Consider the following 72089-nt stretch of genomic DNA (forward strand, 5'->3'; position numbering starts at 1 on the left):
TTCGGTCAAGAGTTATCTAACTTGGTTATTTTGGTAGGCCTGATGGGTGGAAAGACTTGTTTGAAGTTTCAGTTCAATATCATCTGGGGTTATTGAGATAAAGCCTTGATAGTAATTGCACCCAAAACTTTACCAGTCTACCAACGACGCCATGTTTAAAGTGGTAATGCATTCGGATACGATCACTCGCCTTTCACAGCTTCAGGAGGTGGGTATAATTCGGGTGACACAACTACCATCGTCCGGGTTAAACGAGTTATACTCGAGTAATACCCGGGGTGACTCGGATTAGCTCGATATGTATGCCGAACCCACCCAGTATATTGAATACCGCAGCACTAGTAATAATTGGGTAAGTCACGTGTTCCCGTGTATTTTGTGCACCAAGTACAAAGTTCGTTGCAATGACTACACTGGACTACCATGATGTGGTATTTCTTTTTTGTCGCTGTTGACCATATATATGCCTTTCTGCTACAATGAGGATATCCATGAGCATAGCTAGAATTCAAGGTGTATTTTTGCTAAATCTGCTTACCAGTTTGGACCTAGCGACCTGCATAATCTGGACAACGCAGGCAAATTTAGTAGTGAAAATCAATATGCCTTGTTAATAAAATTAATAAAAACGTTGTGCGTTGTTCAAATACTAAGGACGTGCTCTTGTAGAAAAGTAGGTACTACAAGAGGAGGCTCTGAGGCAAGTGTCAAAGTGTGCACCATTGTGACTATATTTCACTCTTTCATTTCTAAATACAATTAAGAACAAAGGTAATCTTTTCGGTTTCATGTACTTTTATTTTTGTTAATGGGCCTTAACAGGGATCAGGCCAAAAATCTAACAAATTAAAATCTGGATCGAAGTTAGACCAAACTTTCAAATCGCCGAAATTTCTATGTCCGAAATGGGCCAAAAACAACAAAAAAGTGAAAAAATATCGTTCTCAATATGCTTTTGAAAAACAATTAGTTTGTACATTAAAAGTATTTAGTAAAACTTGAACGAGAAAATGCAGAAAAATTTCTAAGTAAAATTTATGAGCTATTGAAGAAGGGCACATTATGGTAAGCAAATGATTACACAAATATTGCAAATGAGGTGAGAACAGAGATTAACATTTAAGCAAATACAGTAATGATGAATAAGAATATACATTTTATCATATAACATATACAAACAGAAAATTATTAAATACACAACTGAAGTTCAGACGTAAAATTTATGTTAAATAAAGAATTTGTTTGATCTGACCTTGAATAGAGATTAACCGATGCAAACCGGAAATGACAACATAAATGGTGGACATGTGTGCAATTTACAAGAGACATTACTAGATTATCTTTAATATTTCAATAATGAAGTAAACCAACATGGAATAGTTTCTGTAAATAACAAGTAAATTCTGAATGATTGCTGTAGTATAGACTAATGATACGTAATTAAATATCTGTTGCATATTTTTATTGTAGTTATGAATGTATAACTTCTTCTGAAGTTTCATATTTCAGTAATCTTGGTTGGCTCAATGTTGAATACAGGGTAAAACAACTGAGGCTAAACCATGACACAACCTTTTTTACTTAGTAGTAATAATTATCCTACTAATGTATATGATAACTTTAAACCCGCCCGCTTAGCTCAGTAGGTAGAGCGTTGGTCTACCGGTCTACGGATCGCGGGGTCGTGAGTTCGATCCTCGGGCTGGGCGTATGTTCTTTGTGATTATTTGATAAACGACATTGTGTCTGAAATCATTAGTCCTCTACCTCTGATTCATGTGGGGAAGTTGGCAGTTACTTGCGGAGAACCGGTTTGTACTGGTACAGAATCCAGGAACACTGGTTAGGTTAACTGCCCGCCGTTACATGACTGGAATACTGTTGAAAAACGGCATTAAACCCAAAACAAACAAACTAAACTGGTCTAAACATTGCACTCATTCAGTAAATAGTCAGTGCTGGCAATTTTCATATACCACATGTACATTGTTGTATGTCACATACTTTCTTTTATCAAGATGTTTGAGGCTTGAATAGCCTTCCAATAAAAACGAAGGAAATAAACAATATGCTGTTAAATAAAGAAGTGAAACTGAAACCGACCGAGAGCATACAATACGAAGAAAATGCAGATACATGTACTATATTTTATTAATGTGTCAGTTTTTAGTCATTTTTGTTTGTACAGTATTCTACATTTATATTTATGTACAATAAACAACAACAGCAACATGCGTAAGTTAGTCTTAAAACTGGCCAGTCACATTTAAGTACCATTTTATGACATTTTTCACTCTTCGCATATTCTTTTAGAGGTACATTTATGGCATAAATATGTAATCTACATACATGTATCAGTAGACCCCTGTTAGATATGTATGCGTCGTTTTTTAAAATATTTTCTTGTTACTAACCCCCTTTAATTTTAATGTATTTGAAAGCTGTTTGTTTCTTTTTATTTAAATATAGTTTGTAGTCTTTTTTTTTTTGTTTCTATTTGATCGGAATCAGGGTATTTCATCATTTACAATGTGAACCAAAACGTTTTAAAACTGCCTGTGGGGTTCAAAACTGTCTTGATTTGCAAACAAGATAAAAAATAATTTTACAAACTTGCATTTTTAATGAACTTTGGCTGGACAAACAAATGTGAAATATAAATCTTTGACAAATGTTATTATCATTACTTAAGCAAATAGTGTTTATAACCTCTATACGTACTATAAAATAACTCTATCTCGTTGAGCAACCAGGAGAGTTAAGCGCTCAGGGAGCACAAGCGCTCAGTCAGCACCGATAAATGGTATTTTTTCTAACAAATTCATTACTAGAACAAAATCTGTTTAACAACCTTTTATAATATACAAGCATTATTTAGCAGTAAACGACTTAAGCAAAAATAAAGAGATTTGTACAAATTACTATATATTTCTTTTATATAATGGATGCATTAAATGGATAGTTAGTGGGCACACTTATAAACAATTTCTGGATATATTTTGTGATGCTAGACGAAGTAAAAAAAAAGAACTGAAGTCATAAAGGACATTGTAGATATAGGTAAAGAGCCAGCTGAAGTTATGGTGTCTGTATGGAAGCGAATCCTCCCTTCAACCTGTGCAAACACGGGACTGTGTTTCTTGAAGTACTCTATCAGGGTTGTCACATCCAGTGTATCTGTGAAAAGAAACAACACATCCAATGTCTGTGAGAAGAAATAAGACAAACAATAAATATATGATGAGAAATAGGGTACAAAATGTATCTGTGGACAGTTATAAGACATTCATCGTATGCTTGGATGGGAAATGATACCCCAATGAATCTGTGAAGAGAAATAAGACATCAAATGTATCTGTGGAGATAAGTAAGACAAAAAGATATCGAATAAATCAATATTTTATGACTATCTTTCTAACAATCTTTCTTACAATTTAAAAAGGTTTTTTCGATATTTCAAAAAGTGGCATCAGAGTATACCTGTGAAGAAATCAGTAATTATAAATTTTACCCAGAGAAACCAAAGGGGAATGTATTCATATGTACATACTGAAACGCTGTCGTCTCGAAGGTTCAAATCTATACCCATCCCCGCCATTGACCAAAAACGTTGAAATAAAAATATTATAATCATCGCTGTCCTTCAAAGGGTAGAATTTTGGTATATCACACTGCAAACATCTGGCTTCTACCGAGACGACTCGTTGTCCAACCGGCTTCTGTAGATTGTATACAACTCGGAGCCCTACAGATATGTAAACGATCATTATAAGTGAGTTTTAGTCATTTAGAATTCTTTTTCTTCAGCCAAACCTTGGTCAAGTGTGTTCAGCAAGTATGTGTTCCTTTTTCATAACAGGTGCATTAACATCACTAAAAGTTGCGTGTAATTACAGCATCCGACAAAAAATTGAAAGGAATCCTTTTTATAATTTCCGAAATATTTTAGACACTTGCTAATGGTAATAATTACCAAAAAATTAGTTTCCAGACTGCAGTTCATTTAAGGACGCTCGCTACAGTTTCGTAATTTTTTTCTCAATAATAGATTTTGATGAAATGTTTTGTATTTAAAGATCATGTTATGATGTATTGAAAAATGAAATAAAAATACTAGGTAACCAGCTTTGTTTCAATTTAATTTGCCCCTAGATATGGTGCTATTTTTAACATTTTTCAAAATTTCTATAATCCTGAAATATATCTCAGTAAAGTATAATAATCAGCACAAATTTGATATCTAAGCATTTTTATAACGGAAAACAATATATCTATTTGAAACATGCTCAGAGAAATCACAAGAAAATGATTTTGTAAAGAAAGGAATACTTGTTCAGCAGACCCAATGGCTATTTTTGCATATTTTTGTTAATTTTAAGTTGGTACTTCTGCTATTTTATCGAGTTTCACATCATAGAATTTAATCAAACTCTGCACATACCTTTGGTGATATCTACCTAATCTAAAACTAAAAGAAAATTGATAGGTCACTATATTAGATTTCGCTTAAATCAAATTACAACGAGGTGGGATGTGGCGGGCATTTATACAACGCAGGTTGGTACGAAATACGCTTTCAGTGTTATCAAACGGCAGATTTCTTAATAAGCGGATTTTAAGGTGTTTCTGAAGCATTTTGATGTCATAGAACAATGAAAGTTTCCGCCTTTCTCCGAACAAAACCTATAGTTTACGAATACGGATGTACGGTATGGGTACGGTACGGGATTAGAAACAGCTGTGACTCAATGCAGAGTTGGAGCGCTGGTATATAAGGCTGAACACCACTAAATCCAGCTGTTCTTTATTTCATATAAAATCCACTCACTTCATAACGGTGTTTCGACATTTTCTAGCATATCAGATTTTCAGAGACTTATATTCCCATAAAGAACTAGATCGCTACTTTAGAAAAACAAAAAGAAAAGCGGGTGTTAACTTTTATATAAGAAAACTACAGTTCGTTAAATACAACCCGCTGAATTTACTACTTTTCGCTTCTTTCAATTTCTCTTTTCGTGACATTAAATTCTTACGCCGCCATTTTTATCTAGCATGCGATAGGAACATGCCCATTTCATTAGAATGCAAAGTGATACATACTGAAACGCGGTAGGGTAAAAGTAAGCACGTTGCTGCCGAGAAAATGCACTAGGAAAGGAAAAAAGATTAGTACTATTTATATTTGGACTAGTTGTGACTAGACCTGCGGAGGCTTACATTCTATTTGGTAGTGATCAGCCTAAATTACAGACTCCAGTATATGTCGGATTGAAGTAATTTGAGGTAAATGTACTTTAAATGTATATATTTTGTAACCATGGTGATACTTACCCTAACATTTAGTCAGTATATTATACATATTTTACATTAAATGCATGCGAACATACAATAATTTGCGAATTTTTGCCGTACGCGACATTAGATAATCACTTCCGGGCATGCGCAGAAAACCGCTCCAACTCTGTAGTGAGCTACATCGATTAGAAACACAACCAAATTGGCACGGTGTCGGGATAAATATCGACCCGTCCGGAAAAACTGTAGCGAGTGCCTTTAGAAATAATGTATAGAAAACCGTGTTTTAACGTTAATTATTCACGAAAAAGGTTTATACGTCCGCGGAATAATTTCACGAGGGTGTAGCCCGCCGACGTGTAACCGATTTTGAGTGTATTAATTTAAGTAAAACACGATTTTTCTATACATTATTTCGATTCTAAAATGTCCTTTATCTAAAACAGTAGAAAAATATAGTAGCGCTCTTTCTTCGCGTTTTCTTTACAACGCCTTGCCCCAGCAATAAATATGTTCGGAAACTTTTAAATATTCTGTCATACATCAACAAAACATCACAGCCCATCATGAATATCTGTTTTTAAGATTCCTTTGATTAATCAGTTTGACATGACACAAAGCACATACTACAGGTGTAGTTCAGTGAAAGAACGCATTAGCTAGCCTAATATGAGTTCAAGTTACAATCTCTTTTAATCAATGGAAGGCAGTTTACAAACCTGACATTTGAAGAAAGCCACCGGGCGGTTCCGTCCTATCGTAGTTCGAGACTGGAATTTCTAACTGTTCTCGAAGGTTTTTACCAGATACTGTCAAAAGGTCTATCTCATTTCCAAACGGTAATACACTGTGCACTTCACCCGCGACAACAACACCTATTTAAAGAAATCATTGTTCATTAATTTTTAGTTTAGAACAGTTCTAAATATTTAACATTTGTTTTCAAAATACAATCGTAACAGCAACGGTTTTAAAGCTTTACATATACGCTTTGCATAATAAAACTAAATTTTTGTCTTATTTGGACATGTAATAACGGGAGAAACATCATATCTAAACAAGGCAATTTACGTACTCTTAAAATGTTTTTGTTAATAGTTTTTCAGATGCTGTGCCAGGGCCAAATATTTATTCTTGGGCAAATGGACAAATGGCAAATTTTGAACATCTTATTCGTCCGCTTTGGTCACTGTCAATCCCTTGGGCTTCTGCAGACGTTAATGTACAAAAAAGTATCATTGTATCAAAAAAGTATCATTGTATCAGTTGGTTTCCCTGGTCAGTATTTGCGACGACTTTGAACTTACACGAAATCAATTGCAATTATACTATCATGCTGAGTACTGTTACGATTTGGTTTTAGTCATTCGTCAAATATTTAGAACGCAAGCGTCATTGCAGATTTCTTTCCGATAAATGAAAACTTACGATTATATGTTTATGTACACACTACTTTAAAATGGATCATCAAAGGAACTTTTTAATTGACCCTTGTATGCTCAACCTTGGATAAAACGTGTATTGGCGAACTTGTACCGAATGGATATTCAATTAAAAATGTTGCACGGTGCAGCGGCAGCCATGGAGGGGATGTGGCTCTATACATAAATCTGCATTTACTCTTGGTGTTGTTGCATCTAGTTGTGACAAAGATTTTAAACAATTTGAATACATGGATTGTAATTTGAGCATCAATGGATTTTCTGCACGAGTGGCAGTGATATATAGACCACCACCAACAAAACAAAACGGTTTAAAGACTAGTGTGTTTTTAGACGAAGAATGGCCTACTTTCCTGGGCAGGTATGCTACAGTTGATAAAGACATCATAATTGTTGGAGACATGAATTTCCATCCCGATATTCTATCAGAACGAGATGCTGTCAGATTTATAAGATTACTTCAGTCATGTGGTATGCATCAACATGTGAACGGACCAACCCATGCCCGTTAGATGTTGTAATAACCAGGAACGACAGCAAAATAATATCATGTGTCGAGGTGATCGATCTAGGTCTTTGTGACAATACCGGTAATATGTCACAGGATCACTATGCAATTCACTTCAACGCCTGTGCCACAAAACCAGCTCCGAAACAGAAGACAGTTTCTTTTTGGAAAATTACGCTCTATTCGGAAATTACGCCCTACTGACGTAAGTTCTTTCAAACAAGACATCTTAGCGTACCTTGAACTAAATACGTTTTCAGAAGGCACAGACGTTGATCAGCTAGTAAATGCATATTCAAAAGGATTATCGTTACTGATAGATAAACATGCTCCCTTACGCACAAAAACTATCGTTCTTCGACCTAGCTGTCCGTGGTTCACAGACGAACTTTATGGGGCTAAACACTTGAAACGCAAGCTTGAGCGAAAATGGCATAAATCTAAACTAACAATCGACCATCAACTTTATAGGGACCAATGTGCTACCATGGATAAACTCCTAACTCAGGCCCGAACCGACTACTTCTCTGAGAAGGTGAAGTCGTGTGGCACTGACCACAAAAGGTTGTCCAAGATAACCAAAAATCTACTAGGAGACAGCCATGATGCTTCTCGTCCCTCTAACTCATCATCAAGGGAATTTGCGCAGAAGTTTAGTGACCGTTTCATCGAGAAAATTGAAAACATTAGGAATGACATTATTTCGCACAGATTGTGATTCAGTAGACCAAACTGTCTTATTGATTTGACTCCTACAACGGTCGAGGAGGTAAAACAAATTATACAAAAATCTCTAAACAAATCCTGTGAACTTAACTCTTTACCAACATGGCATTTGAAGAAATGATGAGCTCTTGCCGTTGACTACAAACATCAATGGAATTAGGTTATGTACCAAAAGAGTTTAAAAGTGCTAGGACCCCTGCTTAAGAAACCAGGTCTTCAACCAAACATTCTCAAAAACTACAGGCCTGTGTCTAACCTCCCTTTTATTTAAAAAATCTTAGAAAATGTAGTAGATGCGCGTATTGAGCGGCACTTGAGTGAAAATAAGCTACACCAGGGACTGCAGTCTGTTTACAGAAAGTTTCATTCAACTGAGTCGGCTTTGATAATGGTATAGAATGACATCCTCGCATCTCTCGATCAAAATTCTGTAACAGTCCTCGTGCTACTCGATCTGTCTGCAGCTTTCGACACGACTGACAACCAAACACTGTTACACCGACTCGAACATCATTTTGGAGTCACAGACAAAGCACTTGCATGGATGTAATCCTATCTTAGTGACCGCTATCAAACTGTGTGCGTTGACGGTGAGTCGTCGACGCCTATGTTGATGAAATACAGTGTACCCCAGGGATCAGTGCTTGGTCCAAAGAACTATATCATGTACACTAAACCCGTGGGTGCCATATGCAGACGTCATAGACTTCTTCATCACTTCTACGCCGATGACTCTCAATTATACTTATCCCTATCCTTTAAGCCGATAGAGGCTGATGCTAGAAGTGAGGCTTTGCGCCACATTGAGAGCTGTCTGGCTGAAATTGTCTCGTGGATGCATTGCAACATGCTGAAAATCAGTGCTGATAAAACGGAGGTAATGCTATTCACATCATTTGAAGCGTAACTCCAAGTACATTGATGACTTCTCTGTGAAAGTCGGTGACTCACAAATTCACAAAATGTGTTAGGAATCTTGGTGTAGTACTTGACAACAATATGGATATAGAACAAAAAGTCAACTCTGTGTGCCGGGCTGGACATGCGCTACTGTAATGCCTTGTTAAGTGGTATTCCAAACAGCACACTTACCAAGTTACAACATGTCCAGAACACGGCAGCTCGCGTCATCACTAAGACGCCCATAAAGAAAATGCCTCTGTACATGTTATACCCTACCCCTGGGTATTCTATAAGAACCATGGTCATGAACGGAAAAATATACTAACCCTTTCAATCGCGCATTTCATACCTAAAACACGCAGTTCGGTAAATCTGTACTATGGATATTGAACAAGAGTTAATTTATCTTCCAATGTGTACCGGTCATATTTCTTCAATACTTCTTATCTTAGAAAAACAACGCGTAGTTTATAGATTTTTTCAACGTTACACAAAAACTTGCTTGAACTTCCCTGGTGAAGTTCCGGTCTAGATTACAAAACCATTCTGATTGGCTGACGTGAAAATGTATGTCAGTCGTCATTTTACTACACGTGTACGCTAAAATATGTATATGCAGCATAAATGTGCAAAATGAATTAAATAAACCTGAGAACAGATGTATACCAATGTATGACTTCAAATTCAAATATATATCTAAGATGAATTTCATTCATCATTTCGAGTTTATTGTAAAACTGTGAACATTTTGCATTCTGTTTCTGTTTGTTTACATTTCGCCTAATATGTGCACACTGCCGTGACCTCTAGACCGGATGCTCATTAGGCAAGTTCAACGCAAGTTTTTTCTTTAACGTTGACGAAAGCAAAACATATGTGGAGTATCTCTGCAATATGGAATATTGAGACACTGTGACTGGTGCACGATGGAAGATATATCATCGCTTGTTCAATATACTAGTTACCCATTAACCGAACTGCGCGTTTTAGGTGAGAAATGTACGATTGAAATGAGTTAGTTTACTTTCCCGTTCATGACCATGGTTCTTATAGAATACCTAGGGGTAGTGTATAACATGTACAGAGGCATTTTCTTTCTAGTCTGGTGCCAGTGACCCCGTCGCAATCATATAACACCGGTTGTGAAGGAGCTCCATTCGTTGCAAGTGAAATACAGAGTGCAGTACAAGGTTCTTACCCACACCTTTAAGGCTTTACACAATCGGTCCCCTGCCTATATTAGGGATATGACAGAAGTGTTTAAACCGGTCACAAACCTAAGATCACAAGACACGCTGTCACTGGTTATGCCAAAAACTAAAACCATGATATATGGCAATCGTAGCTTTTAGTGCACTGCTCCAAAGCTTTGGAACTCCCTTCTCGTCAAGATCAGGGAAGCTGACACGCTAGCTGCTTTCAAAAGCCTGCTAAAAACCCACTTCTTTGCACAATATTTTGTTAACTGACCGATACATTGATGCTTTTTTCTTCTTCTTCTTCATAAAACAGCGTAGAACAGTATTTTATCCTAGGGTCACTGAAATACTTTTAATTATGTATGTATGTTTATCTTGATTAATCTACATGTATACGCTTTACATTTATGAATTTTGTTAATGTGGAATGCATTATTTTTGTATGCGTATTTGTTAGTTTGAACGTGTGAAAAGAGTGCTATATAAATGTGGTATAATAATAATAATAATAATAATACATCACCTTTGTCAATAGATGATCGTATACCGCCGCCGTTCCAAATGGCTATAGCTGCCGGTGCCCAGTTTGATTCTGGGTGGGAGTAGTTAAACTGGTAGTACATTATAGCATCTGTTACTAGATTACCTGCAATGGACAACATACACAGGTAAAACAAGTAGCTAGAGGATGGCACGCTTAGCTCTTGTTATGAGAGGACAGGGACGTAGCACAAAGTGATTTGCCATTGAAAAAGGGTTTATGAATAGTACTACCTCAATACTAGAGAAGTGTCCACAAAAGTCATAGTGCCGATGCAAATTTTGCCATCATTCATTACTATCACCAAAGAAGCAATCTTACTGTCTAAAATGGATATAAACATTTATCCAGTCCCTGAAATATTTCCAGTGTTAAGATCCTTATGACATTTGTTTCAACTACGCAAGCTTCTAAGTGCTCAACTGGCTTATTCAACCAAAGTTTTTCTGATTTTTAAGCTCATTCCTACAATCATATTGAGAAGCGATTGATGCAATATTCTACTGGAAATAGGATGGTCCTTTGCGTGTGATTGAGCTCTTTTCGTTTAATAATGATGGGCACATCCTTATAGGGCACTATGGCTTTTGTAAGCCAGCTTTCGATTGGTCACTTTTCATAAACGAAACACCATTTGTTTTAGGTTGCCGACTTGCTCTTTGTAATGGAAGGAAAAAGCTGGGAACCAGAAATTGGAGATGATCGGCGCTTTAGGTAGTAAAATCCAATTGTAATACTGCCTCGCTGAAACAACCCAGCAAAAAAAAATCTGGACATCTCAGTGGTTCACGACATTAGAACCAGTCCTATCATCAATTAAAACATACCACCTTTATAAATACTCGGACTAGATCTATTTATTTACAAATGAAAATATCTTTAAATTTTCAAATATTTGCAATTTGGCTGTATGACTTGTTCACAAATCATATAAAGTAATTAAGTGTTGAAGACTTCTGTTGTTCAAATATTGCAGTAAACAGTAAGGGTGCCATTCAAATAATAAGAAGCACAGCAACAGAAAGATGCAGACCCTTGACTGACCGTAGATCGATCCTAGGTAACACTCGACAGCGGTAAATGTTCTGAAAAATTGTTCACAAATGTTCCTTTACCTAAGCTGCATTCTTTTAGTCTACACGATGACCTTTCTCCATCTAAAAGAACATTAGAGTAGCCGACAACATGTGCACTCAGAGCATCTACAGGCTTCTTCCATTCATCAACATACTGCAAAATCTGCGTATCTGTAAAATATACATGTGACAAACCCAAAATATTTTGGAGAGTTAAATGTATTATAGAGTTTTTCATGCTTTGAATAGTTATGTTTGGCATATAAATAAAAACTATTTATTTTGATATTTGTCGTGCTTTTAAATACCTGCTCAGTCCTACCTTTTAACCTTTAAGTGTCACTAAAAGCATGAAAATCCTGACTATGAACGGTGACGCCTGTCAAAATAGAGTCTATTTTATATAAAATTCTATATAAAATACCTGTGGTTTTACGTGATAAAGTGTTGCGCGTGACCGTTTACTGTTACTTATTGTATTCATGGGTTGCATACACACAATAGAATTTGAACAGCCGCGGAGCAGGGCTTTAAATGGTAATTTTGTTCATAACTGTATATTATTTTGATCTTTTTTTCACCTTTTTCGTTCGTATCGTGCTATAAAATTGTAGTTTAGTTTGTACTAAAGATCGTAGCTTTTAATTTCGATCTTTGTCGTGCGTTTGGGGTTAGTCGTGTTTTGTTTTCAATTAATGGTTTTGATTAGACTAGAGATTTGATCTTTGTAAAATATTGACATTTCTTAATGAGGAAATGGCTATCTGATGGATTTTTTTTATCAAGTATTACAACTAACGTTTCAAAAATAACTAAAATCTACTTTATCCAACCTTCTATCATTGTGTTATCCAAGAGGATTGGAATTCCCGAATAGTTCTTTACAACGCCATCGGAGTCAAATGTAAGTTTCAGGTAGCCGAGGTATTTCCCCATAGTGTAGGCTTGAACCACGAGTCCTTTACCTCCTCCAGGCTGGTGAACAACAACAGGGTAGGGTCCTTCTATCTCCTCGCCTGCTGGTTTCTCGCCTGTAAAAAGTATGATACTGTGTTTGTTTAACAGGAATGACAAAATCTCTCCTAGTTTGTGATACAGTTTCGCCATATCTTATAAATTTACTAGATTTTTGCACACGCTTAAATTAAGCGGGAGGTGTTTTGTGTTTTGTCTATAGTGATATTCAAAATAGAGGGGTGAGGTGTAAGAGAGATACCTTTGAAACAGTGGGGAGGGGGTGTGGGTGGCGTTTTAATCTTCAGCTGAAAACTAAATGATGTATATGTATTGTTGACCAGTTTAATGAAACTTACCGTTGTATAGGAACGTATTTGTATGGCCACCGACTACAAGGTCTATTCCATCAATGGCGGCCACCTTTTTGTCCATACTAAACCCGGCGTGTCCGAGAGCTATGATTTTATTAATCCCTCGATTTTGTAGCAGGGACACTTCCTCTCGAACTGCAGTCACTACGTCAGTAAAACGAACTGTTGGACCTGAAAAAAAATAGTTCTTGGCTTAAAAGTGATATAGTAAGGTACACCGTTTCCAAACTATTTTTTTAGTTTTCAAAAATAGCTGACATAAATAAAAAAAAACGCAGTCGCCACCTATCAAGAAAATACGGATTCGTAAATAAAAAAAAAATAAATAGAAATAAAAAATAAAAGGCAAGCTAAAAAGTTATGCAATTTTTTATCATCCATCTATGTCATTAAAATATTGACATTTGCAAGGACTTAAGTATTTGCAAAGTAATTTACACCCAAACCGCCAAGGACAAGTCCCAAATAAACGTTTTCTTTGGCTTTGTAAACATATCCGCATAACTATCTTTGAAATTGTGTTATCAAATTGGATAATCGAAACCTTCTATGAAAAACTGAATAATCTAATTACAACGAGTCAAATAAAATATTTACTTTTCAATATTATACACGAAAGTAAATAAATCAGACAAAATTAAGCTGTGCAGATTTTTCTTACTAGGGCAACAGTGTTTATCTTACAATTACGGTAAGAAAAATGTCTTGTTGATATATCTTGAGGATGGGTCTGTCATGTTTTGACTAAAATCCATCATTTGTTTCACAACAGTATGACAGTTATGTAACTGCGATCCGTTAACTAATAACCAGTTTCCTGAACTTTGTGGCGGAACGGCTGTATTCTCTGCAAACTACTGTCAACTGTCTCACATAAATAATAAAATTATGTCGAATGACTTCAGACACACTATCTAATTGTCTCAGAGAACATAAACCTCGCCTGAGGATCGAACTTGCTACTTCTCGATTCAAAGTCGTGCAGGTCCTACTTACTGCACATACCGGACTAGCTTATTGTAGAACAAGTTTGAATTTTGATACTACTAATGTTTGCATTACCTCCGTTTGAAATCTGAACAGTTTCCGGCGTAATATATCCCACAATGCCAATCTTTTCCCCACCAATAGTCGTGTCCCAAGACTTCAGAAATTTCCCTTGTAGACGTGGTTCATTCGTTACGTCAGTGTTTGCACTAACAACCGGAAACGTGACGTTGTCGAGAAATTTTTCAAGCCCATCCACACCAATATCAAATTCGTGGTTCCCCAAACACTGCCATTTAAAAATGAGATATTGTTTGGGTAAGAAACGTGACGTCTGAAAGAAGGTGGTACATGCGGGAGACATATCGTGTGCAACTTCCATTGTAAAATTATTACGCTAAAAGAAAACGCATTAATCGGGTACCATTTACATGTAAAAATGATATGTATAAAAAATATTGGTATACAGTGGCCTATGTGAAAGTCAGAGGTATATCTTATATAACTTTAGCCTGCTGGCGGCAAGTGATTCTGCCTTTGCGACCAGTGCAGACCAAGGTCAGCTTGATCATGATCTGCACTGTTCGCTATTCACTCTGTAAATTTTGAGTGAAAACACCTTCGTTGAAATCAAATAATAAATGGTACAGCCCACATTGAATGATGGACCATTCCATTTTAGAAATTTAGCAGACTAAAGAATAAAAACCATGATGCGTATCTAGCAGTAGAATACTAACCGTCTGAATTCCAACAGAATTCGCGGGGAATTTAACTCTATACAAAACTAATTGATAAGAAGCCATATTTATTACTGGGACTTTGCTGAAGAATATTTTGGCGAGGTTCCTTCATAATTGTGGCTTCGGCTCACATTATTCTATTGGTCCGGATCGCGGTATAAGGCATGAACACACTATATAGTTGACCTTCTTTATTCCATGTAAAATTGACAAATTTCCAATGGCTGCAGTACATCTCAGGACCCATTTTAAATGTCTGTAAATTGCATTTTCTCGAAGAACATCGGGTGCCGAGTAAAAATCAAAAGAAAAGTTGGGGTCAGGTTTGATGCAAGTAAAATATTTTCAGTTAAACACACAAATTGCAAAATCAGCTAAAATGAGATCCCAAATTGTATTGGTGGTGTATGACCGAAGATTCCATGACATAATTTATCATTTCATTTTGGAAATGCTTCATAAATGTCAAGGATAGATCTGTCATGTAATTTCAGCAAAACATTCACAAAGAAAATATGGAAAATATATCTATAGAGCAAGAACACTGAGGACTCTTTGAATCCGCCATTTTGCGATTTGTATACCGATTTTCATAATCTGTTCTCTAGATTTTATGTTCCACAAAGAAATGGTAAATACTGTATATCCCATAAAAGCATATTACACGACCAGGCCTGTATTGGACCGAGGTGGGTTTCGATATCGGTCCGATATACTGTGTTTCAAAGTTGACCTAGTATCAATCTGATATGGATGTCGGACCAATATCGTTAACAGATATGGTTTGCCAATATTGGTCCAATATAGAAAAGTTTGCAGGGATTGATTTCTTTCTCAGCCCTTGTGAATTTAACATGTCTTTTACATACTGTCTGTAGTTTTTTACGCGGCAGTCGAATCAACGCGATTTTCTGAAATTTATTCTGCTACAACATCTTAGTATAACATTGCACAAATGATCACAAGATATAAAATTATTTTAGGACACTTAATCGTAGGACAAGTGTCAAATTTTTTCTTAATTTTATACAATTTATGCTGTTGCATAAAATTCATTATAATTGTAATCGTGATATATTTGGGACGTGATTTCGCCTATTTGAAAATAAATGTATTGTATCAGAATACGAAATCTGAATGTGAAGTTAAGTGGATGATTAATGTTAAAATACGATAACTACATGCCGTTAACAATGTTTGCAAATGTGCAATTAAGTCAGTTTTAGGGGGATTTTGCCACATTAATCATGCAATAAAACGGACTTTGTTGTAATCTGATTAAAAACTTTTTTTTTGAAAAAAAAGCTCTTTTAACTTGCTGTGAAATATTGTAACTAGATTTTTTTTGCAAAGCAAGTTAATTTTGTCCAAAGAATGATTATTTGAATATAACTTATTATAAACGGATTCCATAATAAAATAGTACACTTGACATATAAAAAAAGAAATATTTAACGAGGTTCAATGAAAGAACATGACGTTGAGCTCGAAATGTGGAAGAAGATGAAGAGGAAAAAACAACAACGACGACGGCGACGACGATGATGATGATGATGATGATGATGATAATGATGATGAAGAAGATATAAATGTATTGAGAATGACTTCTAGAAAATGTTTGCTGTAATATTTTACCATTGCATCGTATCCTAGCTGTTTCATGAAATAAGCCGCCGCCATGCCACGATGAACGGTAAACCAAGTTGTCCCCATAAACTGGTCCCCAGCATCCAATAATAGCACGTTATCATGACTACTTCGAATTTCTTGGATTTTCGTGTGTCTCCTAGCCACTCCTCCAAAGCATTTTCCGTCCGTAATATCTCCTTCGGAACATTTTGATCCGTATTTATTAAATTGTTCAAATCTAGCGTGCACGTCGTTCGTATGCAAAATTGTCATTTCATATCCCGATGTAATAATAGGCACAAACAATGGAACGAATGTGGCCAGTAACAATCCTGAGGATATCTTCGTCGGCATTTTAGAATGTATATCTCAACTGCAAAACACAATATGAAGTTTTATTTCAACCAAGCAAGTACAGTCAGTTTCGTATTTCGTAATCATTGGGGATCTCGACGACGTTTTTTGTTACAGTTACGATCACTTCACCTTGTGCCCTTCAGGGCTAATACAAAAATAACCCGAGGGGTAACTCCTGATCATATCATGTCCATATTTTTAGGTTTCCTTTTTCGCAATTGTGAAGGACTGACAAGAGGTAAGTTAAACAAAAAAGTAACAAAATATATAGGGTTAATATCTATCATTGCGTGTGTCAAAACATGAAATGTCGACAGAAGTAAAAAAATCTAACATGTTTAAAATGTAGAAAGTAACTCACCTGATGATTGGTTAATAGATTTCCCCCCTTATTATTAGGCACATGTAAATATTCGCAATTCAATCAAGGTCATTCAACATTAAACAGTACGCACAAATGTGGTTACGAAGCTCAAACGAAATTAAAGTATACGCTTTCGAAAAGTAATTTACGATTCAAACGATGAGAAATAATATTTTCTTTAACTACCATATGCACTGAACAAACAAAACGTCCTTCTTGAGAGTAATTGAACACTGTCAAACCTTTCGTTTACAAATAATGGAAAATTCTTTAAAACTCCCATACACATAATCTGATATGTAAAATTTTATGTCACATAGAAATGGTTTAAGAGGACGCATATTGCTACATTCACAGTTCATGCAGAAATGAGGAAGGGGTGCATGTTTAAGATATTGATGGTGGGAAGATAAAAAAAACATATTCCTAAATTGATATAATACTCATGCACACCTGTAATAATCGGTACTTCGTGGATAAGGATGTGGTACTATGAATGTAACTTACGTAAGAAAACAGAATATAATCCGGAAAGTAGATCCCTCGGAAGCACTGAGGACAATGCAAACAGTGAAAAATGCAGACTCGGTTTGATTGAGTCTGTTCATGAGCAGTAATGGAAAATGCAACACTTTCCACGCCCCCTAGCACCGGCTTAAGCAGTTTTCAATTTTCAAATCTAAATGAGTTGAAATCAATGATCCCGAAGGACCAGAAAATATAACAACACTGAGATGAAGTCGGGGCGACTTTTTACGGCCGCCACACAGCACTTAACACCCGCTGTTGTGAAGTAAATATAATCCGGAAGGTAGATCCCTCGGAAGCACTGAGGACAATGGAAATGAAGTCTTCGTGAAAGTACATCCAACAAAAAATATTAAGATTTTGTACAAGGGAAAAAACAGGCTTTTTACAATACCAGTGTAACAAATAATGTTATACTTCTGAGTTTTTCGTTCTAACGCATCAGGTTTGCTTAAACAGGTAAAAGTTTAACGCCCCGTCATCTCAACTCGAGATTGACGCCATCTTTCTCATTGATAAAAAATGTAAATAAAAACACCAGAGTGGGATTAGCATTGCAAAGGCATAACATGACTTTCTACAAAATGAATACTAGTACCTAAGTACAGGTATTTAAGACATGGTAATACTTCTATCACATGTTAAAACAATAAGTTCTCCTTTCTAATTTCAGTCTACCATGGTACTGTCGTATAACCGAGCATCGTGCTAGGAAAGAAAACCAAATTCAAGGTAAAACTTTACTACTTAAGCTACAGTCACAAATACGGATATGTCCGTGCGTTGAGGAACGGTGCGGATGGGATTAGTCTGTGGGTGAATAACTAAGAGCAGTACGTCTTAGTACGGGAAAAACAGAAAACAAACAAAACAATGATTGGTCGAAGGGAACTAACTGTTTTCCCATAGACTTACATTATAATGTTTGGGGTTATAGCCCTTTCCTAACATTTAAAGTTTTGATGCCACCTACCCAGGGTGAAAGAACTATTCAAGACCTAAAAGAAAACAGCCAGAAATATACTTGTTGACCATCATTTTTGTGCACTTTTTTCACCCGCAAGTCAGTAACCCCCAGTCCGGCAGTTAATTTTTGTTTACATTTCATGAAAATACCAAATCACTAAAACAAGCAAAATTTTCAAACAAAATACACCTTCAAATATTTTTTCCTCTATTAATCATGGCTTAGAACTTCATTTGAGAAATAAAACAGTTTTCAAACATATTCAACAGATTTCTCCAATGAGAGACCACTTTACATCTTAAATATTTGTCTCGGAATACCATATACTTTTTCAACCAATCAAAGGCCCTGTTAGTTATTTCCCCTTGACCTTGTGACTCAAGGCATACATACACTAAAAAGAAAAGTGGCGCGGAAAAAACATGGTAGTCGCATAATGGCGGATACAAATAGTCCTCAGTTTTTTACTCTGTAGAGCTATTTTCCTTATTTTCTTTGCAAATTTTTTGCTAAAATCACATGACAGATCTATGCTTGACATGTAGGTAGCATTTGCACAATGAAATAACAACATTACAAAATATTTCATGGAAACGTAGATCATACACCACCAGTATAATTTGGGGTCTCATTTTTTAGCTGATTTTGCAGTTTGTGTGTTTGACTGAAATTATTTTCCTTGCATCAAACATGACCCCCACTTTTCTTTTGATTTTAAGTTAGTACTGACAATATTCTTCAAGAAAATGTAGGTTACAGAAATTTAAAAGGGTCCTGATGTGTGCTGCGGTCATTGGAATTAGGTCAATTTTATATAGAATAAAGAACAACTATTTAGTGTGTTACAAACCTCAATGCAGACTTGGAGGCCTAACTAAACTAAAGGAACCAGCGTGGGAGCCATCTGGTCTAGTCGCGTAATGGCTGCCAGGTATTTGAACACTATTTTTTCACTTAGCATGGCAACAGAGGTCTAAATTGAGGCTAGTTTTTGTTTAAATTTCATTGTGGATGTATTGTTGACATTTTGGTAGGAAAAATGGGAGAGCAGGTTGTATATGGTGAAGTCAAGCTCAATTTTAGTATGAGTAGTACTTCCAGGTCACAGCAGTGTGATTTTGATGTCAGTTTACAGTAAGTAAATGTGACCAGAGAAATCTCTCTTAGAAGATACATGACCCCTACTTTTCTCTTCATTTTATATCAGTTTTATCATAACTCTTTAAAATGAGGTAAGGATTTGTTCTCTGAAATGGGTGTAGCTATGTTTGGTAGCTCTTTGGAAAAGGTCAGTTTTATATAGAATATATAGGGAAAACTATTTAGGCTATTGTGACCTGGAGCGCCGGTATAAATTACAGACTCCAGTACATACCGGATAAACTAAATTTGAACGAAAATATCTTAAATGTATATATTTTGTAACCATGGTGATACTAACCCTAACCTTTAGTCAGTATTTCATGCATACTGTACACTAAATGTATGCGGACATGCAAATATATGTATATTTTTGCCGCGAGCTACCATTGATAATAATTGAAAACTTTCGGGCATGCGCAGAAGACCGCTCCAAGTCTGCAATGAGTTACATCGCAAAACAATACAGGACGCGGATAAGTACAGGTACGAGGTACTACGTTGAATTACGTTTTACTGCGCCTTGCAACTTGCCTAGCGCACGGACGGGTCTGCGGTAAACTACGTGGAACTATGCTTAAGTACGAGCAGCCTCGGATAACTACGTTCAGCTACGGCGAGGTACGTAACAGCACGGATAACTACGTTTAAGTACGTTTAGCTACGGATGAATAAGTTTCAGCCAAGTTGGTCTAAAGTCACGCTCAAATGGCTACGGTTCGCTCAAACCTTTGTGCATGTTCAAAAGTTTGAGAAACTTGCAAGTTTGGAATAAGTTTTGAATACGATTTGACCACGTTTTGGTACGGATTAAAACGAATGACTACTCTGAGGTACGGCTCAGGTACGGATTGATACGGATTACTACGTTTCTGTCCGTTGCTAGACGTAGCTATCTGCGCCGTATGTGTGACTGGGGTATTAGATCGGTACCATGTGATGGTTTACAAATCTATGCATAATATGGTACCGACCTACATGACTGAAATATTAAGTGTCTCAAATAGTAAATTGCATAATCTACGATCAACAGCTCACAAAGATCTTGTTTTGCATATAACACATCGTACAAATTATCTTAAAGATTCATTCTCGTACTTCAGTGTTAATATTTGGAATAAATTACCTGCTGAAATTAAGGAATCAAATATATTACAAACATTCAAAAATAATATCAAACGACATTTGTTAATGTTACAGTCCAGTGCTTAAAATAATTATATTATTACAGTTTTTACATATCATGATGTCAGTTATTTTATTATTATTTTGTTTTGCTGTTGTTTGTTTATTCTCTTTAATAGTCTTATAAGTACGTGAGTGTCTGTCAGATGTACGAATGGGAAGCTTCTGATCGTATTTAATACATTGATCTTTGATATATATATATGATTTTGTGAAATTTATCGTAAATGTTTGTATACATGTGTATTGTTGTTGTTGTTAACTGAAGGCCATACTGAAAATAAGTTTACGTTTCATTTTCATGTTATGTACACTTTGTATGTTACCTTCATTAAATAAAGATGTTACTCAAGTCTTGTGTGATTTTTTGTTTTCAAAAGGTGTCTTGAACAATTACTTAATGGGCCATATAAATAATTGGTAGAGTTTATAGTGTTACAGAAATGTCAATCTTGTACTGGAAGTAACTGTATTTATAAACTACGTTTAAAAATAAAATATATATGGAATAATACTTAATCAAGTCGTCTGTTAATACTGGATAAATATCTGATTTCAGTGGTAACTTATTCGACGTCAAAGCAGTGCAAGGGTCCGAGGTAAAGTGAAGGAGGAAAAGATCTCCGTTATTGTTCTGTGATATTTTTCTGTGATTAAACATTGTGATTTACTGTGATTAAACCCTGATTAATTAGAACATTGTCGTCTTTTTTTTCAATATACTTATAATGTCAGAAAGAATTAAATAAAATATGTATAGTAGTAAAAATATAAAAGTGAAACTACCAAAATAATTATTGGTAAGAAACAGATCAGACATCCTCAAGGACGAGTACAGGTAAATGTTGAGCTCAGTAGCATCCATTTCCACTATCGTCCATGTACCGAGCCTGCAACATTTTCGTTTTTGTCGTGTTGAGCGACCTGTTGAGTTTCCACTTTTTCTGTTCCAAAGATTCTCCAAGACAAACTGAGAAATTCTGTAAGGTATCTGTTGTATTTTATGCCATTGGTAGCAAACCTTACTAAGTTGTGTGAAAGTACACATCTGCTAGCAAGTCATAGTAACATTTGGCCGCTATTGACAACATTTTTTCCTTCATTATTACTGTCTAAGGTAGAATGCGTTGTTCAAAATGAATCAGAGGGTCTAAGGACGTGCTTTTGTAGAAAAGCATGTGCTATAAGACGAGGCTCTGTAGCAAGAGTGAAAGTTGTGCACCACCGGCGTATATTTCACTCTTTCATTTCTAACTACAATTCAGAACAAAGCCAATCGTTTCGATTTCATATACTTTTATTTTTGTTAATGGGACTTAACAGTTAATGGGCCTTAACAGGGATCAGGCCAAAAATCTAACAAATTAAAATCTGGATCGAAGTCAGACCAAACTTTCAAATCGCCGAAATCGTCCAAAATGTGCCAAAACAACAAAAAAGTAAATAGACATCGTGCTCAATATGCTTTTGAAAAGAAAAAAAAAAACAGTTTGAACCTTGAAAGTATTTCAGAAATTCTAGAAGGCTTTCTAAGTAAAATTTATGAGCTATTAAAGAAGGACACATTATACACATATATTGCGGTGATCAGAGATTAATATCTAAGCAAATATTTTATCATATTATATATATACAGAATACTATTAAATACACAACTGAAGTGAGTTCAGACGTAAAATTTATGTTAAACTAGAACTGTCAAACTGTCACAGGAGTGACGAATACCCCCATAATGCGGTCTTGTCACAGAAGAATGGCAACCATAAGAAAAACATGGCCACATTTAAACCGAAATTGACCTGTATTTTATGATGTTACACCTGTGTACCAAAAACATTTAAATCTGTCAAGAACTGTCACTGGAGTGTTTAATGACTCCAATGGTGGATGAATATTACACGATAGCTTGAGTCTGTGTTAAAAATATGAAATAATAAGGGAGGTACAGATAAAGGGTATCAAAATACTACATAAGTATAATTCTTAGCCAAAAGGGGGCATAATTCAGGAAATATCGGCGCAAGAGTTATACACCTAGTGTCAAAGGATGTTGGTGGTGATATGGAACAACTACTTCAAGTTTGAATCAAATGCATTTCGTAATAACTGAGATATAGTGAAAATGCAACAACATTGTATTTTATGATGTTACACCTGTATACCAAAAACATTTAAATCTGTCAAGAACTGTCACTAGAGTGTTTAATGACTCCAATGGTGGATGAATATTGCACAATAGCTTGAGTCTGTGTTAAAAATATCAAATAATAAGAGAGGTACAGATAAAGTGTATCAAAACACTATGTAAATATAATTCTAAGCAAAAAGGGGGCATAATTCAGAAAAATCGGTGCAACAGGTATACGCCTTGTGTCATATGTTGTGGGTGATGTTGTGGAACAACTGCTTCAAGTTTGAGTCATATGCATGTCGTAATAACTGAGATATATGGTGAAAATGCATCAAAATTAAGCTTGAATTGATGTTATGCACATTATGTCACATGATGTGGGTGATAATGTGAAACATCTATTTTAAGTTTGAATCGAATCCATTTAGTAATAATTGAGATAGAGTGAAAGTGTACCAAAACTTTAACCTGAAATTCTAAGTAAAAAGGGGAATATAATTATGGAATACTGGTACAAGAGTTATGGCGTTTGTGTCATGTGATATTGGTGATGATGTTGAACAACTATTTTAAGTTTGGATCAAACACAATCTGACTAAAGTACATCTCCTATTACGCTACGCATAGGATCTGACGACGAGCTATTGATAGCCTCGTTCTGACGACCCTTTCGCTAGCCAATCAAGAGCTAACTTACAACATTCTGCAAGCTTTAAAAAGCCTTGGTTTTTGATAACTACAATTTTTATGTCAAAAGATGTGCAGTCAGTCCAGGGCTCGAACCCGGGACCCATTGCTTACAAAGCAAGTGCCCTACCGACTGAGCTAACCGGCTATCTGACATCTTACAACATAAGAATTGTAGATCTCAAAAACCAAGGCTAAATATAGATTTTTAAGCTTGCAGAATGTTGTAAGTAAGCCTTTTGATTGGCTAGCGGAAGGGTCGTCAGAACGAGGCTATCAACAGCTCGTCTCCAGATCCTAAGCGTAGCGTAATAGGAAATGTACTATAGTCAGATTGCCCAACATGTTTAGTGGAGGTATAATAAAGTATTTGTTTGGTCTGACTTTGAATAGAGATTACTCGATGCAAATCGGAAGTGACAACATAAATGGTGGACATATATACAATGTACAAGAGACATTACTAGATTATCTTTGATATTTCAATAATGAAGTAAACCAACATGTATTAGTTTTTGCAATTAACAAGTAAATTCTGAATGACTGCTGTAGTATAGACTGACTTGTAATTAAACATCTGTTGCACATTTTTTGTAGTTATGATTGTATAATTTCTTCTGAAGTTTCATATTTCAGTAATCTTAATTGACTCAATGTTGAATACAGGGTAGAACAACTGCGGCTAAACCATGACACAACCTTTTTTACTTAGTAGTAATAATTATCCTACTTATATTTATGATAACTTTAAACTGGTCCAAACATAGCACTCATTTCAGTAAATAGTCAGTGCTGGCAATTTTTCATATACCATTTGTACATAGTTGTATGTCACAAACTTTCTTTTATCAAGATGTTTGAGGCTGGAGAAGCCTTCCAATAAAAACGAAGGAAATAAACAATATGCTGTTAAATAAAGAAGTGAAACTGAAACCGGTCGAAAGCATACAATTTGTAAAGAAAATGCAGATACATTTACTCTATTTTATTAATCTGTCAGTTTTTTAGTCACTTTTTTAGTATTCTACTTCATATTTATACAATAATACAACAGCAACAGGCGTAAGTTGGTCTTAAAACTGGCCAGTCACATTTAAATACCGTCATTTTATGACATTTTTCACTATTCGCATATTCTTTTAGAAGTACATTTATGGCACAAATAATTATTTAAACTACATACATGTATTAGTTGAGATATGTATGCATCGTTTTTTAAAAATATTCTCATGTTATAACTCTCTTTAATTTAATGTACTTAAAAGCTGTTTCTTTTTATTTAAATATAGTCTGTAGTCATTTGTTTCCATCTGATCGGTATCAGGATATTTCATCATTTGCAATGTGAACCAAAACGCAAGTTTTAAAACTGCCTGTGAGCTTCAGAATTCATTGGTTTCAACACTGTCTCGATTCGCAAACAAGATAAAAAAATAATTTTACAAACTTACTTTTTTAATGAACTTCGGCTAAACAAACAACTGTGAAATGCGCGCTTAGACGGCCCAGACAGCGTATTTGTTACCTTATTTTATTTAGTAATTTCAGTTATATAGAATGATATATTAGATTATAATATAATTCATATTTGTTAATCCATTTATTGTGATAGTTAGTCTTTTTTTATAATTTAATATCTATGAATTGTGATAATCTAACTCTTTCGGGTTTTTTTCTGTCATATGTCTTCACATGTCATACCATATTATACTACACAAAGACCAAAATGGAAATAAAAGATGATTTCTATCTCTTTTTTGTGTCATCCTTTGTGTTAAAATGTATTTGGCATGGCTTTATTAACATACATACCGGTTTATTGTTATCTGTATGTTGTCATTTCATATTGCCATGAATATGTACATTGTACACAGAAATAAACTCTATCTCGTTGAGCAACCAGGAGAGTACACAGTGTGCAGTACTGAGCACCAATAAATCAATCTGATGGTATTTTTTCTAACACATACGTTTTTTACTTGATCAAAATCTGAATACCAACCTTTTATAATGTACAAGCATTAGTGAGCAGTAAATGATTTAAGCAAAAAGTAAAAAATATACAAATTACTATATGAGCCGTGCCATGAGAAAACCAACATAGTGGGTATGCGACCAGCATGGATCCAGACCAGCCTGCGCATCCGCGCAGTCTGGTCAGGCTCCATGCTGTTCGCTTTTAAAGCCTATTGGAATTGGAGAAACTATTAGCGAACAGCATGGATCCTGACCAGACTGCGCGGATGCGCAGGCTGGTCTGGATCCATGCTGGTCGCAAAGCCACTATGTTGGTTTTCCCATGGCACGGCTCATATATTTCTTTTATATAATGAAATGGTTAAATGGATAGTTAGTGTGCACGCTTATAAACAATTTCTGGACATATTTTTTGGTGCTAGATGAAGGGAAACAAAAGAACTGAAGTCAAAAAGAACATTGTAGACATAGGTAAAGAACCAGCTGAAGTTATGGTGTCTGTATGAAAGCGAATCCTCCCCTCAACCTGTGCAAATACGGGACTGTGTTTCTTGAAGTACTCTGTCAGGGTTGTCACATCCAAAGTATCTGTGAAAAGAAACAACACATCCAATATGTCTGTGAGAAGAAATAAGACAAACAATAAAAATGTGGAGAGAAATAAGGCACAAAATGCATCTGTGAACAGATTTATAACATTCAATGTATGCTTGGATGGGAAATGAGACCCCAATGAATCTGTGAAGAGAAATAAGACATCAAATGTATCTGTGGAGGTAAGTAAGACAAAAAGATATCGAATAAATCAATATCTTATGACTATTTTTCTAACAGTAGTCCTTACAATTTTAAAAGGTTTTTTGACATTTCAAAAAGTTGCACAAGACTTAACCTGTGAAGAAATCAGTAATTATAAATTTTAACCAGAGAAACCAAAGGGAATGCATTCATAAGTACTTACTGAAACGCTGTCGTCCCGATGGTTCAAATTTATACCATTCCCCGCCATTGACCAAAAACGTTGAAGTAAAAATTTTATAATCATCGCTGTCCTTCAAAGGGTGGAATTTTGGTATATCACACTGCAGACATCTGGCTTCTACCGAGACGACTCGTTGTCCGACCGGCTTCTGTAGATTGTACACAACTCGGAGCCCTACACGATCATTATAAGTGAGTTTTAGTCATTTAGAATCCTTTTGAAAACAGCTAAACCTTGGTCAAGTGTGTTCAGCAAGTATGTGTTCCTTTTTTATAACAGGTGTATTAACATCACTAAAAGTTGTTAAGGGCGTGTAATTACACCATCCGACATAAAATTGAAAGGAATCACTTTTATAATTTCTGAAATATTTTAGACACTTTCTCCAGGTAAAAAAGAAGTTTCCAGACTGCAGTTCATTTAACTAATAATGTTTAGAATACCGTGTTTTAACGTTATTTATACACGAAAAGAGGTTATACGTCCGCGGAATAATTTCACGAGGGTGTAACCCGCCGACGTGTAACCGATTTTGAGTGTATTAATTTAAGTAAAACACGATTTTTCTATACATTATTTCGATTCTAAAATGTCTTTTATATAAACCAGTAGAAAATATAGTAGCGCCCCTTTCTTCGCGTTTTCTTGACAACGCCTTGCCCCAGCAATAAATATGTTCCGTGAAACTTTTAAATATTCTGTCATACATTAACAAAACATCACAACCCATTATGAATATCTGTTTTTAAGATTCCTTTGATTAATCAGTTTGAAATGACACAGAGCACATACTACAGGTGTAGTTCAGTGAAAGAACGAATTAGCTAGCCTAATATGAGTTCAGGTTACAATCTCTTTTAAATAATCAATGGAAGGCAGTTTACAAACCTGACATTTGAAGAAAGCCACCGGGCGGTTCCGTACTATCGTATTTCGAGACTGAAATTTCTAACTGTTCTCGAAGGTTTTTACCAGAAACTGTCAAAAGGTCTACCTCATTTCCAAACGGTAGTACACTGTGCACTTCCCCCGCGACAACAACACCTATTTATAGAAATCAATGTTCATTAAATTTTAGAGCAGTTCTAAATATTTCACATTTGTTTTCAAAATACAGTTGTATACGCATACGTAACAGCAACGGTTTAAAAACTTTACATATACGCTTTGTTTGTTTGTTTGTTTTGGGTTTAACGCCGTTTTTCAACAGTATTGCAGTCATATAAAGGCGGGCAGTTAACCTAACCAGTGTTCCTGGATTCTGTACCAATACAAACCTGTTCTCCGCAAGTAACTGCCAACTTCCCCACATGAATCAGAGGTGGAGGACTAATGATTTCAGACACAATGTCGTTTATCAAATAGTCACGGAGAACATACGCCCCGCCCGAGGATCGAACTCGCGACCCCGCGATCCGTAGACCAACGCTCTTACCTACTGAGCTAAGCGGGCGGGCATATACGCTTTGTATAATAAAAGTACACTTTTGTCTTATTTGGACATGCAATAACGATAGAAAAATCATATATAAATAAGGCAATTCACGTACTCTTAAAGTTTCATTGTATCAGTTCTCACTTGGTTTCCCTAGTCAGTATTTGCGGCAACTTTGAACTTACACGAAAGCAATTGCAATTATACTATCGTGCTACTGTTACGATTTGGTTTTAGTCATTCGTCAGATATTCAGAACGCAAGCGTCACTGCAGATTTCTTTCCGATAAATGAAAATTTATGATTATATGTTTATGTACACATTACATTAAAACGGATCATCAATGGAATTTTTTAAAGCTGCTCGCCCGCAGAAAGGTTTACGGATTCACAGCACTATATGGTTATGTAGGAAAAAGTAAAGCGTTGCAAACCTGTTTCATAAGACATTTTCTCAGAACGTTACATAGATTTTCGCTTATTTTGTTGATCATGCATTTTCGTTTTACATTCTTGTTATAAAAATGTTGCTTTTATGAAATTGAACATTTTCGACCAAACTGAGGACGAGCAGCTTTTAATTGTCGCTTGTATGCTCAATGGTATATTACCTTTGTCAATGGATGATCGTATACCGCCGCCGTTCCAAATGGCTATAGCTGCCGGTGCCCAGTTTGATTCTGGATGGGAGTAATTAATGTGGTAGTAAATTATAGCATCTGTTACTAGATTACCTGCAATGGACAACATACAGAGGTAAAACAAGTATCTAGAGGGTGGCTCGCTTAGCCCTTGTTATGAGAGGACAGGGACGGAGCTCAAAGTGATATGCCATTGAAAAAAGGTGTATGAATAGTACTACCTCAATATTAGAGAAGTGTCCACAAAAGTCATAGTGCCGATGTAAATTTTGCTATCACTCATTACTACCACCAAAGAAGCAATCTTACTAAAAATGAATATAAACATTTATCCAGTCCCTGAAATATTTTCAGTGTTAAGATCCTAATGGCACTTGTTTCAACTATGCAAGCTTCTAAGTGCTCAATTGGCTTATTCAACCACAGTTTCTCTGATTTTAAGCTCATTCCTACAAGCGTATGGAGAAGCGATTGATGCAATATTCTACTTGCGATAGACTGGTCCTTCGCGTGTCATTGAGCTCTTTTCGTTCAATAATGATGGGCACAGCCTTATAGGGCACTATAGCTTTTGTAAGCAAGCTTTCGATTGGTCACTTTTCATAAACGAAACACCATTTGTTGTTTAGTGCCGGCTTGCTCTTTGTAATGGAAGGAAAGAGCTGGGAACCAGGAATTGAAGATGATCGGCGCTTTAGGTAGTAAAATACAAGCGTGAAGTTAGCAGTAGAGCAGTAACAGCAGTGACAGCAGTATTACTGCTTTTACTGCTTTAACGTTGTAGCAGTAACAGCAGTATTATTGCTACTACTGCTGGAAGTTATAGCAGTAGCTTCAGTATTACTGTTATTACTGTTGTAAAGTTATAGCAGTAACTACATTTTTACTACTGCTACTGTTGGCAGTTTTAGCAACAACAACAATATTACTGATGCTACTATTGGAAGTTATAGCAGTAACAATAGTAGTTGGAAGTTGCGCAAAATACGATATGAAATCAATTTTATCAATTTATGCATTATTGGCCATCGAAAAATTTTCAAAGCTGTTCTTTTTATAATGTTTTTGTCTTTTTATGTCTCAGGAAACGGACTTCAAGCCCTCTTGCTGCTGTTATCCACAATTTTTATGTAGTCTTTAGGACATTTCACGATATCGATATATTGTTGGTATGTTTGTTCAAAAAGTACTACATATTACATTGTCGGCGGATGTTCAGGATACCAGTGGCATCCTATTTTTTAAAGATTTTTTAATGTCTGAAATGGACTCAAAGCTTTATTACTGCTGTAATTCATAGCGTCCAGTGGGATTTTGAGATGAAATAAAACATGTGGATATATTGCTGGTATGTATGTAAAAATAATAGAACATATAACATAGCCGACGGATATTCAGGATGCCGACGGCATACGTCCAAAGAAGGCTTCATCGCAAAATTAGAACATGTTTATATACTCAGTTAATGCTTTATTCTGCACCGAAACGATGCCCTTAAGCCAATATTTTGTCATCTTAGATCATTGTTGGGGTCTTTATAAGATACGAAATAAAATTAGTTTCAGCACTTTATGCATAATGTTTCGACAAAGAACGGTGAAATGTCCGGAAAATCTGAATTTAAAGCATTTTATAGGCGTACGGAAATGGACTCTAATCCTTGTTACTGCTGTTATTCTCAGCGTCCAGGAGGACTTGAAGATCAATCTAACCAGGTAGATATATTGCTGGTATGTATGTCCAAATAAAAGTATATATTTCATTGCCGACGGATATTCATTATACCGACGGCATACGTCCAAAGAATACCACATCACGAAATTGCAACATGCTTTGGTGGTCAGTTACTGCTGTTTTCTGTGCCGAAACGATGCCCTTAAGACTATATTTGGTCACGTTAAATCATTATCAGGGCCTTTTTGAGATGTAATATGATTTTCGTTTTAGCAATTTATGAATAATGTGCCGACGTCGAACAGTGAAATGTGTTGAAAATCGTAATTTAAAGCTTTTTTAAGGTGTCCAAAAATGCGCTCGAATCCTTATTAATGCTGTAAATCACAGCGCAAAGGTGGACTTGAGGATAAATAAATACATGTGGATATATTGCTGCTATGTGTTTTCAAATGATAGTATATATTTCATTGCCGACGGTGTTTCAGGATGCCGACGGCATACGTGTAAAGAAGATTTCATCACGAAATCGGAACACCTTTTGGTGCTCAGTTGCTGCTGTATTCTGCGTCGAAACGATTCTCTTAAGCCAATATTTAAGCAACTTAGGGCATCGTTGAGACTTTCATAATATATGAAGTGAATTTAATTATAGCAATTTATGCAAAATGTGCCGTCGAAGAACAGTGAAATGTATTGAAAATCTTGACTTTAAGCAATTTTTAGGTGTCCGAAAATGGGCTTGATTCCTTGTTACTGCTGTAATTCACAGCGTCCAGGAGGACATGAGGATGAATCAAACTATGTGGATATATTGCTGGTATGTATGTCCAAATAAAAGTACCTATTGCATTCCCGACCGATTTTCAGGATGCCGACGGCATACGTCGAAAAAACGCCTCATCACAAAACTGAAACATATTTTGGTGCTTAGATGCTGCTGTATTCTACGCCGAAACGATGCACGTGAGACACGATTTGGTCTTCTTAGGTCATCGTTGAAGTCTCTATTATATACAAAATAAAATTAGTTTTAGCAATTTATGCTTTGTATTCCAGCGAAGAAAGGTAAAATCTCTGTTAAAATCGTAATTTTAAGCATTTTTCAGATGTTCAAAAATGGGCTCGAATCCTTGTTACTGCTGTAATTCACAGCGTTCTGAAGGGTTTGGGGATAAATAAAACCATGTGGATATATTGCTTGTACATATGTCGAAATAATAGAATATATTACATTGTCGACGGATTTGAAAAATGCCGACAGCATACGTCCATATAAGACCTCATGTCGAAGTTGGAACATGTTTTGTTGGTCAGTTACTGCTGTATTCTGCGCCGAAACGATGCCCTGAACTCGTTATTTTGTCATCTCGTGTTATTGTTGAGGCCTTTTTGAGATATAAAATGAAATTAGTTTTAGCAATTTATGCAATATGTGCCGACGAAGAACAATGAAATGTGTTGAATATCGTAATTTCAAACAAAGAACGTGAAATGTGCGGAATTTCTCAATACGTCGAAAAAACGCCTTATGATTTTTGTTTTAGCAATTTATGAATAATGTGCCGATGTCGAACAGTGAAATGTGTTGAAAATCGTAATTTAAAGTATTTTTCAGGTATCCAAAAATGGGCTCGAATCCTTATTACTGCTGTAAATCACAGCGCCAAGGTGGACTTGAGTATAAATAAATACATGTGGATATATTGCTGCTATGTATTTTCAAATGATAGTATATATGTTACGCGCATATAGCCAATCTGCGCATTTGGTAAATCGCGCAGCGCAAATAACCAATTTGTTATCTGCGCAACGATTTGTAAATCGGGCAACCTTATATATTTCTTATATGCGCAGGGTAACTGTCTTGCGCGTTTGGTAAATGAGTCTGCGCTTTTAACATATGGATGATATCTCCCGATAAAATTGAATATCATTAGAGGGTTAGACTTGTAGGCCTACATAAAACTGTTTTAATTTTAAAACTGACGGTGATCAGGCACGCGGAAAGGTGTGAATTGACTGTGCTTAATTTGTAAAGAACATTTTTTTAAAGTAAATGAGCGTATTTATGCGGTAATTTCAATGAGATGCTCACGTCCCTGGTAGTTTATGGACTAAACATTTCTGTTGACGACGGTATTTAGAGTCATTTGTCATAGGTGTTAAAAAACTTTAAAATGATACAAAATATCCAAAGAATATTTAATAACACAAGTTTTTTTATTTCTTTTTTATTATTTTTTTTAACTTTTAAACGCCGTAGCCTGTGCGGGATGTTGATCCAGCGCTAATATCAAATCCTGAAATGACACCGATATTTCAAATATATATTGATCATTTCTTACAGATCGTATTGTTATTTTTTAATGTTTTGTAGTACAAAAGAGTAATTTTCGCTAGAACGTGAACGAATTTTTATTGCTGCACAAGATGTGTCCTGCGCTAATAGAAAATCTGGAAATTACTCTGATAATATGAATAACTGCCATAAACCATGCTAACTTTTACATTGTTTAACAATTACAGACTGATATTGCAAATCTTGGTTTTAAAAATGTGTCATAAATTTATTTCAACATCAGTAAATTCATGGGAGTCGGTCACCAGGTTTCAATATCTGCAGTATGATACAATATGCAATAAAACTCAAACATGCGTGAAGGTGTGATTTCCTTCGGATAGCCACATCGTCCTCTCTATTCTTTTTATAACTAAAGTATTTTTACTTCATTCGATCACACGCAGTCATTTTATACCGGATATAGAACATAAAGGAGACTTACATAAAAGACTGAATTGCCACACACTTACCACAATTCACCATATCGCTTTTTTTTCATCATATTAAAAAAGCGCAATTCTTTTTTACCAACGTGAGCATATCTCTTGACATGGCCAAGATTAAAAATAAAACAAAAATAAGCAGACTTAAAAGACGATTCTAACAGATCTTTTATACTTATATCATTTTTTAATGTTTTATAGTGAGACAGATAGAATAACTAATAAGTTTCGTCAAAATGTAAACGAAATTTTACATTTTGTAGGTGCGCAAGATGTGTGTCCTGCTTTAATAGAACTGTGAAAATAACTCCAATAACTTGAATATCTCTTATAAACCATTTCAACTTTTACTTCGTTTTTCGATTACAGTCTAAAAATGTAGCTTTTGAAAATCTGAATATAATGTTTCATCCGTAGCCTGCGCGGGATGTTGTTCTTGCGCTAATAGTAAATTCTGAACTGACGCCGATATTTCAAACATATTTCAATTCTAAAAGATACTATTTATATAACTTCATAAAAAATGTTTTCGGAGTAGAAAAGAAATAGAAAGAAGCGTGATTTCCGTCATAACGAGAACGAAATATTACATTTGTTATCTGCGCAAGATGTGTTTGCCCTGCGCTAATAAAAAATCTGGAAATAATCTTGATAACTTGGATATTTATCATCAACCATGCTAACTTTATTATTGTTTTGTGATTACAGGCTGTAATTGTAGCTTTTGCCAAATGAATATTTTGTTACATCTGTATCTTGCGCGGGATGTCGGCCCTGCGCTAATAAAAATTCTGGAAATGATCCTGATTACTTGAATATCTTTCATAAACCATGCTAAATTTAACTTTGTTTTATGTTAACAGACTGAAGTTGTAGCTTTTGCAAAGACAAATGTAATTTTAATTCTGTAACCTGCGCGGGATGTCAGTTCTGCGCTAATAGCAAATCCTGAATTTAAATATATTCAATTTATAAAACATATCATTTATGTACCTTTTAAAAATGTAGTAGAAATAGATAGAAACAAGAGTGGTTTCCGTCGTTTCTGTGCAAGACGTATGTCCTGCGCTAATAGAAAGTTTTAACATTACTCCGATAATTTCATACGCTATGTCAACTTTAATTTTGTTATTACAATTACAGACTAAAATTGTAGCTAGAATATAAAGTTACTTCTACATAATTCGCGGGATGACGGTCCTGCACTAATCGCAATTCCTGAAATGTCAACAATATACCAAATATATGTCATTTTTTACAATTCTAATTGATATTATTTTTTTTCATGCTTTTATAATGCAAAATAGATAGAATAACGAGTAAATTCCATCAAAACTTGCACCAAAATTTACATTTTGTAGCTGCGCAAAATGTGTGTCCTGCTCTAATAAAAAATCTGAAAATTACTCTGTGTACTAGAATACCTTTTATAAACCATGTAAATTTTATCATTGTTTTACGGGCTGAAAGTCTAGCTTTTGCCAAAATGAATATCTTGATACATCTGTAATCGGCGCGGGATATCTGTCCTGCGCTAATAGCAAATCCTGAAATGATGCCGAAACTTCAAATATATAACTCTCACGATAGAATGACGTCACGTTAACGTGCGTTGACGTCAAAGATTTTGTTGCGACAAAGAAAAAGCGCTTGTATATTTATCTACTGTTTTAGATTAAGGGCATACTGGTATTGGAATCGAAATAAATTATAGCAAAACCATGTTTTAACACTCTTTATACACTCGGGCGTTCATACGTCGTACAAAAAAAAAACACTCGGGATTCGCTCTCATGATATTATCACGCCCGACGTATAACCGCCCGTCGTGCATAAACATGCATAGACATACATCTGCGCAGATAACAAATGTAAAATTTTGTCCTCGTTATGACAGAAATCACTCTTTTTCTATTCATTTTTACAGTACTCATTTGAAAGTTTCATAAATAGTGTGTTTTATGAATGAAATATATTTGAAATACAGTGTAATTTCAAACTTTGCTATTAGCGCAGGACCGACCTCCCACTCAAGTTACAGCTGTAACATTATAGATCCATTTAGATTTGTAAAAAAACTACAGTTTTAGTCTGTAATCGTAAATCAAAGTAAAAGTTAATATGATTTATAAAAGATATTCAAGTTATCAGAGTAATTTCCAGATTTATTATTAGCGCAGACACACATCTTGTGCAGATAAAAAATGAAATATTTCGTTCTCGTTATGACAGAAATCACTCTTTTTCTATTCATTTTTTACAGTATTCATTTGAAAGTTGCATAAATACATGTAGTATGTTTTATGAATGAAATATATTTTAAATGCAGTGTAATTTCAAACTTTGCTATTAGCACAGGACCGACCTCCCAAGCAAGTTACAGGTGTAACATTATAGATCCATTTAGATTTGTAAAAAAAGCTATAGTTTTAGTCTGTTATCATAAATCTAAGTAAAAGTTAATATGATTTATAAAAGATATTCAAGTTAACAGAGTAATTTCCAGATTTATTATTAGCGCAGACACACATCTTGTGCAGATAAAAAATGAAATATTTCGTTCTCGTTATGACAAAAATCAGTCTTTGTCTATTCCTTTTTTACAGTATTTATTTGAAAGTTACATAAATAGTATGTTTTATGAATGAAATATATTTGAAATACAGTGTAATTTCAAACTTTGCTATTAGCGCAGGACCGACCTCCCAAGCAAGTTACAGGTGTAAGATTATAGATTCATTTTGAAAAATTATAGTTTTAGTCTGTAATTGTAAATCAAAGTAAAAGCTGATATGATTTATAAAAGATATTCAAGTTAACAGAGTAATTTCCAGATTTATTATTAGCGCAAACACACATCTTGCGCAGATAAAAATGTAATATTTCTATCTCGTTATGACAAAAATCAGTCTTTGTCTATTCCTTTTTTACAGTATTTATTTGAAAGTTACATAAATAGTATGTTTTATGAATGAAATATATTTGAAATACAGTGTAATTTCAAACTTTGCTATTAGCGCAGGACCGACCTCCCAAGCAAGTTACAGGTGTAAGATTATAGATTCATTTTGAAAAATTATAGTTTTAGTCTGTAATTGTAAATCAAAGTAAAAGCTGATATGATTTATAAAAGATACTCAAGTTATCAGAGTAATTTCCAGATTTATTATTAGCGAAGACACACATCTTGCGCAGATAAAAAGTGTAATATTTCGTTCTCGTTATGACATAAAACACTCTTTTTCTAATCATATTTTTACAGTATTCATTTGAAAGTTACATAAATAGTATGTTTTATGAATGAAATATATTTGAAATACAGTGTAATTTCAAACTTTGCTATTAGCGCAGACCGACCTCCCACGCAAGTTACAGGTGTAACATTATATATCTATTTAGATTTGTAAAAAAAAACTATAGTTTTAGTCTGTTATCATAAATCTAAGTAGAAGTTAATATGATTTATAAAAGATATTCAAGTTATCAGAGTAATTTCCAGATTTTCATTTAGCGCAGGGCACCGAACACATATCTTGTGCAGCTACAAAATATAAAATTTCGTTCACGTTTTGATGAAAATTAGGTCTACTCTTTATTCAATCGATTTTGTACTATAAAATAATAATAATAATATAGATCAGATCTGTAAGAATTTTCTTTTAATTCAGTACGATGGTAAAATTCAACAACAACACGTGAATATTTATCTTTTATCAACGTTTTATCAACGTTTCGGCGCTTACGCCTTCATCAGGATTTTTTTTCTTCTTTTAATTCTGTTACTTTTTATTTCATCTTTTATCTTAGACATGTTGAGAGATATGCTCCCGTTGGTAAAAAGAATATTATTGTGAAATTTCAAGAAATTTCAATATAATAAAAACGATATTTTGCTAAGTGTGTGCTCGGGTGAAGTAGAAAATTATAAAAATAGCCTAAAACATACCAGAGGACGACCTGTGCAAGCTGGAGGAAATCACACCTTCACGCATGTTTGGGTTTTATTGCATCGTGTATAAGATCGGAGGTATGGAAACCTGGTGACTGACTGCCGTGAATTTACTGATGTAGAAACAAATTCATGACACATAATTTAAGTACCAAGATATTCAGCATTGACATCAATATTTATTGATAAATTGACCAACTGCATGATTTATCAAACACGAAATGCAAATTTCAGATATATAAAGTTACATTTGTTATTTGCGCTGCGCATTTTGTAAATCGCGCAGGTTAAATTTATCCTGCGCAACGATTGGTAAATCGTTGCGCATATAACCAACGTACAAATATTTGTTATATGCGCTGCGCGTTTGGTAAATAGCGCAGATTGGTTATTTGCGCTCAACATATATTTCATTGCCGACGGTGTTTCAGGATGCCGATGGCATACGTGTAAAGAAGACTTCATCATGAAATCGAAACACCTTTTGGTGCTCAGTTGCTGCTGTATTCTGCGTCGAAACGATGCTTAAGCCAATATTTGGGCAACTTGGGGCATCGTTGAGACTTTCATAATATATGAAGTGAATTTAAAGGCAACTTCATGACAACAAATTATATCTTTCCCTGGCAATAATCTTATACATTGATAGCACAGTACATAACAGTACAAGTATATCGGTTACCGGACCTCTAGACTCCGGGTCCGGTTACCGGACCGCTAGCCACTGTCTTTATATAGTGACGGCGGTCTAGTACGATATCTTTTATAAAGGCATTCTCGTTCAATGCATTTTTTTAGAAAGTTTGTTTGCGTATAAGATTATAATATTTTTATCAGTCAATCATATTGAGTACAATACATAGATGAAATTCAAGCATTTAACCTGAAAATCGGTCATATATTCAAGCCCGTAGCTACACTGAGGCACAGGGAGCCAAGATTATGCGAAAAAAGGATATGTTTTGAGTCAGCATCTTAAAAGGCATAACCGAACTGAGGCATTATTATTTCGTTTTAATTTGTTACACTATTTTCCGCCATTTTCACGAATAATTACACTTTACATGACCGTAGCGAGAGACTAAATTTTACCGAGGCAAACGATTATTTTTATTATTATTATTTATTATTTATTATAGTGACAGGTACAAAATAAACAGATACAGTACAATTTTTATAACAATTAGATCAGATCAATACCCAGCCTAATAAGGCTTATCAGTCACTCAATACATTGTAGATAAATCATGCATTATACAATTTACAGTACAAAGAAAGTAAGTATACTGTGGTGAATGATAGTATATATATATAACAGAAATGAGAACATAACATGTTTTTTAAAAAAATGTGAACTAGGTGGTTCTTAGCTTTAAGGCATCTATTATATACTTGCCAACATTAACAATATTTCTATCTGTTGGTAAAAGGGCTTTAACCATATCACTTTCTGGCAAAGTTGATAAATCTATTCCACCAAGATAGTTGAAAAGAACTGAGCGTAAGGTATCGTACCTATGACAGTGAAAAATGAAATGTTCTTCGAAGTATGTATGTGCGTTTGTTCGTGGTTGTTGATTTGAATGGTAAAGGCAAAGCCCCGACAGGCATTAATTTGGAAGGTTGTGTCCCACCCTCCTCCACAGGAGGGTTTGTGGGGACTCCCCAAAAAATAAGATATATGATATGAAACACACACTTTGTTGCGCTGTTTTTATATTAAAGAGAAAAATTACCCTTTCACTCCGCGATCTACCCCGGGTACTAATACCGATTTATGGTTCGTTTGTAATGTCTCTCTTGCGATGGAGGTCTCGGATGCAACACAGGGCTTACTTTTTGGGAGGCGTATGTCTATAATATTCTTCTTGATGGAGCTGCTGTTTTGTCTCATACGAGTAAAATTAAATGTAAAAATGTTTAAACAATTTTCCCTAAATTCAAAGTTCCGTCTAATGTTACTCTCATGCTGAAAAAGAATTAGTTTTCTATAAAAAATATTCTTTCATACAATGACAAGGCTGTTGCTACAAAGACTGGATATCAGTATAACTCGCCACAGAGGCAAGAGCAAAATGCGTTTTAACAGATTGTTTGCGGCGTGAAATTAAAATAAAACTTCATTAGGTTGAAAAGAACCTTCAAATCCATATTAATTAATGATAACAGCATTAATGGAGTTTCATCAGTTGCTCACGATACCACATGTTCTTCCTATCATCTGCTTCAACAGGAATTTCTCGCTAAATATTCTTCAAAATGAATGAAAATAAACTGCGCCGTTCTCCATCAATGATATTTTGATAAAAATGAAATTCATATAAACTATAATGATAAATCATTAAGTTTCAAATGATTTTGTTTTTGGCACCAACAAATTCATCGATTTATTTTTAATCTTAACCATACTTTGAAATAAATTAGGTTTGAAAAAAAGGAGTAGGAAATTAGACATAAAATAGCTAGAAAATGTAGGTATGTAAACTTCTCTAGTGCCCCTACCTCCCGATCCCGAGGTTCTGTAAATCATTGCTCCGGCTGTAAGTGCCCAAGTACGAAATGACGATGGGAGGGATGCGAATATTAATTCGGGATCCGAATGTTACACCATTGCCTTAGCGGTCACTTACAGGTATTAATCATTAAGTAGCAAATCAAGAAACTTCGCAAACTGACTATTCTATTGTGCCGAATAAAAAATACTAAGACATTGTTTTGATATACTTATGGGCTACACTTCGGCTGATACTATAATACTGGAGCTTATTTGAAACTGAATAGGGAATATCAAAGTTTTAACTAGTATCTACAATGTTTGACATAATTTGTTTTAGACAGGCACTATGGATATATTTAAAGCTGTAAGATTTAAAGTGTACTACACGAATATAATTTTTCTAGTATGCTAAATATATATTTTCATTCGTATAAAATACTCACGAGTACAATTTTGAAGCAATGGTAAGGGTAAACGTGTAACAAGAAGTTATCATTAGGTTCAACACATCTGACCGAAAGAGTTTTGCTATTGATCTTTTAAATTCAAATTTGACTGGAAACTTATTCTGTCACGCTCGTTTGAATAAAAGTAGCCAAATACGTCTCTCATTGGTATAAGACACTGTTTTGTCCTGCTATTTTTGAATTACCTTACATTTACAGTATTATGGTTTCTTTCTGTTTATATTATTCGAACGCAGTTATTAGGAGCTTTTTTCTCATTTTGTTTTACAAATGCAATGACACTGCAACGTATGCTCATATTACCAAGTAATGAGATCCAAGCAACTGGAGAAAAGATTTACCTTGTGCACACCCATTAACCGGTTGCGAGCAAAACAGTTCGTGGCGGAGAAAACAGTTCTCCGATATTTTTGCCTACATCTATATTGGGGTAAGTATTTTCGATCTAAGAATTGGTCGGTGCAAGCTATGTTAAAAATCTTTATTTCTATAAAAAAAGTAGCATGAACAAAGAATATGCCATGTGTTTCCCGTTTAAGTAATGTATATTAAGTAAGTTATGGCGTGTTAAAAGTGTGATTTTGTTGGGAAAAAAAGGTGCGAAAACGAAAATTTATCGTAATATATTTCATTCATTTTTCAACGTACTGCTATTTTATTAACGTCAACCTTTAAAATAATGTTTGCTCTGAATATTGTCCAACTTTTAACCGACAAAACGCAATATTCAACGAGTTATAGGCATCCAAATATGACATGCTCGGAAAAATGTGTGCTATGCCGCCACACATTTTTCGACCATGTCATGTTTGAATGTCTGTAACTCGTTGCATATTGCGTTTTGTCGGTTAAAAGTTGGACAAAATTAAGAGTAAACATTATTTTAAAGATTGACATTAATAGTATAGCCTAAGTTGAAAAGTGAATTAAATATATCACGATAAACTTTCGTTTTCGCATTTTTTTCAACAAAATCACACTTTTAACTCGGTATAACTTACTCAGTAAACATTACTTTTAAATGGGAATCACATGGCATATTCTTTGTTCATGCTACTTCTTACAGAAATAAAGATCTTTAACATATTTTGCACCAACCGATTCTTTGATCGAAAATACTTACCACAATATAGATGCCTGCAAAATTATCGGAGAACTGTTTTGTCCGCCACGAACTGTTTAGCTCGCAACCGGTTAACGGGTGTATTTGAAAGCAATGTCACCACTTTTTTCATAGTATTTTAGATACCTTTTTTGCATTTAGCGGCGTTTAGATTATGACGCAATTGTATCTGATAACATACCCTGTTATTTTGATACAGACAGTAGACATTTTTTTGACCGGTAACTTGATTCAGTATTATATCTTATAAATCTTTGAAGATTACTAAAATTTTTTTACTGGCGTGTCTGAATCATAAAACGATCATGAAAGGATATAAAATCATGTTAACCTGACATCCATTTCTTGTAATAGTGGTAAAACTTTTGTTGGTATTAACCAGTATGGTATCATCTACACTTAAGCAAGATGAACATTTACAGTGAAATAAAGGTCTACAGTAGAAATTACTAGTATTAAATGAATTACAGCTGTGAAATATTTACTAAGCTGTAGGACTAGGAATACCAAAATCTGCATTAAGCAAATAAAACATTTATTTTGACCGTATCCCAGAGTTTCAGATATGCATATGCAACAGAAGTGTTTTATCGCTACTGCATTGCTTATAAATTCATTAAAGTGGACGTCTACGAGACACTGAACGTCGAGGTCTGATAATTCTTCAAACATGCCATCGAAGTAGGAGACCGAAAAAGATGCATCTAATACTTTGCGCAATGAATTTGTAACAGTTTTTATGAAATCATTAGTCCTCAGGGGAGGAGGTGGAGGTATGTGGTGTTTAAGACCAAAAAAATCAACCTTGCTACGGTCCTGTATTTTCTTCTGAAATACAAATCTACAATATAAAATTAATGTAATTTTAGGTCGTAAGTTATATTAGTTTTTAACTAACGATTGGCAACTTTTACAACATCTTGGTTTTAACACTGTAATTACATGTACATGCGAGAGGTAGACAATTGTATGTAATGTAGCAATGGTTAGTGTATAAGCGTGTAATTAGACTTCACACCGCTAACCGAAAGAGGTTTAAATTTTAAATCGGAAAATTGTTTCGCTACTCTTCGTGGTATAAAAGCAGCCAAATGCATTTCCCATTTCTACAAGACGCTGTCTTTAGGTAATCTTTTGAATTTCACATCTTCCATTAAATCATTTCATTTACAGTATGAGGTTGCTGTCTGTTTCTATTATTCGAACGGGGTTATCAGATGCTTTTTATTCCTATTTTATTTCACAAATTCAGTGACACTGCAACTTATACCCATATTAAAAAGTAATGGGATCCGAATAACTAAAAAGGCATAAAAACTTACTTTGCGGCATTCACTACGATTCATACATTTTAAGATTATTTTTTTTTCCTCAGTTATGTATATTATTTCATTTAGCGTGTTTAGATTACGATGCAAGATTAACTTTTTGACTGCAAAACTTGATTTAGTATTACATTTGGTGAATCGTTTCAAGATTATTAAAATTTCTTTTCTTTACTTCCGAGTCTGAATCATGAAATGATATCATAATATGTCAACTGACATAGCCTTCAGTGCTATATTTAGATTTTTAATTTTAAGTACAGTCAAACTTGCTTGAGAGACCACAATACTCAATGACTCAGATAATAATCCTACCTTGCATTCATCCATACATCTGTATGTCACAGCTTAGTGAAAAGTCATTTCAATGTAATGTTAATTTTCATCGTAAATATTGAATAGTTTTTCTTATTTTTATATATGATATATGATATGGTTCGAATAACATATCTAAATTTCAGATTAAATATTGAATCTTAATTTATTATTAGACTAACAACATTTTCTGATATCATACAACATGCATGTATCTTACAATTTTCCGTCATTGAGAGAAGTTATTCCCGCAATAATTATCAGTAGCTTGATAGGTAGGACTATCTAAAGATCTACGTACAGCATTTCAAAACTTCGTTATAAGATTTCTCTCAAAAATATATGGTCACTTAAAAGTTAAGAACTTATATCAGATACACTTATTAATTGTTCGTAAGTATGGAATCTTCCCGTTTACACTTTTTTATATAAATGTGTGACATTTTAGATTTTGATTTACTTATAGGTATTATAACTTTATGACAACATTTGACCTTTTAGATCTGACATATGATACGCACTATTAATACAAGTGCTGAATTTCAAAAATGTAATATTATTTTAAAAAGATTGACAAAATATATTATGTACTAAGTACATTAATTTTGTATTACATATCTGTATTGTATTTGTATATGCATAAAATGTGTTGCTTCTTTCAAATTTTCGTTTCACGTCAGCCATGCTAAAAAGTTTATACATGAACATATATACATTTACTCAACTGAAGATATAAGAACCAAGCAAACATGAACATATGCTTTTAAATTAGCGTTTTAGAGTGACAATAATCGCAAATACGTTGGCTACGTCAAAACTCTTACTTTTCTGTAGATCTATATTAACTATATTAACTAAAATGTACGCGAATCTTTTTAACGTCATTTACTTTTTCCGAAACCGGTATCTTAAAAGTAACAAAAACATGTTTGAAATGCAGAAACACGCACGAAATGGCACCATCGAAAAAAAAAATCCAGGGGGGCATGCCCCCGGGGCCCCTACCAAATGCCTCCCTATTTTTTTACCTCTGGCTACGGGCCAAATTATTTCAATTTATATTTAATCGCGCAAAAAGGACAGAACGTCGGAAAACAGTAAAATCCGTTCCATGCCATAACTTTCCGGTTCCATTTCGTTTTAACTCGGGTGTGGTTTAAACATCCGAATTTATCAATTAATTAAATTCTATTACTTTAAAATTCATGAAAAAAGGAGACAGATGTGCGTGTCGTATTGTTGATATGTTTTAAGGGATGAATAGACTAAAATTCTACATGACATTGATAAAATTGGAAGTACACAACAGGACACGTTTTAAATGTCTGTGCTTTACAGATTCATGAAGAATATTTATTTCAGATTTCAGAGCTAAATAAATATAAAGAAAAGTAGGATCTTGTTTCTTGATTATTCTTAATTTATTCCTCCTTGAAGTTGTGAATTACAGCAGTAACAAGGATTCGAGCTCACTTCGGACACCTGAAAAATGCATAAAATTACGATTTTCAACACGTTTCATCGTTCTTCGTCGGCACATAAAGCAAACATTGTTCATATTAAATTCATTTTATATCTCATGAAGGCCTCAAAAATAAGACGACCAAATATTGGTTTGAGGGCATCGTTTTGGGGCAGAATACAAAAGTAACTGAGCACAAAAACAAGTTCCAGCTTAGACATAAAGTCTTCTTTGGACGTATGCTGTCGCATTCTTCAGAACCGTCGGCAATGTGAAATGTATTACTGTTTGAACATAAGTACAAGCAATATTACACATGGTTTTATTTATCCTAAAGTCCTTCAGGACGCTGGGAATTACAGCAGTAACAAGGATTCGAGCCCATTTGCAGACAGTTGAAAAATGTTTTAGATTACGAATTTTAGCTATTTATCCGTTCTTCACCGGAATATTAAAAATAAAATGCTACAACTAATCTTATTTCGTATATAATAAAGACTTCATCAATGACCTAAGGAGACCAAATCTTGGCTCATGTGCATATTTTGGGCGCAGAATACAGCAGTATCTAAGCACCACAATATGTTCCAATTTTGTGAGGAGGCGTTTTTTGACGTATGCCGTCGGCATCATGAAAATCCGCCGGCAATGCAATATGTACTTTTTATTTGGATATATATATATACCAGCAATATATCCAAATAGTTTGATTCATCCTAAAGTCCTCATGGACGCTGTGAATTACAGCAGTAACAAGGATTCTAGCCCATTTTTGGACACCTAATAATTTCATAAAATCAAGATTTTTAATACATTTCAATGTTCTTTTTCGGCATATGATGCATTTTAAAAATGCTAAATTCATTTTACATGTCATAAAGGCCTCTTCAATGACCTAAGATGACCAAAAATTGGTTTCAGGGTATCAATTCGGCGCAGAATACAGCAGTAACTGACCATCAAAAAATGTTCCGATTTCGAGATGAGGTCTTTTTTTGATAAGGTTCTCTTTAGACGTATGCCGCCGGCATTCTTCAAATCCGCCGTCGATGTTGTATATACCATCATTTGAACCAAGGAACAAGCAATATATCCACATAGTTTTATTTATCCTCAAGTCTTTCAAGGCGCTGTGAATTACAGCAGTAACAAGGATTCGAGCCCATTTTCGGACACCTGAAAAATGCTTGAAATTACGATTTTCAACACATTTCATTGTCCTTCGTCAGCACATATAGCATAAACTGCTAAAACTAAATTCATTTTTATATCTCATAAAGACCTCAACAATGACATTAGACGACTAAATAATGGTTTGAGGGGATCGTTTCTGCGCAAAATACAGAAGTAACTGACCACCAAAACATGTTCCAGATTACAGATGAGGTCCTTTTTAGACGTATGCCGTCGGCATTCTTAAAATCCGCCATCAATGTTGTATATACTATCATTTGATCACATGCACAAGCAATATACCCACGTGGTTTTATTTATCCTCAATTCCTTCAGGGCGCTGTGAATTACAGCAGTAACAAGGATTCTAGCCCGTTTTCGGACGTCCGAAAAATGCTTAAAATTACGATTTTCAACAGATTTTACCGTTCTTCACAGTAATATAAAGCATAAAATGCTAAATCTAATTTTATTTTGTATATAATAGAGACTTCATCAATGACCTTAGGAGACCAAATTGTGTCGTTTCGGCGCAAAATACAGCAGCATCTAAGCACCAAAATACGTTTCAATTTTGTGATGAGGCATTGTTTTCGACGTATGCCGTCTGCATCCTGAAAATCGGTCGGCAATGCAATAAGTACGTTTATTTGGACATTTTCAGACACCTAAAACTGCTTAAAAAATTAAAATTTTTAATACACTTCACACTGTTCTTCGTCGGCACATTTTGGATAAATTGCTATAACTCAATTTACTTCATATATTATGAAAGTCTCAACGATGCCCTAAGTTGCCCAAATATTGGCTTAAGAGCTTCGTTTCGACGCAGAATACAACGTATGCCGTTTATGTATGTTTGGACGTATGCCGTCGGCACTTGAAACACCGTCGGCAATGAAATATATAATATCATTTGGACATACATAGCAGCAATATATCCACATGTATTTATTTATCCTCTAGTCCACCTTGGCGCCGTGATTTAAAGCAGTAATAAGGATTCAAGCCCATTTTTTTGGACACCTGAAAAATGCTTTAAATTACGATTTTCAACTCATTTCACTGTTCGACGTCAGCACATTATGCATAAATTGCTTAAGCGAAAATCATTTTATATCTCATAAAGGCCCTGATGATGACTTACGATTACCAAATATTGTCTTAATGGCATCGTTTCGGCACCACCAAAGCATGTTCCAATTTCGTGATGTAGTATTCTTTGGACGTATGCTGTCGGTATAATGAATATCCTTCGGCAATGAAATATATACTTTTATTTGGACATACATACCAGCAATATATCCACCTGGTTTGATTCATCTTCAAGTCCTCCTGGACGCTGAGAATAACAGCAGTAACAAGGATTCGAGCTCATTTCCGTACGCCTATAAAATGCTTTAAATTCAGATTTTCCGGACATTTCACCGTTCTTTGTCGAAACATTATGGTAAAAACATTATACATTTGTGAAAAGAACAGCTTTGAAATGTTTTTTTTCGATGGCCAATAATGCATAAATTGATAAAAATGATTTCATATTGTATTTTGCGCAACTTCCAACTACTATTGTTAATGCTATAACTTCCAATAGGGTTATTAATAAAACCCGGCCCGGCCCGGCCCGGCCCAAACCACGGAAATAGCCGATTCCGATTGTACGGAAACCACCGGAAACTTACGGACGGAAGGCTAATATAATTACGAATGGTGAAACCGTCATCTTAATCAAGGCAAATTTATGTGTATTTTATTTCATTATTACAAAAGTAGAAGCAAAGTATTTAATATTGATGATACGTATGTTTGATGAAGTATTGCACTTGACATAAGCAAAGACTTTAAATAACAAGATATTTGAATCACACTCAATCAAAGAAGTAATACGTTCGGCAGTCGATTTGTCATTTTGTGTACCGGACAGACAGGAGATAGCAGTTTACAGGATACTTTCAACAGAACTGGTCAAGCTAATGGTACGTCGTTATTTCACACCTAACGATGTGACACTAGGTTGTGTAGTACGACGAAGGGGTCTGTACCGTGCACTGGAAGTATTTATAAAATTTGGTTGCCCGACCAAGATAGCGTTTTAGCATATTAAGTATTAATTTAATAAAAATATCTTGCCTTAGGGAACATTTTGAATATAAACACTCTTATATAAAATTGTCAAAGATTGCATTGATAAGTACAACATTTTGCGAAAATCAACTAGAAATGTAAGTTTATGAAATTATTATTATACCCCTTTTGCCTATCTCGGTTGCGCAACCAAGATAGATCAAAAATAGACGAACTTCGAAGCTATGCGCTGTTTCATACCTTCCATTTGTTTCAGGTTGTTGAAGTATTCAAATTTGAATATAAAACTATAAATTATATCAAAAGCTAAAAAAAATAGTCCACTTTTTACATTTTTTTTTTATATTAAAGGGAGGCAATTACAAAATTTCATAAAAAATATAAAAGTAAACATTTCCAGAAGAGGTATAACCTATGTGATAATAGGTCTTTGTTCCTGAAATACAAGAAAACTGACAAAAATTATCATAAAATGTTGCTAAAATGAATAATCATATGATTTAGCTTTAAACAAAACCGGGTGATATGTATGGAGATGATACCCGGAGTTACAGTAAGTTGTAGAAATGAATGAATGGAGTATAAAATATGAAAAAATCGGTCGCAAAGTTTCGAACCCGGACCCCCACCCCACCCCGAACATGCCGCTCAGTCTGTTTGAAACAAAACAATAAAGAAACAGTAAATATCTAATATGGATAAATGGGATGGAGTGATAGCAATGAACTTTCGTGTTTTAACAATTTACTGCTAACGTTATTTTTGTTTTTATGATTATTTAATTTTTGATTACTCTTTCTTTTATAATTGAAATAATACTAGCATATCTTTTGACACAGAATTAAAAAAAGCCGGTCTGGTCGGACTACGAACTATTTCAGCCTATGCTTATACAACTAATGTTAATTTTTTTGTTTTTAAAATGAACATTTTAAAGCATGGATTACAAATTGTGTGCAATTAGATGTTAAATTATTATACCCCACACAGTGTCCAGTGCAATTTTCCCATTAGTTTAACTTGAATAATATATCATATTTACAAGCGTTTTTATATCTCGTGCGCAAAATCGTTATTTTCAATTTCTGCGCATGTGATATTATAAAATTAATCCCCTTTTTGGGTGAGGTCGATATGAGCCGCCGCCATGAGAAAACCAACATCCGCGCAGTCTGGTCAGGATCCATGCTGTTTGCTAACGATTTCTGTAATCGCAATAGACAATGTTGGTTTTCTCATGGGTGGCTCATATGTAGATTTATCGGCCTGATAAAAGCAATATCAACCTCGGGCGAATTTTTTCGACTTGATATCGCTTTAACAGGTCGATTAAATCCACATATCGACCACACATAAAAGGCGACAATTGTTTTATTATCTAAATCCAGCCTACTATAAGTATAAACATTAGATACAGATGTCTGCAGCCTTAGGTCATCTTCGTGGTTAATTGTATACGACGTCGCATGTTTTAACGTAATAACGTGTGGACGTCACAGCTGGAGTTCAATATGTATGTTTGGCTCCGCCTTCGAGAAAATACGACTTTTTATCGTTGAACATGTGACTACATCTAGAACAATGGAAAGGACTATAAATATAGATTTAATGATAAAAAAAAATAATTTCATATCACATCCGCAACAACGCTATTTGTTTTCTGCGAAATGTGATATTACATTTTCATGTCTCCCTATGAGATCGATACTTTCGTACTGATTTAAAAGACGATGCGCTATTTATACATAGGATTGAATTACTTTATCTTGTGTTCATACATGTGTGAACCGGCCTATTTTTCTTTTCTGCTTTTGAATGATTTGTTCTACATGCAACATTTTGAAAACAATTTTTCATCAAATATTAAACTGAAACTATCACCATAGATTGGAAATTAACTAACTACTAACTACTAAGAAAATGGGTGCTCTCATTATATGTTCCGTAGTTATCGCCGTTTTTCGAATGTTACTGCTGCTGATTTTGTTGAAGTATGCCCATAAATACAGCGATATGTAACCTCAAGACTATACCTATCAAAAAGTATTTTATACGCACAGTCGCGACAATTTCTAAGTGCTTACTAGTAAAGCCTCCTTAATTCTGTCTTCATTATTTGGCAAGTAATACTTTTTTTAATGTTAAATAAATCATTTCATTAATTTTTCGGTATAATAAAATAATAATGTATTCCTGAGAGGGTGACCCCTCGAAATAACTCTATCCGTGACTATATTTTTCAATGCGACAAATTTTAGTTACTGTAGAGAAAGAGTTTAGTATTTAAAATGTAAATGTATAATAAAATGTTTACGAAAATGGGCTTAAAATCCTAAAGACCACAACAGGAAATAATTCTTCCCGGCTAATTCTGACTTTTAAGTTGGTCGGGACTTTGATATGCACAGTCAAAATTTCCTAGCCCCGCAGTAAAGAAAATGAACCTGGTAGTCATTTTACAATTTATTTCATTCAAAAACATTTCAGGAACATTTTCAGAAAAGATGTTTCTCATTGCAGAGTTTAAATTAATTTTCCCTTAGATACAAGCATTTGTATGTAAAAATTGAGTGTGCAATAGCTGCGCGTGAAAATTGGGTAGGAGTAAATTAAGAATACCGCGAAAACGAAGAAGGAGACCCCTGTTTATTTTTTGCTCATATTACAATTCAATTTTTTTTTTATCATAATTGTATTTGTGAAAAAAAATAACACACTACTTAGTCATTCCATTTGAAAACATACAGGTTTCAATGGGCCTGTTATACCAAATAAAACATAATTACTTTTTGGATATAATGGACAACCCAAAAAATAATTAATCTCCGTAAAAACAGAAACGTCACAATTATTTAGGTTGAGCTAAAATGTGACTTCTCGACGCGATTGCGTTAAGAAGTACGAATTTTACCTTTTCAGTACAATGTAATATCGGATGAAGATCAACTTTTACTATTATTTAAACAAGTTATGAAGGATGCAACTTGGTTTTGGAAAATCCCGCTCATTACACTTTCTTTATCGTAAAGTTGAAAAAAATATGTAAGGTTAAAACTTTTCTGAGATGCTTTATGGATTTGGCCACACATAGGCAGTTTAACAAACCATTTTAGCTGGAGAATTACACTCAGATCCTTCGTAAAAGCTGCACACTATCGTACAATTACTCTGTATATAAAAAAGAGCAACAGTTTAATTTGCATAATTACAATAGGTTTGGTTCTACCAATGAAAAACTTACAAAACGTAGGGTCTCAGAATGAGACAGCATTAAAAGTCCAAGTACAGTTCACTTCCGGTGTGGTCACGTGACCATAGTAAAGTAAGCAATGTAAGAGTAAATCGTCTGCACTACACTGTGATATTGATAAATTTACACACAGAGAAAATCTTAATGAAGAAATTTGTGAGATTTGAAGAAACCACATCCATTCAGTAAGCAATGTTAGAGTAAATCGTCTGCACTACACTGTGATATTGATAAATTTACACACAAAAAAATCTTAATGAAGAAATTTGTGAGATTTGAAGAAACCACATCCATTCAAAGTTTTATTTTGCTTTCTCCAGACTTATTTGTAAATTATGATTAGCGGGCTCAAACGATTCTTCTGTTGTTATGTATCAAAAATGCCGAGCACTAGCAAACTGACTGAAAGGGCATTCTGTATACAATAATATATCAAATCAACCTAAATAAATTGCAAAGTTTTGCAAGATATGTCAAACCATTGAAGTTTAATCTTGAAGTATCTTAATGCATTTCTGAAAGTGTAGAGCATTGGTAAATATCCAAACGAACCGTAACAAGTTTTTACTTGGTCTTTTTTCACGAAACAGTGTGAATCGTTCTATATATTGAGTGCAGTTAAATGGTAATTTTGTTCCCATTTAAAAGATTTCTTTTTCGCGTCGAGTTTTGGTTCACCAACTAATGTGAAATACACTCGATGACTGCTTCCTGGAAAATAACCAGTACTCGCACCGAAAGAAGGGACTATTGGAGTCACGGTCAAAATCCGCTGACAGGATTCAACCCCGTGACCTCCGGATTACGAGACATCTGTACAAAAATGAAAAAAAAGGTAAAATTTGTACCTCGATTCTACTCTATATAGTTTTTAACTTATTTGAATATAACTTAAGTAAGTCAGTTTATTCAGAGATTACTTGCAAACTTGGAAAAAAAAATAAATAAAAAAGATGTTAAAACATCATAGCAACCTGCCGAATATGAAACCGATTATCGAAAGTGCAAAGACTATGCCACAAACTGCAATGTACCACAATATATTCAATGTGTGACTTTCATCGTACGTCAAATTCAGTCAAGAGATACTCAGAATACTGCGTGAACAAACCTAATTCAGTATTTGTTTTTTATATATTTATACAGGAATATTTAAAAAATATGGGGTACCGTGTGTAAAACCTTTCAATATTCAACGCTGCATTCTTCGTGCGTAATCGGTATCCCGACCTATCCTAAATGTTTTACATGACCTAAATGTTTTATGGTCTTTGAGATTTTTTAAAAACGTTTTAATAAAAAGTTTTAAAGAACTGCTCATTCTATTCTTTAAAAATTCTCAGTGATATTAGAAATTATTCGTATTCATTTTTTACATAAAATAATTTCCGTAAAGTCTCATTGAACAAAAAAGTATAAAAAAAAAACTCTGCCTATTTGCTACCTGTTTTTAGGCATGTTACCGGACACAAAGAAATATTTAGGCTTGGGGAAAGCACAGGTGAAACAAAAACTCTTGAGGCCGAGAGGAATTATAACAACTTTTGGACAAAACGTGATTATAAAATAGTATATAATGATAACGATACAAAAATTTCGGGAACTAATTAGAAGCCTCGTCAAAACAACGCTATGTATAACGACTTCCTGTGTACAAGTTTACAAATTATATATTAAGACGTTTTTGCAACCAGAAAGAACACGCAGTCTTAACCTATTCATCAAAGAAATTCCTCGCTGGCATCATAAAGGTCAGTGTTTTTTTACTAAATTCTAAATATGTAAGTTGATATCGACACGATATCATTCGTAATTATATTAGCCTTCCGTCCGTAAGTTTCCGGTGGTTTCCGTACAATCGGAATCGGCTATTTCCGTGGTTTGGGCCGGGCCGGGCCGGGCCGGGTTTTATTGATAACCTCCAATAGTAGCATCAGTTATTTTTGAACAAATATACCAACAATATATCGATATCGTGAAATGTATCCTAAAACCTACATAAAAGTTGTGAATAACAGCAGCAAGAGGGTTTGAAGCCAGTTTCCTGAGACATAAAAAAAAACAACAAAAAAAAACATTATACATTTGTAAAAAGAACAGCTTTGAAATGTTTTTGATGGCCAATAATGCATAAATTGATAAAAATGATTTCATATTGTATTTTGCGCAACTTCCAACTACTATTATTACTGCTATAACTTCCAATAGTAGCATCAGTAATATTGTTGTTGTTGCTAAAACTGCCAACAGTAACAGCAGTTATACTGTTGTTACTGCTATAACTTTACAACAATAATAGCAGTTATACTGCTGCTACTGCTATAACCTCCAGCAGTAGTAGCAGTTATATTGCTTTTACTGCTATAACGTTCCGGCAGTAACAGCAGTATTACTGCTATTACTGCTGCAACGTTACAGCAGGAAAAGCAGTAATACTGTTGTTATTGCTGTCACTGCTCTACTGCTAACTTCACGCTGGTTAGTAAAATCCTATCGTGATACTGTCTCGCCGAAGCGATCCAGCAAAATAAAATCTTGACATCTCAGTGTTTCACGACATTAGAATCAATTCTATCATCAATTAAAACATACCAGCTTTATAAACACTCGGACTATATATATATATTTACATATGAAAATATGTTTAAATTTTCAAATATTTGCCATTCGGCTGTATGACTTGTTCACAAATCATGTAAAGTAATTAAGTGTTAAAGACTTCAATTGTTCAAATATTGCAGTAAACAGTAGGGGTGCCATTCAAATAATAAGAAGCACAGCAATAGAAATAGATGCAGACCCTTTACTGACCGTAGATCCTAGCTAACACTCGACAGCGGTAAATGTTCTAAAAAATTGTTTACAACTGTTCCTTTACCTAGGCTGCATTCTTTTAGTCTACACGATGACCTTTCTCCATCTAAAAGAACATTAGAGTAGCCGACAACATGTGCACTCAGAGCATCTACAGGCTTCTTCCATTCATCAACATACCGCAAAATCTGCGTATCTGTAAAATATACATGTGACAAACCCAAAATATTTTGGAGAGTAAGATGTATTATAGAGATTTGCATGCTTTAAATAGTTTTGTTTGGCATATAAATCAAAACTATTTATTTTGATATTTGTCGTGCTTTTAAATGGTAATTTTGTTCATAATTTTATATTATTTTGATCTTTTTCACCTTTTTCGTCCTTATCGTGCTATAAAATTGTAGTTCAGGTTTTTTTTGTTGTTTTTTTTTGTTTTGTTTTGGGTTAAACGCCGTTTTTCAACAGTATTTCAGTCATATAGGCAGTTAACCTAACCAGTGTTCCTGGATTCAGTACCAGTACAAACCTGTTCTCCGCAAGTAACTGCCAACTTCCCCACATGAATCAGAGGTGGAGGACTAATGATTTCAGACACAATGTCGTTTATCAAATAGTCACGGAGAACATACGCCCCGCCCGAGGATCGAACTCGCGAAATCGCGATCCGTAGACCAACGCTCTTACCTATTGAGCTAAGCGGGCGGGCTAGTTCAGTTTGTACTATATATATCGTAGCTTTTGATTTCGATCTTTGTCGTGCGTTTGGAGTTAGTCGTGTTTTCTATTAATTTTTTGATTTTGATTAGACTAGATATTTGATCTTTGTAAAATATTGACATTTCTTAATGAGGAAATGGCAATCTCATGGAATATTATTATCAAGTATTACAACTAACTCTTCAAAAATAAACTAGAAATCTACTTCATCCAACCTTCTATTACTGTGTTATCCAAGAGGATTGGGTTTCCTGAAAAGTTCTTTACAACGCCATCGGAGTCAAATGTAAGTTTCAGGTAGCCGAGGTATTTCCCCATAGTGTAGGCTTGAACCACAAGTCCTTTACCTCCTCCAGGCTGGTGAACAACAACAGGGTAAGGTCCTTCTATCTCCTCGCCTGCTGGTTTCTCGCCTGTAAAAAGTATGATACTGTGAGGGGAGTTGAACAAAACCCATCCTGTTATTTTTTTAACAGGAATTGGAAAATCTCTCCTAGGTTGTTACACAGTTTCGCCCTATCTTATAAATTTACTAGATTTTTGTACACGCTTAAATTAAGCGGGAGGTGTTTGTGTTTTGTCTATACTGAAATTCAGAATAGCGAGGTGAGGTGGGTGTGGGTGAGAGAGATGCCTTTAAAACAGTGGGGAGTGTGTGTGGTGGAGGGTGGGGGGATGCGTTTTAATCTTCAGTTGAAAACTAAATGATGTATATGTATTGTTGACCATTTTAATGAAACTTACCGTTGTACAGGAACGTATTTGTATGGCCACCGACTGCAAGGTCTATTCCATCAATGGCGGCCACCTTTTTGTCCATACTAAACCCGGCGTGTCCGAGAGCTATGATTTTATTAATCCCTCGATTTTGTAGCCGAGACACTTCCTCTCGAACTGCAGTCACTACGTCAGTAAAACTAACTGTTGGACCTGAAAAAATACCTTCCGGCTTAATAGTGATATAGTAGTGTACAAAGTTTCCAAACTGTTTTTTTTTTTAGTTTTCAAAAATAGCTGACATAAACAAAAAAACCCGCAGTCTCCGCCTATCAAGAAAATACGGATCCGTAAATCAAAGCAAAAAGGCAAGCTAAAAAGTAATATTTTTTTTTACATCTTTGTCATTAAAATTTTGACAGTTGCAAGGACTTAAGTATTTGCAAAGTAATTTACACCCAAACTATTCACGAAAGGAACAAACATTTCTGTCGCTAAGGACAAACCCCAAATAAACGCTTTCTTTGGCTTTTTAAACATATGCGCATAACTATCTTTTAAACTGTGATATCAAATTGGATAATCGAAACCTTCTATGAAAATCTGAATAATCTAATTACAACGAGTCAAATAAAATATTTACTTTTCAATATAATACACGAAGGTAAATACTGTACAGATTTTTCTGCTGTATTCTCTGCAATCTACTGTCAACATTCTCACATAAATAATAAAATGATGACGAATGACTTCAGACACACTATCTAATCGTCTCAGAGAACATACACCTCGCCTGAGGATCGAACTTGCTTCTTCTCGATTCAAAGTCGTGCAGGTCCTACTTACTGCACATACCGGGCGAGCTTATTATAGAACAAGTTTGAATTTTGATACTACATATATTTGCATTACCTCCGCTTGAAATCTGAACAGTTTCCGGCGTAATATACCCACAATGCCAATCTTTTCCCCACCAATAGTCGTGTTCCAAGACTTCAGAAATTTCCCTTTAACGTGGTTCATTCGTTACGTCAGTGTTTGCACTAATGACCGGAAACGTGACATTGTCGAGAAATTTTTCAAGCCCATCCACACCAATATCAAACTCGTGGTTCCCCAAACACTGACAATTAAAAATGATATATTGTTTGGGTAATAAACGTGACATCTGAAAAAAAGGTGGTACATGTATTTGCGGGAGACATATCGTGTGCAACTTTCTCTGAAAAATTATTACGCTAAAAGAAAACGCATTAATCGGGTACCATTAACATGTAAAATGATATGTATAAAAATATTGGTATACAGTGGCCTATGTGAAAGTCGGAGGTATATCTTATATAACTTAAGCCTGCTGGCGGCAAGTGATTCTGCCTTTGCGACCAGTGCAGACTAAGGTCAGCTTGATCATGGTCTGCACTGTTCGCTATTCACTCAGTAAATTTTGAGTTAACACACCTTCCTTGAAATCAAATAATAAATTATACAGCCCACATTGAATGATGGTCCATTCCATTTTAGAAATTTAGCAGGCTAAAGAATAAAAACTATGATGCGTATCTAGTTGATAGAATACTAAAAGACTGAATTCCAACAGAATTCGAAGAGTAAAAATCGTGGGGAATTTAACTCTACACAAACCTAATTGATAAGAAGCCATAATTATTACTGGGACTTTGGTGAAGAATATTTTGACGGGGTTCCTTCATAATTGTGGCTTCGACTCACATTATTCTATTGGTCCGGATCGCGGTATAAGGCATGAACACACTATATAGTTGACCTTCTTTATTCCATGTAAAATTGACAAATTTCCAATGGCTGCAGTACATCTCAGGACCCATTTTAAATGTCTGTAACTTGAATTTTCTCGAAGAACATAGACAGAGTGTCGAATAAAAATCGAAAGAAAAGTTGGGGTCAGGTTTGATGCAAGTAAAATATTTTCAGTTAAACACACACATTGCAAAATCAGTTAAAATGAGATCCCAAATTGTATTGGTGGTGTATGACCTAAGATTCCATTACATATTCTGTCATGCTATCATTTCATTTTGAAAAAGCTTCCTAAATGTCAAGGATAGATCTGTCATGTAATTTCAGCAAGAATTTACAAAGAAAATATGGAAAATATATCTATAGAGCAAGAACACAGAGGACTCTTTGAATCCGCCATTTTGCGATTTGTATACCGATTTTCATAATCCGTTCTCTAGATTTTATGTTCCACAAAGAAATGATAAATACTGTATATCCCATAAAAGCATATTACACGACCAGGCCTGTATTGGACCGAGGTGGGTTTCGATATCGGTCCGATATACTGTGTTTCAGAGTTGACCTAGTATCAATCCGATATGGATGTCGGACCAATACCATTAACAGATATGGTTTGCCAATATTGGTACAATATAGAAAAGTTTGCAGGGATTGATTTCTTTCTCAACCCTTATGAATTTAGCATGTCTCTTACATACTGTCTTAACTTTTTTACGCGGCAGTTGAATCGATTTTCTGAAATTTATTCTGCTACAACATCTTAGCATAACATTGCACAAATGATCACAAGATATAAAATTATTTTAGGACACTAAATCGTAGGACAAGTGTCAATTTTTTCTTAATTGTTATACAATTTTGCTGTTGCATAAAATTCATTATTAATGTAATCGTGAATATTTGGGACGTGATTTGCCTATTTGAAAATAAATGTATTGTATCAGAATACGAAATCTGAATGTGAAGTTAAGCGGATGATTAATGTTAAAATACGATAACTACATCCCGTTAACAATGTTTGCAAATGTGCAATTATGTCAATTGTAGGGGGATTTTGCCAAATTAGTCATTGTAATCTGATTAAAACCATTTTTATTAAAAAAATGCTCTTTTAACTTGCTGTGAAATATTGTAACTAGATTTTGTTTTGAGAAGCAAGTTAATTTTGTCCAAAGAATGATTATTCGAATATAACTTATTATAAACGGATTCCATAATAATATAGTACACTTGACATATAAAAAAAGAAATATTTAACGAAGTTCAATGAAAGAACATGACGTTGAGCTCGAAATGTGGAAGAAGATGAAGAGGAAAAAACAACAACGACAACGGCGACGATAATGATGATGATGATGATGATGATAATGATGATGAAGATATGAATGTATTGAGAATGACTTCTAGAAAATGTTTGCTGTAATATTTTACCATTGCATCGTATCCTAGCTGTTTCATGAAATAAGCCGCCGCCATGCCACGATGAACGGTAAACCAAGTTGTCCCCATAAACTGGTCTCCAGCATCCAATAGTAGCACGTTATCATGACTACTTCGAATTTCTTGGATTTTCGTGTGTCTCCTAGCTACTCCTCCAAAGCATTTACCGTCCTTAACATCTCCTTTGGAACATTTTGATCCGTATTTATTAAATTGTTCAAATCTAGCGTGCACATCGTTCGTATGCAAAATTGTAATTTCATATCCCGATGTAATAATAGGCAAAAATAGTAGAACGAATGTGGCCGGTAACAATCCTGAGGATATCTTCATCGGCATTTTAGTATGTATATCTGAACTGCAAAACACAATATGAAGATTTATTTCAACCAAGCAGGTACACTAAGTTTCGTATTTCGTAAACATTGGGGATCTCGACGACGTTTTTTTTTTGTTACAGTTACGATAACTTCACCTTGTGCCCTTCAGGACTAATACAAAAATAACCCAAGGGGTAACTCCTGATCATATCATGTCCATATTTTTAGGTTTCCTTTTTTTGCAATTGTGATAAGGACACTGACAAGAGGTAAGTTAAACAAAAAAGTAACAAAATATATAGGGCTAATATCTATCATTGCGAGTGACAAAACATGAAATGTCGACAAAAGTAAACAATTCTAACATGTTTAAAAGGTAGAAAATAACTCACCTGATGACTGGTTGATAGATTTTCCCCCTTATTAATAATTATTAGGCACATGTAAATATTTGCAATTCAATCCAGGTCATGAAACAATAAACAATACGCACAAATTTGGTTACGAAGCTCAACCGAAATTGAAGTATACGTTTTTGAAAAGTAATTTAATATTCAAACGATGAGAATACTACTTCCTTTAACTACCATATGCAATGAACAAACAAACCGCAATCCCGTAGACTTGAGTATTTGAACACAGTCAAACCTTTCGTTTACAAATAATGGAAAATTCTTTAAAACTCCCATACACATAATCTGATATGTAAATTTTTATGTCACATAGAAATGGTTTAAGGGGACGCATATTGCTACATTCACAGTTCATGCAGAAATGAGGAAGGGGTGCATATTCAAGATATTGATGGTGGGAAGATAAAAAAAGCATATTCCTAAATTGATATAATACTCATGGACACCTGTAAAAATCAGTACTTTGTGAATAAGGATGTGGTACTATGAATGGGTGGACGGATAGCTCAGTGGTTTGTACAATGGCCCTCCAATCCTGAAGTCTGTGGTTCGATCCCCGGCAGCTACTCGGGAATTTTCAGAAACGCTTTTCAGTGTTTCCCACCCAAATAGAGGTGTACTGGTCAGGAACCCAGGCAATCCTTGCGTGGATCAGTGCTATACACTGGGCACGTTAAAGAACCAGGCTGTCTATTCGCAACGAGCTAGGCTAAGTTAGCCGGACAAGCCTGTATCTGATTTCTGATCTCTCTGTCGTGGGGGCTTTGTCTCACTCTGTCCCTCTGGTCAGATCGCTCTGTGTCTGTACTAGTAGAGGATGAATTATGCGCCCTGTGTGGCTGCATTTGATCTATGTAAAGTGCCTTTGAACGTGAAATTGATCATGAAAAGGACGCTATATAAATCTGGTATAATAATAATAATAATAATAATAATAATAATAATGTAATAAGAAAACAGAAGTATTTGTGAAAGTACATCCAACAAAAATTATTAAGATTTTGTACAAGGGAAACAACAGGTTTTTTATAATATCAGTGTAACAAATAATGTTATACTTCTTACTTTTTCTTTCTAACACATCAGGTTTGCTTAAACAGGTAAAAATTTAACGCCCCGTCATCTGAACTCGAGAATAACGCCATCTTTCTCATTGATAAAAAATGTAAACAAAAAAAATCAGAGTGAGATTAGCATTGCAAAGGCATAACATGACTTTCTACAAAATGAATACTAGTACCTAAGTACAGGTATCTAAGACATGGTAATACTTCTACCACATGTTAAAACAATAAGTTCTCCTTTCTAATATCAGTCTACGATGGTACTGTCATATAACCGAGCATCGTGCTAGCAGAGAAAACCAAATTCAAGATAAAACTTCACTACTCGTGGTTACTCAAGTCTTGTATGTTTTTTGTTTTCAAAAGGTGTCTTGAACAATTACTTAATGGGCCATATAAATAATTGGTAGTGTTTATACTGCTACAGAAATGTCAATCTTGTACTGGAAGTAACTGTATTTATAAACTACGTTTAAAAATAAAATATATATGGAATAATACTTAATCAAGTCGTCTGTTAATACTGGATAAATATCTGATTTCAGTGGTAACTGATTCGACGTCAAAGCAGTGCAAGGGTCCGAGGTAAAGTGAAGGAGGAAAAGATCTCCGTTATTGTTCTGTGATATTTTTCTCTGATTAAACATTGTGATTTACTGTGATCAAACACTGATTAATTAGAACATTGTCGTCTTTTTTTTCAATATACTTATAATGTCAAAACGAATTAAATAAAATCTGTATAGTAATAAAAATATAAAAGTAAAACTATCGAAATAATTATTGGTAAGAAACAGATCAGACATCGTCAAGGACGAGTACAGGTAAATGTTGAGGTCAGTAGCATCCATTTCCACTATCGTCCATGTACCGAGCCTGCAACATTTTCGTTTTTGTCGTGTTGAGCGACCTGTTGAGTTTCCACTTTTTCTGTTCCAAAGATTCTCCAAGACAAACTAAGAAATTCGTTGTATTTTATGCCATTGGTAGCAAACCTTACTAAGTTATGTGAAAGTACACATCTGCTAGCAAGTCATAGTGACATTTGGTCGCTATTGACAACATTTTTTCCCTTCACTATTACTGTCTAAGGTAGAATGCGTTGGTCAAAATGATTCAGAGGGTCTAAGGACGTGCTTTTGTAGAAAAGTATGTGCTATAAGACGAGGCTCTGAGGCAAGAGTGAAAGTCGTGCACCGCCGGCGTATATTTCACTCTTTCATTTCTAAATACAATTCAGAACAAAGCCATCGTTTCGGTTTCATATACTTTTATTTTTGTTAATGGGACTTAACAGTTAATGGGCCTTACCAGGGATCAAACCAAAAATCTAACAAATTAAAATCTGGATCGAAGTCAGACCAAACTTTCAAATCGCCGAAATTTCTATGTCCAAAATGTGCCAAAACAAGAAAAAAGTAAACAGACATCGTGCTCAATATGCTTTTGAAAAGAAAAAAACAACAGTTTGAACCTTGAAAGTATTTGAGAAAATCTAGAATGCTTTCTAAGTAAAATTTATGAGCTATTAAAGATGGAGACATTATAGACATATATTGCGGTGATCAGAGATTAATATCTAAGCAAATAATAAGAAAATACATTTTATCATATTATATATACATACAGAATACTATTAAATACACAACTGAAGTGAGTTTAGACGTAAAATTTATGTTAAACCAGAACTGTCAAACTGTCACAGAAAATATCGGTGCAACAGATATACGCCTCGTGTCATATGATGTGGGTGATGTTGTGGAACAACTGTTTCAAGTTTGAGTCAAATGCATGTCGTAGCAACTGAGATATATAGTAAAAATGCATCAAAATTAACCTTAAATTCTAAGTAAATTTGTAAAATTGGTGTCAGAGTTATGCACATTGTGTCACATGATGTTGGTGATAAGGTGAAACATCTATTTTAAGTTTGAATCGAATCCATTTAGTAATAAATGAGACAGAGTGAAAGTGTATCAAAACTTTAACCTGAAATTCTAAGTAAAAAGGGGAATTATGGAATATTGGTGCAAGAGTTATAGCGCTTGTGTAATGAGATATGGGTGATGATGTTGAACAACTATTTTAAGTTTGGATCAAACAAATCCATTCAGTAATAAAACCCTTACATAGAAGTTATGGAGCAAAAACCAAAAATCTAACCTTTGACCTTGAATTGAGACCTTGACCTTTGACCATCAGGCATAGGTGATGTATTCAACACGTCATCCTGTTTTGAGGAATAATAATTTGAAGTGAAATTTAAATCCTTACAGGCATATAGATTTTGGGACGCGACGGGACGAGACATGCCAAACTGACTCCAATATAGTTCCCCCAACATGACATCTGACTAAAGTACTTGATCTTCTAAACGAAGATCTGACGATGACCCATTCACATTCGTCTTCTGAATGTTTTGGGTTTCCAATATTGCTATTTTTATTTTCGCAACTCTATTTTTATTTGAACCAATCAGACGACTTGTTCGAATGTCAAAGAGTAAGAAAAATGTGCAGTCAGTCCAGGGCTGGAACCCGGGATCCCTTGCTTACAGAGCAAGTGCCCTACTGACTGAGCTAACCGGCTATCTGACATCTTACGACATAAGAATTGTAGATCTCAAAATCCAAGGCTAAATATAGATTCTTAAGCTTGCAGCATGTTGTAAGTAAGCCTTTTGATTGGCTAGCGGAAGGGTCGTCAGAACGAGGCTATCAATAGCTCGTCTCCAGATCCTAAGCGTAGCGTAATAGGAGATGTGCTTAAGTCAGATTGCCCAACATGTTTAGTGGGGGTATAATAAAGTATTTGTTTGGTCTGACTTTGAATAGAGATTACTCGATGCAAATCGGAAGTGACAACATAAATGGTGGACATATGTACAATTTGCAAGAGACGTTAATATATTATCTTTGATATTTCAATAATGAAGTAAACCAACATGTATTAGTTTTTGCAATTAACAAGTAAATTCTGAATGATTGCTGTAGTATAGACTGACTTGTAATTAATCATCTGTTGCACATTTTTTGTAGTTATAATTGTATAATTTCTTCTGAAGTTTCATATTTCAGTGATCTTAATTGACTCAATGTTGAATACAGGGTAGAACAACTGCGGCTAAACCATGACACAACTTTTTTTACTTAGTAGTAATAATTATCCTACTTATATTTATGATAACTTTAAACTGGTCCAAACATAGCACTCATTTCAGTAAATAGTCAGTGCTGGCAATTTTCATATACCATTTGTACATAGTTGTATGTCACATTCTTTTTTTATGAAGATGTTCGAGACTGGAATAGCCTTCCAATAAAAACGAAGGAAATACACATTATGCTGTTAGATAAAGAAGTGAAACTGAAACCGATCGAGAGCATACAATTTGTAAAGAAAATGCAGATACATGTACTCTATTTCACTAATGTGTCAGTTTTTTTAGTCATTTTTTTATGTACAGTATTCTACATTCATATTTGTACAATAATACAACAACAGCAACAGGCGTAAGTTAGTCTTAAAACTGGCCAGTCACATTTACATACCGTCATTTTATGACATTTTTCACTTTCGCATATTCTTTTAGAGGTACATTTGTGGCACAAATACTTATTTAAACTACATACATGTATTAGTGGACTCCTGTTAGATACGGATGCATCGTTTTTAAAAAATATTTTCTTGTTATTACCCCCTTTAATTTTAATGTATTTAAAAGCTGTTTATTTCTTTTTATTCAAATATAGTTTGTAGCTTTTTGTTTCCTTTTGATCGGTATCAGGATATTTCATCATTTGCCATGTGAACCAAAACGTAAGTTTTAAAACTGCCTGTGGGCTTCAGAATTCATTGGTTTCAACACTGTCTCGATTCGCAAACAAAATAAAAAAGTAATTTTACAAACTTGCATTTTTAATGAACTTCGGCTAAACAAACAACTGTGAAATGTAAATCTTTGACAATGTAATGATTATTACTTAAGCAAATAATGTTTATTGCCTGTATACATACTGCGCGCTTGGACGGCCCAGACAGTGTATTTGTTACCTTATTTTATTTAGCAATTTCAGTTATATAGAATGATATATTAGATGATAATATAAAATACATATTTTTAATCCATGTATTGTGATAGTAATTTTTTTTTATAATTTAATATCTATGAATTGTGATAACCTAACCCTTTCGTTTTTTTCTGCGATATGTCTTCACATGTCATACCATATCATACTACACAAGGACCACAATGGAATTAAGAGATGATTTCTATCTCATTTTTTTGTGTCATCCTTTGTGTTATAATGTATACGACATGGCTTTATTAACAATCATACTTTCATTGTTATCTGTTGTTATTTATATTGCCATGAGTATGTACATTGTACACAGAAATAAACTTTATCTCGTTGAGCAACCAGGAGAGTAAAATCAGTATTTAAGCACTCAGTGAGCACCAATAAATGTAAACTATCAGATGGTAATTTTTCTAACGCATTCGTTACTTGACGAAAATCTGATTACCAACATTTTATAATGTACAAGCATTAGTGAGCAGTAAACGATTTAAGCAAAAAATAAAGAAATTTATACAAATTACTATATATTTCTGGAGGCATTAAATGGATAGTTAGTTGGTACACTTATAAACAATTTCTGGATATATTTTGTGATGCTAGATAAAGGAAAACAAAAGAACTGAAGTGATAAAGGACATTGTAGACATAGGTAAAGAGCCAGCTGAAGTTATGGTGTCTCTATGGAAGCGAATCCTCCCTTCAACCTGTGAGAACACGGGACTGTGTTTCTTGAAGTACTCTGTCAGAGTTGTCACACACAATGTATCTGTGAAAAGAAACAACCCATCCAATATGTCTGTGAGAAGAAATAAGACAAACAATAAATATGTGGAGAGAAATAAGGCACAAATTGTGAACAGATATAAGACATCCAATGTATGCTTGAATGGGACCCCAGTGAATATGTGAAGAAAAATAAGAAGAAAAAGATATCGAATAAATTAATATTTTATGACTATCTTTCAATTTAAAAAAGAATTTTGATATTTCAAAAAAGTGACACAAGACTGTACCTGTGAAGAAATCAGTAAGTATACATTTTACCCAGAGAAACAAAAGGGAATGCATTCATATGTACTTACTGAAACGCTGTCGTCTCGAAGGTTCAAATTTATACCCATCCCCGCCATTGACCAAAAACGTTGAAATAAAAATTTTATAATCATCGCTGTCCTTCAAAGGGTAGAATGTTGGTATATCACACTGCAAACATCTGGCTTCTACCGAGACGACTCGTTGTCCGACCGGCTTCTGTAGATTGTACACAACTCGGAGACCTACAGATACGTAAACGATCATTATACGTGAGTTTTAATCACTAGGAAGCCTTTTGAAAACAACCAAACCTTGGCCAAATGTCTTCAGCAAGTATGTGTATCTTTTTTATAATAGGTGCATTAACATCAATAAAAGTTGTTAAGGACGTGTAATTACAGCATCCGACATAAAATTGAAAGGAATCACTTTTATAATTTCCGAAATATTTTAAACACTTGCTACTGGTAATAACCACCAAAAAAGTTTCCAGACTGCAGTTCATTTGAGAAATAATGTATAGAAAAACCGTGATTTAACGTTATTAATACACGAAAAGAGGTCATACGTCCGCGGAAAAATTTCACAAGGGTGTAGCCCGCCGACGTATAACTGATTTTGAGTGTATTAATTTAAGTATAACACGATTAAATTATTTCGATTCTAATATGCCCTTTATCTAACACAGTAGAAAAATATAGTAGCGCTCTTTCTTCGCGTTTTCTTGACAACCCCCACCCCCCCCCCCCCCCCCCTCAGAAATAAATCCTTTCGGACAATTATGTTTTGATTCTGTCATACATTAACAAGACATCACAACCCATCGTGAATATCTGTTTTAAAGATTCCTCCTGATTAATCATAGGACTTGTATGTTGGAAATGACACCCGTTGGACCGAGCACATACTACAGGTGTAGTTAAATCGGAGAACGGATTAGGCCTAATATGAATTCAATTTACAATCTCTTTTAATCAACGGACCTGACATTTGAAGAAAGCCACCGGGCGGTTCCGTCCTATCGTACTTCGAGACTGGGATTTCTAATTGTTCTCGAAGGTTTTTACCAGATACTGTCAAAAGGTCTACCTCAGTTCCAAACGGTAACACACTGTACACTTCTCCCGCGACAACATCACCTATTTATAGAAATCATTGTTCATTAAATTTTAGTTTAGAACAGTTTAAATATTTTCACATTTGTTTTCAAAATACAATGGTATATGCATACATAACAGCAAAGGTTTTAAAGCTTAACAGATACGCTTTGCATAAAATCATGAAAATCTACATTTTTTCGTCTTATTTGAACATGTAATTACGGGAGAAATATCATATATAAACAAAGCAATTCACGTATTTTTATTTTTATTTTTATAACTATTCAAATGCTGTGCCAGGGCCGAATATTTATTCTTGCGCAAATGGACATCTTGAACACCTTAACCGTCCGCCTTGGTCACCACCACTCCTTTTTGATCTTCTGTAGACGTTAATGTACAAAAACGTATCACTGTATCAGTTCTCACTTGGTTTCCCTGGTCAGTATTTGCGACGACTTTGAACTTACACGAAAGCAATTGCAATTATACTATCATGCTGAATACTGTTACGATTTGGTTTTAGTCATTCGTCAAATATTTAGAACGCAAGCGTCGTTACAGATTTCTTTTCGACAAATGAAAACTTATGATTATATGCTTATGTACACATTACTTTAAAATGGATCATCAATGGAACTTTTTAATTGTCCCTTTTATGCAAAGTTATACATTAGGGTTGGTTTTAGTCATTCGTCAAATATTTAGAACGCAAGCGTCGTTACAGATTTCTTTTCGACAAATGAAAACTTATGATTATATGCTTATGTACACATTACTTTAAAATGGATCATCAATGGAACTTTTTAATTGACCCTTGTATGCCCAGCTATACATTACCTTTGTCAATGGATGATCTTATACCGCCTCCGTTCCAAATGGATATATGCCGGTGCCCAGTTTGATTCGGGATGGGAGTAGTTAAAGTGGTAGTAAATTATAGCATCTGTTACTAGATTACCTGCAATGAACAACATACACAGGTAAAACAAGTAGCTAGAAAGTGGCTCGCTTAGCTTTTGTTATGGGAGGGCAGGGATGGAGCTCAAAGAGATATGCCATTGAAAAAGGGTTTATGAATAGTACAACCTCAATACTAGAGAAGTGTCCACATAGTGCCGATGCAAATTTTGCCATCACTCATTATTATCACCAAAGAAGCAATCTTACTGCCTAAAAATGATTATAAACATTTATCCATTCCCTGAAATATTTCCAGTGTTAAGAGCCTAATGGCATTTGTTCCAGCTATGCAAGCTTCTACATACTCAACTGGCTTATTTAACCAAAGTTCTTCTGACTTTTAAGCTCATTTTTGCAATCATATGGAGAAGCGATTGATGCAAGATTCTTCTTGTGATAGATTGGTCCTTTTCGTTCATTAATGATGTCCGCGGCTTTATAGGGCACTATGGCTTTTGTATAAAACCAGCTTTCGAATGGTCACTTTTCATAAACGAATACCCATTAGTTTTAGGTTGCCGGCTTGCTCTTTGTAATCGAAGGAAAGAGCTGGGAACCAGGAATTGGAGATGTTCGGCGTTTTAGGTAGTTTTTCATAGTAAAATTCTAACGTAATACTGTCTCGCTGAAGCGAGCCAGCAAAATAAGACGAAATATATTTCTCTTGACATCTTAGTGTTTCACGGCATTAGAACCTATCATATCATCAATTAAAACATACCACCTTTATAAATACTCGGGTAGAGCTATTTATTTACATACGAAAATATCTTTAAATTTTCTAATATTTGCAATTTGGCTGTATGACTTGTTCACAAATCATATAAAGTAATTCGCAAATCTTGTTAAAGACTTATATTGTTCAAATAAGTAAACTTTAGCTCAAAACAGTAGGGGTACCATTCAAACAATAAGAAGCACAGCAGTAAAAATTGATGCAGACCCTTGACTGACCGTAGATCCTAGGTAACACTCAATCGCGATAAATGTTCTGAAAAATTGTTCACAAATGTTCATTTACCTAAACTGCATTCTTTTAGTCTACACGACGACCTTTCTCCATCTAATAGAACATTAGAGTAGCCGACAACATGTGCACTCAGAGCATCTACAGGCTTCTTCCATTCAGCGACATACTGCAAAATCTGCGTATCTGTAAAATATATATGTGACAAACCATGACAAACACAACATATTTTGGAGAGTTAAATGTATTGTAGAGATGTGCATGCTTTAAATAATAGTTTTGTTTGGCATATATATCATAACTATTTATTTCGATCTTTGTCGTGCTATTTAAAAAGTCTTTGTCGTGCTTTTATATGGTAATTTTGTTTGGAAACTTTAATTTCGATCTTTGTCGTGCGTTTGGGGTTACTACTTCGTGTTTTCAATTGATGGTTTTGTTTAGACTAGATATTTGATCTTTGTAAAATATTAAAATTTCTTAATAAGGAAATGGCCATCTCATTGATATTTTCATCAAGTATTACAACTAACGTTTCAAAAATAAACTAAAAATCTACTTCATCCAACCTTCTATCACTGTGTTATCCAAGAGGATTGGGTTTCCCGAATAGTTCTTTACAACGCCATTGGAGTCAAATGTAAGTTTCAGGTAGCCAAGGTATTTCCCCATAGTGTAGGCTTGAACCACGAGTCCTTTACCTCCTCCAGGCTGATGAACAACAACAGGGTAGGGTCCTTCTATCTCCTCGCCTGCTGGTTTCTCACCTGTAAAAAGTATGATAATATGAGGGGAGTCAGACAAAACCCATCCTGCTATTTTGAACAGGAATGACAAAATCTCTCCTAGTTTGTGACACAATTTCGCCCTATCTAATAATAATAATAAAATTACTAGATTTTTGCCCACGAGGTGTTTTGTCTGTAGTGAAATTTAAAACGGGGGAGTGGGGGTTAAATACCTAAAACAGTTGGGGGCGCGTTTTGCGTTTTGCCCACTCCATCAAAAACCCAAGGGGGAGGTTTTGTTTTCAACTCTACTGACAGACATTTTAGACGAAGACCAGAGAGGTAAACTTTGTAATGGCTTTAATCTTTAGTTGAAAACTGAATGATATATATATTGTTGACCAGTTTAATGAAACTTACCGTTGTATAAGAATGTATTTGTATGGCCACCGACTGCAAGGTCTATTCCATCAATGGCGGCCACCTGTTTGTCCATACTAAATCCGGCGTGTCCGAGGCCTATGATTTTATTAATCCCCCGATCTTGTAGCACGGATACTTCCTCTCGAATTGCAGTCACTACGTCAGTAAAACTAACTGTTGGACCTAGAAAAATAAAGGCTTGTTTGTTTTGGAATCAAATATTTCTTTTAAATGGAGTTATCCTAACTCTACGTCAACAGAACACCGCTCGGATACAGTTTAGGAATGCCATCGCTCAAAGTCAAAGTCAAAATTTTGTCGAGGGACTAGAATATTTTAAAGGGGATAAAGTTTGTAGGCGGCTGAGTAGCTAATTTGTTAGAGAATCGGAGCGGTATTCTGATCTAGCTGCACATTTTTCTCACCCAGTGACAAAACAACTAGTTCGATGCAAAGGGTATTAAAACTTTGCCTCAGCATATTTGTCTTTAAGCTTATTTGTAGTCTCCATCGGTAACCCGTACATGCAACCCTTCCAGAAAACTGCGGGTAATTTTAGTTGTTATAAAGTACAAGATACAGTAGACACTTAAATTTAAGAAGCTTCCCTGGTGTGGAAGGTGTTAAGCACTCATACACGGAACTCTTGTACGAATGTAACTTATCTTAGAACACCCGAGGATCGAGTTCATAATCCCTGGTTTCGTAGTCAGAAAGTGTTACCACTGGACCACTGCGTCGCTCTGCCAGTTCACGATCATGCCTTAGCGTCTTTTAAAAAGCAACCGAATATCGTAGAATATTGCATATACATCTTCATACTAATTGGCGTGAAAAACTCTAAATCCCAGATTTTGCACCAAACGGGATAAATATTTGCCAGCTTTTGCACGTCAAAACAAACTCGCTTTTCTACGGTATTTTAGGCCATCTTTGTATCGCCCCTTGGCCCTGAAAGTGGTAAGGGCGATGTTGCGATAACACAATGTGGAGATGCGAAGATACGATGCGATGGCGCCATAATACGATACAAAAACGCGATAACACAAGGCGAAGACCCAATATAAACATTGCACTTTCGCATCTTGTTTTAGCATCGCATTATCGCACTATCATCCATTCGACTATGGCAAAACTACAAAAGATTACGACAGTGAAATGTTAACATCTATCTTTCGCATCGTGGTTTCGCGTTTTTCACATCGTGGTATCTCATTACGTCCATTCGACTGAATGGCAATAATAGAGAAGTACGATAGTGCGATGTAAATAATGCACTTTTGCATGGTAATATCGTAATTTCAACATCTGATCGAGTGACGATGTTACGTGAATACTGTGTTACAACGCGGTACGAAAATACGAAACTGATGATCGTGGTATCGCGCTACTGCATCGATTCTCGTTCTATCGCACCGTGGTCCTGCCAGTCCTAGAATGAAGGCGCGAAACAACGATGGCTCTAACGGAACACAGTATTTTTCCACAGACTCGATTTAGACATGTGACGAGTTCTTTCAAGGGACCCAGAAAAGGATACAAGTATATAAAATTCATATTTTCGCACCGATCGGTACCTGAACGTTTTACGTCATAAAATATCAGAAAATATCCATTAATAATTTACAGTGGTTTCAAGTATATTTGAACAATGTAATTCAAGTGATTTACTGAGATCTGGCATACTGTATAACTGACCCGCATAAAATAGATGCCAACTGAAACCCTAGGTGTCACTTAAATTATGACTGCAATTGTTAATGGGTGATTACTTGTCAAGTTGGAAGCGCATTTTTTAAGACGGGCTATCGCAAGACAGTCGCTTTTGCATATGCTCCCCCGCATATTTTGACAGCGATTTGTTTTTGTATTACAACAAAAATGAGTTATTGATACTTACAAGATTTTCAAGAGTTGTAGAGTTTGAATGTAATGAAAATGTTGAATTGATTTAATTGCAAAGTACAGTTTTTATCCAGTATTATCTTGCCAAGCAGTATGATAGGATATTATCTGTGCTCAGAAAGAAAAGAATAGTGTGGCTTTAATTCTAAAACAGTGATAATTTTATTTATTTATTTGTAATATTAAAAGCTTAACACAGCATTCATTGGCCAAAATGTATCTCTGTTACCATTTACTTTTTTCAACACCATCAACTTAAGAAGAGCGTCACCTTCGGCATGCATTCTCGCATACCAAAGGAAGGACATATTTCCAAAGGGACTATGGCGAAACTGTGATGGATAAGAATGGGCCCACGAGTGCCAGAGGTTGACGCTAAGCAAGGTAAAAGATCTTGATCTACGTACTCATTAACTGAGGATAAACAAGTGTAAGAAATCACAAAACCATAGCTATTACAACAGGCAAGAAATATGAACCGAAATAAAACTGCAGGAATACCTATTCTCTTAGCATAAACAGAACAAAATTCTGAAAAATATGCAAGCAAGAGTCCATGCTGTCTTGGTTTACTTACTAATAAATTAATGATACTTAAGTGTAAAAGCTAAGAAAAGTGGACCTAAACATAAATTTTAACCAAGAAGTACATATTTTCTAAGTATAAAAAGCCTCAATAATTCTATTAAAAAGCTCGTGAGAATTATAGTTATTGGCTTAATACTGATATAGTATTGT

The 72089-nt window shown here is 34.8% G+C and overlaps 2 protein-coding genes and 1 pseudogene across 3 annotated transcripts; all 3 read right to left on the reverse strand.

The window, feature by feature from the left end:
- Positions 1–777: 777 nt before the first annotated feature.
- LOC123552311 (snake venom 5'-nucleotidase-like) lies at positions 778–17626 on the reverse strand. 2 transcript variants are annotated; one of them, XM_053541822.1, is made up of 10 exons: positions 17609–17626; positions 16387–16753; positions 14084–14297; positions 13007–13192; positions 12527–12724; positions 11733–11864; positions 10600–10722; positions 6018–6173; positions 3551–3745; positions 778–3177 (listed from the first exon to the last, which is right to left on the reverse strand). In XM_053541822.1, exons 2-10 carry the CDS (start codon positions 16732–16734, stop codon positions 3008–3010), a joined length of 1722 nt encoding a protein of 573 aa, XP_053397797.1. In that variant the 5' UTR covers positions 16735–16753; positions 17609–17626; the 3' UTR covers positions 778–3007. The 2 variants fall into 2 exon arrangements, with proteins under 2 accessions (XP_053397797.1, XP_045197800.2); XM_045341865.2 differs by lacking the exon at positions 17609–17626 and adding an exon at positions 17099–17389.
- Positions 17627–26017: 8391 nt separating this feature from the next.
- Positions 26018–59290, reverse strand: LOC128556494 (5'-nucleotidase-like). Its single transcript, XM_053541823.1, has 10 exons — positions 59064–59290; positions 58343–58709; positions 56045–56255; positions 55160–55345; positions 54631–54828; positions 53760–53891; positions 28745–28867; positions 27587–27742; positions 26678–26872; positions 26018–26304 (listed from the first exon to the last, which is right to left on the reverse strand). The coding sequence occupies exons 4-10, from the start codon at positions 55233–55235 to the stop codon at positions 26135–26137; spliced, it is 1050 nt and encodes a 349-aa protein (XP_053397798.1). The 5' UTR covers positions 55236–55345; positions 56045–56255; positions 58343–58709; positions 59064–59290; the 3' UTR covers positions 26018–26134.
- Positions 59291–61401: 2111 nt separating this feature from the next.
- LOC123552312 (snake venom 5'-nucleotidase-like) overlaps positions 61402–72089 on the reverse strand; it is a 13830-nt pseudogene continuing 3142 nt past the window's right edge.

Source organism: Mercenaria mercenaria, chromosome 4, assembly GCF_021730395.1.
Source record: "Mercenaria mercenaria strain notata chromosome 4, MADL_Memer_1, whole genome shotgun sequence".
NCBI classification, from domain to species: domain Eukaryota; kingdom Metazoa; phylum Mollusca; class Bivalvia; order Venerida; family Veneridae; genus Mercenaria; species Mercenaria mercenaria.

Bases quoted from the DNA above. Each gene is read 5' to 3' on its own strand.
- LOC123552311 (XM_053541822.1), bottom strand. From the start codon at position 16,734: ATGCCGACGAAGATATCCTCAGGATTGTTACTGGCCACATTCGTTCCA. The intron at 12,725-13,006 runs GTAAGTTTCATT...TACTTTTTACAG, and splicing joins AAATACGTTCCTATACAACG to GCGAGAAACCAGCAGGCGAG. The intron at 6,174-10,599 runs GTGATGTATTAT...TTCTTTAAATAG, and splicing joins ACGATCATCTATTGACAAAG to GTGTTGTTGTCGCGGGTGAA.
- LOC128556494 (XM_053541823.1), bottom strand. From the start codon at position 55,235: ATGGACAAAAAGGTGGCCGCCATTGATGGAATAGACCTTGCAGTCGGT. The intron at 53,892-54,630 runs GTTGGATGAAGT...TATATTTTACAG, and splicing joins GGATAACACAGTAATAGAAG to ATACGCAGATTTTGCGGTAT. The intron at 26,873-27,586 runs GTTTGTAAACTG...ATGATCGTGTAG, and splicing joins TGGCTTTCTTCAAATGTCAG to GGCTCCGAGTTGTGTACAAT.